The following is a 72,089-nucleotide window of genomic DNA, read 5'->3' as shown; positions in this document are numbered from 1 at the left end:
CACTCAAATTGCGTCGCGATCCAATACATCATCCTCCAGCCGACTTGTCTCCAAGAATCTAATGATGCCTCGGGCACTTTATGGTCGTTCTCTTGTAAGTCTAGATTTTCGAATCCGACGCAAAAATGATAGTTAATTGTAACGTTCAGGGCCTTCTAATGACGATGGAACACTCAAATTGCGTCGAGATTCAATACATCGGCCTCCAGCCGACTTGTCTCCAAGGGGATATCGCTGCCTCGGGCACCACATGGTCCTTCTCCTGTGAGTCTAGATTTTCGAATCCGACGCAAAAATGATAGTGAATTGTAACGTTCAGCGCCTCCTAATGACGATAGGAGACTCAAATTGCGTCGCGATCCAATACATTGTCCTCCAGCCGACTTGTCTCCAAGGGTCTATTGCTGCCTCGGGCACCTTATGGTCGTTCTCCTGTGAGTCTAGATTTTCGAATCCGACGCAAAAATGATAGTTTAATTGTAACGTTCAAGGCCTTGTAATGACGATGGAACACTCAAATTGCGTCGAGATTCAATACATCGTCCTCCAGCCTACTTGTCTCCAAGGGTCTGTTGCTGCCTCGGGCACCTTATGGTCGTTCTCCTGTGAGTTTAGATTATCGAATCCGACGCAAAAATGATAGTTAATTGTAACGTTCAGGGCCTCGTAATGCCGATGGAACACTCAAATTGCGTCGAGATTCAACACATCGGCCTCCAGCCGACTTGTCTCCAAGGGTCTATTGCTGCCTCGGGCACCTTATGGTCGTTCTCCTGTGAGTCTAGATTTTCGAATCCGACGCAAAAATGATAGTTAATTATAACGTTCAGGGCCTTGTAATGACGATGGAACACTCAAATTGCGTCGAGATTCAATACATCGGCCTCCAGCCGACTTGTCTCCAAGGGTCTGTTGCTGCCTCGGGCACCTTATGGTCGTTCTCCTGTGAGCTTATATTATCGAATCCGACGCAAAAATGATAGTTAATTGTAACGTTTAGGGCCTTGTAATGACGATGGAACACTCAAATTGCGTCGAGATTCAATACATCGGCCTCCAGCCGACTTGTCTCCAAGGGTCTATTGCTGCCTCGGGCACCTTATGGTCGTTCTCCTGTGAGTCTAGATTTTCGAATCCGACGCAAAAATGATAGTTAATTGTAACGTTCAGGGCCTTGTAATGACGATGGAACACTCAAATTGCGTCGAGATTCAATACATCGGCCTCCAGCCGACTTGTCTCCAAGGGTCTATTGCTGTCTCGGGCACCTTATGGTCGTTCTCCTGTGAGTTTAGATTATCGAATCCGACGCAAAAATGATGGTTAATTGTAACGTTCAGGTCCTCCTAATGCCGATGGAACACTCAAATTGCGTCGAGATTCAATACATCGGCGTCCAGCCGACTTGTCTCCAAGGGTCTATTGCTGCCTCGGGCACCTTATGGTCGTTCTCCTGTGAGTTTAGATTTTCGAATCCGACGCAAAAATGATAGTTAATTGTAACGTTTAGGGCCTCCTAATGACGATGGGACACTCAAATTGCGTCGAGATTCAATACATCGTCCTCCAGCCGACTTGTCTCCAAGGGGATATTGCTGTCTCGGGCACAATATGATCCTTCTTCTGTGAGTCTAGATTTTCGAATCCGACGCTAAAATTATAGTGAATTGTAACGTTCAGGGCCTTGTAATGACGATGGAACACTCAGATTGCGTCGGGATTCAATACATCGGCCTCCAGCGGACTTGTCTCCAAGGGTCTATTGCTGCCTCGGGCACCTTATGGTCGTTCTCCCGTGAGTTTAGATTATCGAATCCGACGCAAAAATGATTTTAATTGTAACGTTCAGGGCCTTGTAATGACGATGGAACACTCAAATTGCGTCGAGATTCAATACATCGGCCTCCAGCCGACTTGTCTCCAAGGGTCGGTCTATTGCTGTCTCGGGCACCTTATGGTCGTTCTCCTGTGAGTTTAGATTATCGAATCCGACGCAAAAATGGTAGTTTAATTGTAACGTTCAAGGCCTTGTAATGACGATGGAACACTCAAATTGCGTCGAGATTCAATACATCGTCCTCCAGCCTACTTGTCTCCAAGGGTCTGTTGCTGCCTCGGGCACCTTATGGTCGTTCTCCTGTGAGTCTATATTTTCGAATCCGACGCAAAAATGATAGTTAATTATAACGTTCAGGGCCTTGTAATGACGATATAACACTCAAATTGCTTCGAGATTCAATACATCGGCCTCCAGCCGACTTGTCTCCAAGGGTCTGTTGCTGCCTCGGGCACCTTAGGGTCGTTCTCCTGTGATCTTATATTATCGAATCCGACGCAAAAATGATAGTTAATTGTAACGTTTAGGGCCTTGTAATGACGATGGAACACTCAAATTGCGTCGAGATTCAATACATCGGCCTCCAGCCGACTTGTCTCCAAGGGTCTATTGCTGCCTCGGGCACCTTATGGTCGTTCTCCTGTGAGTCTAGATTTTCGAATCCGACGCAAAAATGATAGTTAATTGTAACGTTCAGGGCCTTGTAATGACGATGGAACACTCAAATTGCGTCGAGATTCAATACATCGGCCTCCAGCCGACTTGTCTCCAAGGGTCTATTGCTGTCTCGGGCACCTTATGGTCGTTCTCCTGTGAGTTTAGATTATCGAATCCGACGCAAAAATGATAGTTAATTGTAACGTTCAGGTCCTCCTAATGCCGATGGAACACTCAAATTGCGTCGAGATTCAATACATCGGCGTCCAGCCGACTTGTCTCCAAGGGTCTATTGCTGCCTCGGGCACCTTATGGTCGTTCTCCTGTGAGTCAAGATTTTCGAATCCGACGCAAAAATGATAGTTAATTGTAACGTTCAGGGCCTTGTAATGACGATGGATTACTCAAATTGCGTCGAGATTCAATACATCGGCCTCCAGCCGACTTGCCTCCAAGTGTCAATAGCTGCCTCGGGCACCGTATGGTCGTTCCCCTGTGAGTTTATATTTTGGAATCCGACGCAAATATGATAGTTAATTGTAACGTTTAGGGCCTCCTAATGACGATGGGACACTCAAATTGCGTCGAGATTCAATACATCGTCCTCCAGCCGACTTGTCTCCAAGGGGATATTGCTGTCACGGGCACAATATGATCCTTCTCCTGTGAGTCTAGATTTTCGAATCCGACGCTAAAATTATAGTGAATTGTAACGTTCAGGGCCTTGTAATGACAATGGAACCTCAAATTGCGTCGAGATTCAATACATCGGCCTCCAGCCGACTTGTCTCCAAGGGTCTGTTGCTGCCTCGGGCACCTTATGGTCGTTCTCCCGTGAGTTTAGATTATCGAATCCGACGCAAAAATGATTTTAATTGTAACGTTCAGGGCCTTGTAATGACAATGGAACACTCAAATTGCGTCGAGATTCAATACATCGGCCTCCAGCCGACTTGTCTCCAAGGGTCGGTCTTTTGCTGTCTCGGGCACCTTATGGTCGTTCTCCTGTGAGTTTAGATTATCGAATCCGACGCAAAAATGATAGTTAATTGTAACGTTCAGGGCCTCCTAATGCCGATGGAACACTCAAATTGCGTCGAGATTCAATACATCGGCCTCCAGCCGACTTGTCTCCAAGGGTCTATTGCTGCCTCGGGCACCTTATGGTCGTTGTCCTGTGAGTCTAGATTTTCGAATCCGACGCAAAAATGATAGTTAATTGTAACGTTCAGGGCCTTGTAATGACGATGGAACACTCAAATTGCGTCGAGATTCAATACATCGGCCTCCAGCCGACTTGTCTCCAAGGGTCTATTGCTGTCTCGGGCACCTTATGGTCGTTCTCCTGTGAGTTTAGATTATCGAATCCGACGCAAAAATGATAGTTAATTGTAACGTTCAGGTCCTCCTAATGCCGATGGAACACTCAAATTGCGTCGAGATTCAATACATCGGCGTCCAGCCGACTTGTCTCCAAGGGTCTATTGCTGCCTCGGGCACCTTATGGTCGTTCTCCTGTGAGTCAAGATTTTCGAATCCGACGCAAAAATGATAGTTAATTGTAACGTTCAGGGCCTTGTAATGACGATGGATTACTCAAATTGCGTCGAGATTCAATACATCGGCCTCCAGCCGACTTGCCTCCAAGTGTCAATAGCTGCCTCGGGCACCGTATGGTCGTTCCCCTGTGAGTTTATATTTTGGAATCCGACGCAAATATGATAGTTAATTGTAACGTTTAGGGCCTCCTAATGACGATGGGACACTCAAATTGCGTCGAGATTCAATACATCGTCCTCCAGCCGACTTGTCTCCAAGGGGATATTGCTGTCACGGGCACAATATGATCCTTCTCCTGTGAGTCTAGATTTTCGAATCCGACGCTAAAATTATAGTGAATTGTAACGTTCAGGGCCTTGTAATGACGATGGAACACTCAGATTGCGTCGGGATTCAATACATCGGCCTCCAGCGGACTTGTCTCCAAGGGTCTATTGCTGCCTCGGGCACCTTATGGTCGTTCTCCTGTGAGTCTGGATTTTCGAATCCGACGCAACAATGATAGTTAATTGGAGCGTTCAGGTCCTTGTAATGACGATGGAACACTCAAATTGCGTCGAGATTCAATACTTCGTCCTCCAGCCTACTTGTCTCCAAGGGTCTGTTGCTGCCTCTGGGACCTTATGGTCGTTCTCCTGTGAGTTTAGATTATCGAATCCGACGCAAAAATGATAGTTAATTGTAACGTACAGGGCCTCCTAATGCCGATGGAACACTCAAATTGCGTCGAGATTCAACTCATCGGCCTCCAGCCGACTTGTCTCCAAGGGTCTATTGCTGACTCGGGCACCTTATGGTCGTTCTCCTGTGAGTCTAGATTTTCGAATCCGACGCTACAATGATAGTTAATTGTAACGTTCAGGGCCTTGTAATGACAATGGAACCTCAAATTGCGTCGAGATTCAATACATCGGCCTCCAGCCGACTTGTCTCCAAGGGTCTGTTGCTGCCTCGGGCACCTTATGGTCGTTCTCCCGTGAGTTTAGATTATCGAATCCGACGCAAAAATGATTTTAATTGTAACGTTCAGGGCCTTGTAATGACAATGGAACACTCAAATTGCGTCGAGATTCAATACATCGGCCTCCAGCCGACTTGTCTCCAAGGGTCGGTCTTTTGCTGTCTCGGGCACCTTATGGTCGTTCTCCTGTGAGTTTAGATTATCGAATCCGACGCAAAAATGATAGTTAATTGTAACGTTCAGGGCCTCCTAATGCCGATGGAACACTCAAATTGCGTCGAGATTCAATACATCGGCCTCCAGCCGACTTGTCTCCAAGGGTCTATTGCTGCCTCGGGCACCTTATGGTCGTTGTCCTGTGAGTCTAGATTATCGAATCCGACACAAAAATGATAGTTAATTGTAACGTTCAGGGCCTGTAATGACGATGGAACATTCAAATTGCGTCGCGATTCAATACATCGGCCACCAGCCGACTTGTCTCCAAGGGTCTGTTGCTACCTCGGGCACCTTATGGTCGTTCTCCTGTGAGTTTAGATTATCGAATCCGACGCAAAAATGATAGTTAAATGTAACGTTTAGGGCCTTGTAATGACGATGGGACACTCAAATTGCGTCGAGATTCAATACATCCTCCTCCAGCCGACTTGTCTCCAAGGGTCTAATGCTGCCTCGGGCACCTTACGGTCGTTCTCCTGTGAGTTTAGATTATCGAATCCGACGCAAAACTGATAGTTAATTGTAACGTTTAGGGCCTCCTAATGACGATGGAACACTCAAATTGGGCCGATATTCAATACATCGGCCTCCAGCCGACTTGTCTCCAAGGGTCTGTTGCTGCCTCGGGCACCATATGATCATTCTCCTGTGAGTCTAGATTTTCGAATCCGACGCAAAAATGATAGTGAATAGTGACGTTCAGCGCCTCCTGATGACGATAGAACTCTCCAATTGCGTCGGGGTTCAATACATCGTCCTCCAGCCGACTTGTCTCCAAGGGTCTAATGCTGCCTCGGGCACCTTATGATCGTTCTCTTGTAAGTCTAGATTTTCGAATCCGACGCAAAAATGATAGTTAATTGTAACGTTCAGGGCCTCCTAATGCCGATGGAATTCTCAAATTGCGTCGAGATTCAATACATCGTCCTCCAGCCGACTTGTCTCCAAGGGGATATTGCTGTCTCGGGCACAATATGATTCTTCTCCTGTGAGTCTAGATTTTCGAATCCGACGCAAAAATGATAGTGAATTGTAACGTTCAGCGCCTCCTAATGACGATACAAGACTCAAATTGCGTCGAGATTCAATACATCGTCCTCCAGCCGACTTGTCTCCAAGGGTCTAATGCTGCCTCGGGCACCTTATGATCGTTCTCTTGTAAGTCTAGATTTTCGAATCCGACGCAAAAATGATAGTTAATTGTAACGTTCAGGGCCTTCTAATGACGATGGAACACTCAAATTGCGTCGAGATTCAATACATCGGCCTCCAGCCGAATTGGCTCCAAGGGGATATCGCTGCCTAGGGCACCACATGGTCCTTCTCCTGTGAGTCTAGATTTTCGAATCCGACGCAAAAATGATAGTGAATTGTAACGTTCAGCGCCTCCTAATGAAGATAGAACACTCAAATTGCGTCGCGATCCAATACATCGTCCTCCAGCCGACTTGTCTCCAATTGTCTATTGCTGCCTCGGGCACCTTATGGTCGTTCTCCTGTGAGTCTAGATTTTCGAATCCGACGCAAAAATGATAGTTAATTGTGACGTTCAGGGCCTTGTAATGACGATGGAACACTCAAATTGCGTCGAGATTCAATACATCGGCCTCCAGCCGACTTGTCTCCACGGGTCTATTGCTGCCTCGGGCACCATATGGTCGTTCCCCTGTGAGTTTAGATTATTGAATCCGACGCAAAAATGATAGCTTAATAGTAACGTTTAGGGCCTCCTAATGACGATGGGACACTCAAATTGCGTCGAGATTCAATATATCGTCCTCAAGCCGACTTGTCTCCAAGGGGATATTGCTGTCTCAGGCACAACATGATCCTTCTCCTGTGACTCTAGATTTTCGAATCCGACGCAAAAATGATAGTGAATTGTAACGTTCAGCGCCTCCTAATGACGATAGAAGACTCAAATTGCGTCGATATTCAATACATCGTCCTCCAGCCGATTTGTCTCCAAGGGGATATTGCTGCCTCGGGCACCTTATGGTCGTTCTCCTGTGAGTCTAGATTTTCGAATCCGACGCAAAAATGATAGTTAATTGTAACGTTCAGGGCCTTCTAATGACGATGGAACACTCAAATTGCGTCGAGATTCAATACATCGGCCTCCAGCCGACTTGTCTCCAAGGGGATATCGCTGCCTCGGGCACCACATGGTCCTTCTCCTGTGAGTCTAGATTTTCGAATCCGACGCAAAAATGATAGTGAATTGTAACGTTCAGCGCCTCCTAATGACGATAGAAGACTCAAATTGCGTCGCGATCCAATACATCGTCCTCCAGCCGACTTGTCTCCAAGGGTCTATTGCTGCCTCGGGCACCTTATGGTCGTTCTCCTGTGAGTCTAGATTTTCGAATCCGACGCAAAAATGATAGTTAATTGTAACGTTCAGGGTCTTGTAATGACGATGGAACACTCAAATTGCGTCGAGATTCAATACATCGGCCTCCAGCCGACTTGCCTCCACGGGTGTATTGCTGCCTCGCGCACCTTATGGTCGTTCACCTGTGAGTTTAGATTATCGAATCCGACGCAAAAATGATAGTTAATTGTAACGTTCAGGGCCTCCTAATGCCGATGGAACACTCAAATTGCGTCGAGATTCAATACATCGGCCTCCAGCCGACTTGTCTCCAAGGGTCTATTGCTGCCTCGGGCACCTTATGGTCGTTCTCCTGTGAGTCTAGATTTTCGAATCCGACGCAATAATGATAGTTAATTGTAACGTTCAGGGCCTTGTAATAACGATGGAACACTCAAATTGCGTCGAGATTCAATACATCGGCCTCCCGCCGACTTGTCTCCAAGGGTCTGTTGCTGCCTCGGGCCCCTTGTGGTCGTTCCCCTGTGAGTTTAGATTATCGAATCCGACGCAAAAATGATAGTTAATTGTAACGTTTAGGGCCTTGTAATGACGATGGGACACTCAAACTGCGTCGAGATTCAATACATCGTCCTCCAGCCGACTTGTCTCCAAGGGTCTAATGCTGTCTCGGGCACCTTATGGTCGTTCTCTTGTAAGTCTAGATTTTCGAATCCGACGCAAAAATGATAGTTAATTGTAACGTTCATGGCCTCCTAATGCCGATGGAACTCTCCAATTGCGTCGCGATCCAATACATCGTCCTCCAGCCGACTTGTCTCCAAGGGGATATTGCTGTCTCGGGCACAATATGATCCTGCTCCTGTAAGTCTAGATTTTCGAATCCGACGCAAAAATGATAGTGAATTGTAACGTTCAGCGCCTCCTAATGACGATAGAAGACTCTAATTGCGTCGAGATTCAATACATCGTCCTCCAGCCGATTTGTCTCCAAGGGGTATATTGCTGTCTCGAGCACCGTATGAACTTCTCCTGTGAGTAGATTTTCGAATCCGACGCGAAACTGATAGTTAATTGTAAGGTTCAGGGCCTTGTAATGACGATGGAACACTCAAATTGCGTCAGGATTCAATACATCGGCCTCCAGCCGACTTGTCTCCAACGGTCTATTGCTGCCTCGGGCACCTTATGGTCGTTCTCCTGTGAGTTTAGATTTTCGAATCCGACGAAAAACTGACAGTTAATTGCAACGTTCATGGCCTCCTAATGCCGATGGAACTCTCAAATTGCGTCGCGATCCAATACATCGTCCTCCAACCGACTTGTCTCCAAGGGTCAATAGCTGCCTCGGTCACCGTATGGTCGTTCCCCTGTGAGTTTAGATTATCGAATCCGACGCAAAAATGATAGTTAATTGTAACGTTTAGGGCCTCCTAATGACGATGGGACACTCAAATTGCGTCGAGATTCAATACATCGTCCTCCAGCCGATTTGTCTCCAAGGGGTATATTGCTGTCTCGAGCACCGTATGAACTTCTCCTATGAGTAGATTTTTGAATCCGACGCAAATATGATAGTGAATTGTAACGTTCAGCGCCTCCTAATGACGACAGAAGACTCAAATTGCGTCGAGATTCAATACATCGTCCTCCAGCCGATTTTTCTCCAAGGGGATATTGCTGCCTCGGGCACCAAATGGTTCGTCTGCTGTGAGTCTAGATTTTCGAATCCGACGAAAAACTGATAGTTAATTGTAACATTCAGGGCCTCCTAATGACGATGGAACACTCAAATTGCGTCGCGATCCAATACATCGTCCTCCAGCCGACTTGTCTCCAAGGGTCTAATGCTGCCTCGGGCACTTTATGGTCGTTCTCTTGTAAGTCTAGATTTTCGAATCCGACGCAAAAATGATAGTTAATTGTAACGTTCAGGGCCGCCTAATGACGATGGAACTCTCAAATTGCGTCGAGATTCAATACATCGTCCTCCAGCCGAATTGTCTCCAAGGGTCTGTTGCTGCCTCGTGCAGCTTATGGTCGTTCTCCTGTGAGTTTAGATTATCGAATCCGACGCAAAAATGATAGTTAATTGTAACGTTCAGGGCCTCCTAATGCCGATGGAACACTCAAATTGCACCGAGATTCAATACATCGGCCTGCAGCCGACTTGTCTCCAAGGGTCTATTGCTGCCTCGGGCACCTTATGGTCGTTCTCCTGTGAGTCTAGATTTTCGAATCCGACGCAAAAATGATAATTAATTGTAACGTTCAGGGCCTTGTAATGACGATGGAACACTCAAATTGCGTCGAGATTCAATACATCGGCCTCCAGCCGACTTGTCTCCAAGGGGATATCGCTGCCTCGGGCATCACATCGTGCTTCTCCTGTGAGTCTAGATTTTCGAATCCGACGCAAAAATGATAGTGAATTGTAACGTTCACCGCCTCCTAATGACCTAATGACCACATGGTCCTTCTCCTGTGAGTCTAGATTTTTTAATCCGACGCAAAAATGATAGTGAATTGTAACGTTCAGCGCCTCCTAATGACGATAGAATACTCAAATTGCGTCGCGATCCAATACATCGTCCTCCAGCCGACTTGTCTCCCAGGGTCTATTGCTGTCTCGGGCACAATATGATCTTTCTCCTGTGAGTCTAGATTTTCGAATCCGACCCAAAAATGATAGTGAATTGTAACGTTCAGCGCCTCCTAATGCCGATGGAACACTCAAATTGCGTCGAGATTCAATACATCGTCCTCCAGCCGATTTGTCTCCAAGGGGTATATTGCTGTCTCGAGCACCGTGTGAACTTCTCCTGTGAGTAGATTTTCGAATCCGACGCGAAACTGATAGTTAATTGTAAGGTTCAGGGCCTTGTAATGACGATGGAACACTCAAATTGCGTCGAAATTCAATACATCGGCCTCCAGCCGACTTGTCTGAAACGGTCTATTGCTGCCTCGGGCACCTTATGGTCGTTCTCCTGTGAGTCTAGATTTTCGAATCCGACGCAAAAATGATAGTTAATTGTAACGTTCAGGGCCTTCTAATGCCGATGGAACACTCAAATAGCGTCGAGATTCAGCGCCTCCTAATGACCTAATGACCACATGGTCCTTCTCCTGTGAGTCTAGATTTTCGAATCCGACGCAAAAATGATAGTGAATTGTAACGTTCAGCGCCTCCTAATGACGATAGAAGACTCAAATTGCGTCGCGATCCAATCCATCGTCCTCCAGCCGACTTGTCTCCAAGGGTCTATTGCTGCCTCGGGCACCTTATGGTCGTTTTCCTGTGAGTCTAGATTTTCGAATCCGACGCAAAACTGATAGTTAATTGTAACATTCAGGGACTCCTAATGACGATGGAACACTCATTTTGCGTCGCGATCCAATACATCGTCCTCCAACCGACTTGTCTCCAAGGGTCAATAGCTGCCTCGGGCACCGTATGGTCGTTCCCCTGTGAGTTTAGATTATCGAATCCGACGCAAAAATGATAGTGAATTGTAACGTTCAGCGCTTCCTAATGACGATAGAAGACTCAAATTGCGTCGGGATTCAATACATCGTTCTCCAGCCGATTTGTCTCCAAGGGGATATTGCTGCCTCGGGCACCAAATGGTTCGTCTGCTGTGAGTCTAGATTTTCGAATCCGACGAAAAACTGATAGTTAATTGTAACATTCAGGGCCTCCTAATGACGATGGAACACTCAAATTGCGTCGCGATCCTATACATCGTCCTCCAGCCGACTTGTCTCAGAGGGTCTAATCCTGCCTCGGGCACTTTATGGTCGTTCTCTTGTAAGTCTAGATTTACGAATCCGACGCCAAAATGATAGTTAATTGTAACGTTCAGGGCCGCCTAATGATGATGGAACTCTCAAATTGCGTCGAGATTCAATACATCGTCCTCCAGCCGACTTGTCACCAGGGGTCTAATGCTGCCTCGGGCACCTTATGGTCGTTCTCCTGTGAGTCTAGATTTTCGAATCCGACGCAAAAATGATAGTTAATTGTAACGTTCAGGGCTTTCTAATGCCGATGGAACACTCAAATTGCGTCGAGATTCAATACATCGGCCTGCAGCCGACTTGTCTCCAAGGGTCTATTGCTGCCTCGGGCACCTTATGGTCGTTCTCCTGTGAGTCTAGATTTTTGAATCCGACGCAAAAATGATAGTTAATTGTAACGTTCAGGGCCTTCTAATGCCGATGGAAAACTCAAATTGCGTCGAGATTCAATACATCGGCCTCCAGCCGACTTGTCTCCAACGGTCTATTGCTGCCTCGGGCACCTTATGGTCGTTCTCCTGTGAGTTTAGATTTTCGAATCCGACGAAAAACTGATAGTTAATTGTAACTTTCAGGGCCTCCTAACGACGATGGAACACTCATTTTGCGTCGCGATCCAATACATCGTCCTCCAACCGACTTGTCTCCAAGGGTCGGCACCGTATGCACGTTCCCCTGTGAGTTTAGATTATCGAATCCGACGCAAAAATGATAGTTAATTGTAACGTTTAGGGCCTCCTAATGACGATGGGACACTCAAATTGCGTCGAGATTCAATACATCGCCCTCCATCCGACTTGTCTCCAAGGGAATATTGCTGTGTGGGGCACAATATGATCCTTCTCCTGTGAGTCTACATTTTCGAATCCGACGCAAAAATGATAGTGAATTGTAACGTTCAGCGCCTCCTAATGACGATAGAAGACTCAAATTTGGTCGGGATTCAATAGTACGTCCTCCAGCCGATTTGTCACCAAGGGGATATTGCTGCCTCGGGCACGAAATGGTTCGTCTGCTGTGAGTCTAGATTTTCGATTCCGACGAAAAACTGATAGTTAATTGTAACATTCAGGGCCTCCTAATGACGATGGAACACTCAAATTGCGTCGCGATCCAATACATCGTCCTCCAGCCGACTTCTCTCCAAGGGTCTAATGCTGCCTCGGGCACTTTATGGTCGTTCTCTTGTAAGTCTAGATTTTCGAATCCGACGCAAAAATGATAGTTATGTGTAACGTTCAGGGCCGCCTAATGACGATGGAACTCTCATATTGCGTCGAGATTCAATACATCGTCCTCCAGCCGACTTGTCTCCAAGGGTCTATTGCTGCCTCGGGCACCTTATGGTCGTTCTCCTGTGAGTCTAGATTTTCGAATCCAACGCAAAAATGATAGTTAATTGTAACGTTCAGCGCCTCCTAATGACGATAGAAGACTCAAATTGCGTCGCGATCCAATACATCGTCCTCCAGCCGACTTGTCTCCAAGGGTCTATTGCTGCCTCGGGCACCTTAAGGTCGTTCTCCTGTGAGTCTAGATTTTCGAATCCGACGCAAAAATGATAGTTAATTGTAACGTTCAGGGCCTCCTAATGCCCATGGAACACTCAAATTGCGTCGAGATTCAATACATCGGCCACCAGCCGACTTGTCTCCAAGGGTCTATTGCTGTCTCGGGCACAATATGATCCTTCTCCTGTGAGTCTAGATTTCCGAATCCGACGCAAAAATGATAGTTAATTATAACGTTCAGGGCCTCCTAATGCCGATGGAACACTCAAATTGTGTCGAGATTCAATACATCGGCCTCCAGCGGACTTGTCTCCAAGGGGATATTGCTGTCTCGAGCACCGTATGAACTTCTCCTGTGAGTAGATATTCGAATCCGACGCATAAATGATAGTTAATTGTAACGTTCAGGGCCATCTAATGACGATAGGACACTCAAATTGCGTCGAGATTCAATACATCGTACTTTAGCCGACTTGTCTCCAAGGGGATATTGCTGTCTCGGGCACAATATGATCCTTCTCCTGTGAGTCTAGATTTCCGAATCCGACGCAAAAATGATAGTGAATTGTAACGTTCAGCGCCTCCTAATGACGATAGAAGACTCTAATTGCGTCGCGATCCAATATATCGTCCTCCAGCCGACTTGTCTCCAAGGGTCTATTGCTGCCACGGGCACCTTATGGTCGTTCTCCTGTGATTCTAGATTTTCGAATCCGACGCAAAAATGATAGTTAATTGTAACGTTCAGGGCCTTGTAATGACGATGGAACACTCAAATTGCGTCGAGATTCAATACATCGGCCTCCAGCCGACTTGTCTCCAAGGGGATATCGCTGCCTCGGGCACCACTTGGTCCTTCTCCTGTGAGTCTAGATTTTCGAATCCGACGCAAAAATGATAGTGAATTGTAACGTTCAGCGCCTCCTAATGACGATAGAAGACTCAAATTGCTTCGCGATCCAATATATCGTCCTCCAGCCGACTTGTCTCCAAGGGTCTATTGCCCCTCGGGCACCTTATGGTCGTTCTCCTGTGAGTCTAGATTTTCGAATCCGACGCAAAAATGATAGTTAATTGTAACATTCAGGGCCTTGTAATGGCGATGGAACACTCAAATTGCGTCGAGATTCAATACATCGTCCTCCAGCCAACTTGTCTCCAAGGGTCTGTTGCTGCCTCGGGCAGCTTATGGTCGTTCTCCTGTGAGTTTAGATTATCGAATCCGACGCAAAAATGATAGTTAATTGTAACGTTCAGGGCCTCCTAATGCCGATGGAACACTCAAATTGCGTCGAGATTCAATACATCGGCCTCCAGCCGACTTGTCTTCAAGGGTATATTGCTGCCTCGGGTACCTTATGATCGTTCTCCTGTGAGTCTAGATTTTCAAATCCGACGCAAAAATGATAGTTAATTGTAACGTTCAGGGCCCTGTAATGACGATGGAACACTCAAATTGCGTCGAGATTCAATACATCGGCCTCCAGCCGACTTGTTTCCATGGGTCTATTGCTGCCTCGGGCACCTTATGGTCGTTCTCCTGTGAGTTTAGATTATCGAATCCGACGCAAAAATGATAGTTAATTGCAACGTTCAGGGCCTCCTAATGCCGATGGAACACTCAAATTGCGTCGAGATTCAATACATCGTCCTCCAGCCGACTTGTCTCCAAGGGTCTAATGCTGCCTCGGGCACCTTATGGTCGTTCTCCTGTGAGTTTAGATTATCGAATCCGACGCAAAAATGATAGTGAATTGTAACGTTCCACGCCTCCTAATGACGATAGAAGACTCAAATTGCGTCGCGATCCAATATATCGTACTCCAGCCGACTTGTCTCCAAGGGTCAATTGCTGCCTCGGGCACCTTATGGTCGTTCTCCTATGAGTCTAGATTTTCGAATCCGACGCAAATATGATAGTTAATTGTAACATTCAGGGCCTTGTAATGGCGATGGAACACTCAAATTGCGTCGAGATTCAATACATCGTCCTCCAGCCGACTTGTCTCCAAGGGTCTGTTGCTGCCTCGGGCAGCTTATGGTCGTTCTCCTGTGAGTTTAGATTATCGAATCCGACGCAAAAATGATAGTTAATTGTAACGTTCAGGGCCTCCTAATGCCGATGGAACACTCAAATTGCGTCGAGATTCAATACATCGGCCTCCAGCCGACTTGTCTCCAAGGGTATATTGCTGCCTCGGGCACCTTATGGTCGTTCTCCTGTGAGTCTAGATTTTCGAATCCGACGCAAAAATGATAGTTAATTGTAACGTTCAGGGCCCTGTAATGACGATGGAACACTCAAATTGCGTCGAGATTCAATACATCGGCCTCCAGCCGACTTGTTTCCATGGGTCTATTGCTGCCTCGGGCACCTTATGGTCGTTCTCCTGTGAGTTTAGATTATCTAATCCGACGAAAAAATGATAGTTAATTGTAACGTTTAGGGCCTCCTAATGACGATGGAACACTCAAATTGCGTCGATATTCAATACATCGGCCTCCAGCCGACTTGTCTCCAAGGGTCTGTTGCTGCCTCGGGCACCATATGATCCTTCTCCTGTAGGTCTAGATTTTCGAATCCGACGCAAAAATGATAGTGAATAGTAACGTTCAGCGCCTCCTGATGACGATAGAACTCTCAAATTGCGTCGAGATTCAATACATCGTCCTCCAGCCGACTTGTCTCCAAGGGTCTAATGCTGCCTCGGGCACCTTATGGTCGTTCTCTTGTAAGTCTAGATTTTCGAATCCGACGCAAAAATGATAGTTAATTGTAACGATCATGGCCTCCTAATGCCGATGGAACTCTCAAATTGCGTCGAGATTGAATACATCGGCCTCCAGCGGACTTGTCTCCAAGGGGATATTGCTGTCTCGAGCACCGTATGAACTTCTCCTGTGAGTAGATTTTCGAATCCGACGCATAAATGATAGTTAATTGTAACGTTCAGGGCCTTCTAATGACGATAGGACACTCAAATTGCGTCGTGATTCAATACATCGTCCTTTAGCCGACTTGTCTCCAAGGGGATATTGCTGTCTCGGGCACAATATGATCCTTCTCCTGTGAGTCTAGATTTTCGAATCCGACGAAAAACTGATAGTTAATTGTAACATTCAGGGCCTCCTAATGACGATGGAACACTCATTTTGCGTCGCGATCCAATACATCGTCCTCCAACCACCTTGTCTCCAAGGGTCAATAGCTGCCTCGGGCACCGTATGGTCGTTCCCCTGTGAGTTTAGATTATCGAATCCGACGCAAATATGATAGTTAATTGTAACGTTTAGGGCCTCCTAATGACGATAGGACACTCAAATTGCGTCGAGATTCAATACATCGTCCTCCAGCCGACTTGTCTCCAAGGGGACATTGCTGTCTCTGGCACAATATGATCCTTCTCCTGTGAGTCTAGATTTTCGAATCCGACGCAAAAATGATAGTGAATTGTAACGTTCAGCGCCTCCTAATGACGATAGAAGACTCAAATTGCGTCGGGATTCAATATATCGTCTTCCAGCCGATTTGTCTCCAAAGGGATATTGCTGCCTCGCGAACCAAATGGTTCGTCTGCTGTGAGTCTAGATTTTCGAATCCGACGAAAAACTGATAGTTAATTGTAACATTGAATGCCTCCTAATGACGATGGAACACTCAAAATGCGTCGCGATCCAATACATCGTCCTCCAGCCGACTTGTCTCCAAGGATCAAATGCTGCCTCGGGCACTTTATGGTCGTTCTCTTGTAAGTCTAGATTTTCGAATCCGACGCAAAAATGATAGTTAATTGTAACGTTCAGGGCCGCCTAATGACGATGGGACACTCAAATTGCGTCGAGATTCAATACATCGTCCTCCAGCCGACTTGTCTCCAAGGGTCTATTGCTGCCTCGGGCACCTTATGGTCGTTCTCCTGTGAGTCTAGATTTTCGAACCCGACGCAAAAATGATAGTTAATTGTAACGTTCAGGGCCTCCTAATGAAGATGGAAAACTAAAATTGCGTCGAGATTCAATACATCGTCCTCCAGCCGACTTGTCTCCAAGCCTCTATTGCTGCCTCGGGCACCTTATGGTCGTTCTCCTGTGAGTCTAGATTTTCGAACCCGACGCAAAAATGATAGTTAATTGTAACGTTCAGGGCCCTGTAATGACGATGGAACACTCAAATTGCGTCGAGATTCAATACATCGGCCACCAGCCGACTTGTCTCCAAGGGGATATCGCTGCCTCGGACACCACATGGTCCTTCTCCTGTGAGTCTAGATTTTCGAATCCGACGCAAAAATGATAGTGAATTGTAACGTTCAGCGCCTCCTAATGACGATAGAAGACTAAAATTGCGTCGCGATCCAATATATCGTACTCCAGCCGACTTGTCTCCAAGGGTCTATTGCTGCCTCGGGCACCTTATGGTCGTTCTCCTATGAGTCTAGATTTTCGAATCCGACGCAAATATGATAGTTAATTGTAACATTCAGGGCCTTGTAATGGCGATGGAACACTCAAATTGCGTCGAGATTCAATACATCGTCCTCCAGCCGACTTGTCTCCAAGGGTCTGTTGCTGCCTCGGGCAGCTTATGGTCGTGCTCCTGTGAGTTTAGATTATCGAATCCGACGCAAAAATGATAGTTAATTGTAACGTTCAGGGCCTCCTAATGCCGATGGAACACTCAAATTGCGTCGAGATTCAATACATCGGCCTCCAGCCGACTTGTCTCCAAGGGTATATTGCTGCCTCGGGCACCTTATGGTCGTTCTCCTGTGAGTCTAGATTTTTGAATCCGACGCAAAAATGATAGTTAATTGTAACGTTCAGGGCCCTGTAATGACGATGGAACACTCAAATTGCGTCGAGATTCAATACATCGGCCTCCAGCCGACTTGTTTCCATGGGTCTATTGCTGCCTCGGGCACCTTATGGTCGTTCTCCTGTGAGTTTAGATTATCTAATCCGACGAAAAAATGATAGTTAATTGTAACGTTTAGGGCCTCCTAATGACGATGGAACACTCAAATTGCGTCGATATTCAATACATCGGCCTCCAGCCGACTTGTCTCCAAGGGTCTGTTGCTGCCTCGGGCACCATATGATCCTTCTCCTGTAGGTCTAGATTTTCGAATCCGACGCAAAAATGATAGTGAATAGTAACGTTCAGCGCCTCCTGATGACGATAGAACTCTCAAATTGCGTCGAGATTCAATACATCGTCCTCCAGCCGACTTGTCTCCAAGGGTCTAATGCTGCCTCGGGCACCTTATGGTCGTTCTCTTGTAAGTCTAGATTTTCGAATCCGACGCAAAAATGATAGTTAATTGTAACGATCATGGCCTCCTAATGCCGATGGAACTCTCAAATTGCGTCGAGATTGAATACATCGGCCTCCAGCGGACTTGTCTCCAAGGGGATATTGCTGTCTCGAGCACCGTATGAACTTCTCCTGTGAGTAGATTTTCGAATCCGACGCATAAATGATAGTTAATTGTAACGTTCAGGGCCTTCTAATGACGATAGGACACTCAAATTGCGTCGAGATTCAATACATCGTCCTTTAGCCGACTTGTCCCCAAGGGGATATTGCTGTCTCGGGCACAATATGATCCTTCTCCTGTGAGTCTAGATTTCCGAATCCGACGCAAAAATGATAGTGAACTGTAACGTTCAGCGCCTCCTAATGACGATAGAAGACTCAAATTGCGTCGCGATCCAATATATCGTCCTCCAGCCGACTTGTCTCCAAGGGTCTATTATTGCCTCGGGCACCTTATGGTCGTTCTCCTGTGATTCTAGATTTTCGAATCCGACGCAAAAATGATAGTTAATTGTAACGTTCAGGGCCTTGTAATGACGATGGAACACTCAAATTGCGTCGAGATTCAATACATCGTCCTCCAGCCGACTTGTCTCCAAGGGTCTGTTGCTGCCTCGGGTAGCTTATGGTCATTCTCCTGTGAGTTTAGATTATCGAATCCGACGCAAAAATAATAGTTAATTGTAACGTTCAGGGCCTCCTAATGCCGATGGAACACTCATATTGCGTCGAGATTCAATACATCGGCCTCCAGCCGACTTGTCTTCAAGGGTATATTGCTGCCTCGGGTACCTTATGATCGTTCTCCTGTGAGTCTAGATTTTCGAATCCGACGCAAAAATGATAGTTAATTGTAACGTTCAGGGCCCTGTAATGACGATGGAACACTCAAATTGCGTCGAGATTCAATACATCGGCCTCCAGCCGACTTGTTTCCATGGGTCTATTGCTGCCTCGGGCACCTTATGGTCGTTCTCCTGTGAGTTTAGATTATCGAATCCGACGCAAAAATGATAGTTAATTGCAACGTTCAGGGCCTCCTAATGCCGATGGAACACTCAAATTGCGTCGAGATTCAATACATCGTCCTCCAGCCGACTTGTCTCCAAGGGTCTAATGCTGCCTCGGGCACCTTATGGTCGTTCTCCTGTGAGTTTAGATTATCGAATCCGACCCAAAAATGATAGTTAATTGTAACGTTTAGGGCCTCCTAATGACGATGGAACACTCAAATTGCGTCGTTATTCAATACATCGGCCTCCAGCCGACTTGTCTCCAAGGGTCTGTTGCTGCCTCGGGCACCTTATGGTCGTTCTCCTGTGAGTTTAGATTTTCGAATCCGACGAAAAACTGATAGTTAATTGTAACATTCAGGGCCTCCTAATGACGATGGAACACTCATTTTGCGTCGCGATCCAATACATCGTCATCCAACCGACTTGTCTCCAAGGGTCAATAGCTGCCTCGGGCAACGTATGGTCGTTCCCCTGTGAGTTTAGATTATCGAATCCGTCGGAAAAATGATAGTTAATTGTAACGTTTAGGGCCTCCTAATGACGATAGGACACTCAAATTGCGTCGAGATTCAATACATCGTCCTCCAGCCGACTTGTCTCCAAGGGGATATTGCTGTCTCTGGCACAATATGATCCTTCTCCTGTGAGTCTAGATTTTCGAATCCGACGCAAAAATGATAGTGAATTGTAACGTTCAGCGCCTCCTAATGACGATAGAAGACTCAAATTGCGTCGGGATTCAATACATCGTCCTCCAGCCGATTTGTCTCCAAAGGGATATTGCTGCCTCGGGAACCAAATGGTTCGTCTGCTGTGAGTCTTGATTTTCGAATCCGACGAAAAACTGATAGTTAATTGTAACATTGAATGCCTCCTAATGACGATGGAACACTCAAAATGCGTCGCGATCCAATACATCGTCCTCCAGCCGACTTGTCTCCAAGGATCAAATGCTGCCTCGGGCACTTTATGGTCGTTCTCTTGTAAGTCTAGATTTTCGAATCCGACGCAAAAATGATAGTTAATTGTAACGTTCAGGGCCGCCTAATGTCGATGGGACACTCAAATTGCGTCGAGATTCAATACATCGTCCTCCAGCCGACTTGTCTCCAAGGGTCTATTGCTGCCTCGGGCACCTTATGGTCGTTCTCCTGTGAGTCTAGATTTTCGAATCCGACGCAAAAATTATACTCAATTGTAACGTTCAGGGCCTTGTAATGACGATGGAACACTCAAATTGCGTCGAGATTCAATACATCGGCCTCCAGCCGACTTGTCTCCAAGGGGATATCGCTGCCTCGGGCATCACATCGTCCTTCTCCTGTGAGTCTAGATTTTCGAACCCGACGCAAAAATGATAGTGAATTGTAACGTTCAGCGCCTCCTAATGACCTAATGACCACATGGTCCTTCTCCTGTAAGTCTAGATTTTCGAATCCGACGCAAAAATGATAGTGAATTGTAACGTTCAGCGCCTCCTAATGACGATAGAATACTCAAATTGCGTCGCGATCCAATACATCGTCCTCCAGCCGACTTGTCTCCAAGGGTCTATTGCTGCCTCGGGCACCTTATGGTCGTTCTCCTGTGAGTCTAGATTTTCGAATCCGACGCAAAAATGATAGTTAATTCAGGGCCTTGTAACGAAGATGGAACACTCAAATTGCGTCGAGATTCAATACATCGTCCTCCAGCCGACTTGTCTCCAAGGGTCTGTTGCTGTCTCGGGCACAATATGATCTTTCTCCTGTGAGTCTAGATTTTCGAATCCGACCCAAAAATGATAGTGAATTGTAACGTTCAGCGCCTCCTAATGCCGATGGAACACTCAAATTGCGTCGAGATTCAATACATCGTCCTCCAGCCGATTTGTCTCCAAGGGGTATATTGCTGTCTCGAGCACCGTGTGATCTTCTCCTGTGAGTAGAGTTTCGAATCCGACGCGAAACTGATAGTTAATTGTAAGGTTCAGGGCCTTGTAATGACGATGGAACACTCAAATTGCGTCGAGATTCAATACATCGGCCTCCAGTTGACTTGTCTCCAACGGTTTATTGCTGCCTCGGGCACCTTATGGTCGTTCTCCTGTGAGTCTAGATTTTCGAATCCGACGCAAAAATGATAGTTAATTGTAACGTTCAGGGCCTTCTAATGACGATGGAACACTCAAATTGCGTCGAGATTCAATACATCGGCCTCCAGTCGACTTGTCTCCAAGGGTCTATTGCTGCCTCGGGCACCTTATGGTCGTTCTCCTGTGAGTTTAGATTATCGAATCCGACGCTAAAATGATAGTTAATTGTAACGTTCAGGGCCTCCTAACGCCGATGGAACACTCACATTGCGTCGAGATTCAGCGCCTCCTAATGACCTAATGACCACATGGTCCTTCTCCTGTGAGTCTAGATTTTCGAATCCGATGCAAATATGATAGTGAATTGTAACGTTCAGCGCCTCCTAATGACGATAGAAGACTCAAATTGCGTCGATATTCAATACATCGTCCTCCAGCCGACTTGTCTCCAAGGGTCTATTGCTGCCTCGGGCACCTTATGCTCGTTCTCCTATGAGTCTAGATTTTCTTATCCGACGCAAAAATGGTAGTTAATAGTAACGTTCAGGGCCTTCTAATGACGATGGAACACTCAAATTGCGTCGAGATTCAATACATCGGCCTCCAGCCGACTTGTCACCAGGGGTCTATTGCTGCCTCGGGCACCTTATGGTCGTTCTCCTGCGAGTCTAGATTTTCGAATCCGACGCAAAAATGATAGTTAATTGTAACGTTCAGGGCCTTCTAATGCCGATGGAACACTCAAATTGCGTCGAGATTCAATACATCGGCCTGCAGCCGACTTGTCTCCAAGGGTCTATTGCTGCCTCGGGCACCTTATGGTCGTTCTCCTGTGAGTCTAGATTTTCGAATCCGACGCAAAAATGATAGTTAATTGTAACGTTCAGGGCCTTCTAATGCCGATGGAACACTCAAATTGCGTCGAGATTCAATACATCGTCCTCCAGCCGACTTGTCTCCAACGGTCTATTGCTGCCTCGGGCACCTTATGGTCGTTCTCCTGTGAGTTTAGATTTTCGAATCCGACGAAAAACTGATAGTTAATTGTAACATTCAGGGCCTCCTAATGACGATGGAACACTCAAATTGCGTCGCGATCCAATACATCGTCCTCCAGCCGACTTCTCTCCAAGGGTCTAATGCTGCCTCGGGCACTTTATGGTCGTTCTCTTGTAAGTCTAGATTTTCGAATCCGACGCAAAAATGATAGTTAATTGTAACGTTCAAGGCCGCCTATTGACGATGGAACTCTCATATTGCGTCGAGATTCAATACATCGTCCTCCAGCCGACTTGTCTCCAAGGGTCTATTGCTGCCTCGGGAACCTTTTGGTCGTTCTCCTGTGAGTCTACATTTTCGAATCCGACGCAAAAATGATAGTTAATTGTAACGTTCAGGGGCATGTAATGACGATGGAACACTCAAATTGCGTCGAGATTCAATACATCGGCCTCCCGCCGACTTGTCTCCAAGGGTGTTGCTGCCTCGGGCACCTTATGGTCGTTCTCCTTTGAGTTTAGATTATCGAATCCGACGCAAAAATGATAGTTAATTGTAACGTTTAGGGCCTTGTAATGACGATGGGACACTCAAAATGCGTCGAGATTCAATACATCGTCCTCCAGCCGACCTGTCTCCAAGGGTCTAATGCTGCCTCGGGCACCTTATGGTCGTTCTCCTGTGAGTTTTGATTATCGAATGCGACGCAAAAATGATAGTTAATTGTAACGTTTAGGGCCTCCTAATGACGATGGAACACTCAAATTGCGTCGATATTCAATACATCGGCCTCCAGCCGACTTGTCTCCAAGGGTCTGTTGCTGCCTCGGGCACCATATGATCCTTCTCCTGTAGGTCTAGATTTTCGAATCCGACGCAAAAATGATAGTGAATAGTAACGTTCAGCGCCTCCTGATGACGATAGAACTCTCAAATTACGTCGAGATTCAATACATCGTCCTCCAGCCGACTTGTCTCCAAGGGTCTATTGCTGCCTCGGGCACCTTATGGTCGTTCTCCTGTGAGTCTAGATTTTCGAATCCGACGCAAAAATGATAGTTAATTGTAACGTTCAGGGCCTTGTAACGACGATGGAACACTCAAATTGCGTCGAGATTCAATACATCGTCCTCCAGCCGACTTGTCTCCAAGGGGATACTGCTGTCTCGGGCACAATATGATCTTTCTCCTGTGAGTCTAGATTTTCGAATCCGACCCAAAAATGATAGTGAATTGTAACGTTTAGCGCCTCCTAATACCGATGGAACACTCAAATTGCGTCGAGATTCAATACATCGTCCTCCAGCCGATTTGTCTCCAAGGGGTATATTGCTGTCTCGAGCACCGTGTGATCTTCTCCTGTGAGTAGAGTTTCGAATCCGACGCGAAACTGATAGTTAATTGTAAGGCTCAGGGCCTTGTAATGACGATGGAACACTCAAATTGCGTCGAGATTCAATACATCGGCCTCCAGCCGACTTGTCTCCAACGGTTTATTGCTGCCTCGGGCACCTTATGGTCGTTCTCCTGTGAGTCTAGATTTTCGAATCCGACGCAAAAATGATAGTTAATTGTAACGTTCAGGGCCTTCTAATGACGATGGAACACTCAAATTGCGTCCAGATTCAATACATCGGCCTCCAGCCGACTTGTCTCCAAGGGTCTATTGCTGCCTCGGGCACCTTATGGTCGTTCTCCTGTGAGTTTAGATTATCGAATCCGACGCAAAAATGATAGTTAATTGTAACTCTTCAGGGCCTCCTAACGCCGATGGAACACTCAAATTGCGTCGAGATTCAGCGCCTCCTAATGACCTAATGACCACATGGTCCATCTCCTGTGAGTCTAGATTTTCGAATCCGATGCAAATATGATAGTGAATTGTAACGTTCAGCGCCTCCTAATGACGATAGAAGACTCAAATTGCGTCGCGATCCAATACATCGTCCTCCAGCCGACTTGTCTCCAAGGGTCTATTGCTGCCTCGGGCACCTTATGGTCGTTCTCCTGTGAGTAGATTATCGAATCCGACGCGAAACTGATAGTTAATTGTAAGGTTCAGGGCCTAGTAATGACGATGGAACACTCAAATTGCGTCGAGATTCAATACATCGGCCTCCAGCCGACTTGTCTCCAACGGTCTATTGCTGCCTCGGGTACCTTATGGTCGTTCTCCTGTGAGTTTAGATTATCGAATCCGACGAAAAACTGATAGTTAATTGCAACTTTCAGGGCCTCCTAATGACGATGGAACACTCATTTTGCGTCGCGATCCAATATATCGTCCTCCAACCGACTTGTCTCCAAAGGTCGGCACCGTATGCACGTTCCCCTGTGAGTTTAGATTATCGAATCGGACGCAAAAATGATAGTTAATTGTAACGTTTAGGGCCTCCTAATGACGATGGGACACTCAAATTGCGTCGAGATTCAATACATCGTCCTCCATCCGACTTGTCTCCAAGGGGTTATCGCTGCCTCGGGCACCACATGGTCCTTCTCCTGTGAGTCTAGATTTTCGAATCCGACGCAAAAATGATAGTGAATTGTAACGTTCAGCGCCTCCTAATGACGATAGAAGACTCAAATTGCGTCGCGATCCAATACATCGTCCTCCAGCCGACTTGTCTCCAAGGGTCTATTGCTGCCTCGGGCACCCTATGGTCGTTCTCCTGTGAGTCTAGATTTTCGAATCCGACGCAAAAATGATAGTTAATTGTAACGTTCAGGGCCATGTAATGACGATGGAACACTCAAATTGCGTCGAGATTCAATACATCGGCCTCCCGCCGACTTGTCTCCAAGGGTGTTGCTGCCTCGGGTACCTTATGGTCGTTCTCCTTTGAGTTTAGATTATCGAATCCGACGCAAAAATGATAGTTAATTGTAACGTTTAGCGCCTTGTAATGACGATGGGACACTCAAATTGCGTCGAGATTCAATACATCGTCCTCCAGCCGACTTGTCTCCAAGGGTCTAATGCTGCCTCGGGCACCTTATGGTCGTTCTCCTGTGAGTTTAGATTATCGAATCCGACGCAAAAATGATAGTTAATTGTAATGTTTAGGGCCTCCTAATGACGATGGAACACTCAAATTGCGTCGATATTCAATACATCGTCCTCCAGCCGACTTGTCTCCAAGGGTCTAATGCTGCCTCGGGCACCTTATGGTCGTTCTCCTGTGAGTTTAGATTATCGAATCCGAAGCAAAAATGATAGTTAATTGTTACGTTTAGGGCCTTGTAATGACGATGGGACACTCAAATTGCGTCGAGATTCAATACATCGTCCTCCAGCCGACTTGTCTCCAAGGGTCTGTTGCTGCCTCGGGCACCATATGATCCTTCTCCTGTAGGGCTAGATTTTCGAATCCGACGCAAAAATGATAGTTAATTGTAACGTTCAGGGCCGCCTAATGACGATGGAACTCTCATATTGCGTCGAGATTCAATACATCGTCCTCCAGCCGACTTGTCTCCAAGGGTCTATTGCTGCCTCGGGAACCTTTTGGTCGTTCTCCTGTGAGTCTACATTTTCGAATCCGACGCAAAAATGATAGTTAATTGTAACGTTCAGGGCCTTGTAATGACGATGGAACACTCAAATTGCGTCGACATTCAATACATCGGCCTCCAGCCGACTTGTCTCCAAGGGGTTATCGCTGCCTCGGGCACCACAAGGTCCTTCTCCTGTGAGTCTAGATTTTCGAATCCGACGCAAAAATGATAGTGAATTGTAACGTTCAGCGCCTCCTAATGACGATAGAAGACTCAAATTGCGTCGCGATCCAATACATCGTCCTCCAGCCGACTTGTCTCCAAGGGTCTATTGCTGCCTCGGGCACCTTATGGTCGTTCTCCTGTGAGTCTAGATTTTCGAATCCGACGCAAAAATGATAGTTAATTGTAACGTTCAGGGCCTCCTAATGCCCATGGAACACTCAAATTGCGTCGAGATTCAATACATCGGCCACCAGAAGACTTGTCTCCAAGGGTCTATTGCTGCCTCGGGCACCTTATGGTCGTTCTCCTGTAAGTCTAGATTTTCGAATCCGACGCAAAAATGATAGTTAATTGTAACGTTCAGGGCCATGTAATGACGATGGAACACTCAAATTGCGTCGAGATTCAATACATCGGCCTCCCGCCGACTTGTCTCCAAGGGTGTTGCTGCCTCGGGCACCTTATGGTCGTTCTCCTTTGAGTTTAGATTATCGAATCCGACGCAAAAATGATAGTTAATTGTAACGTTTAGGGCCTTGTAATGACGATGGGACACTCAAATTGCGTCGAGATTCAATACATCCTCCTCCAGCCGACTTGTCTCCAAGGGTCTAATGCTGCCTCGGGCACCTTATGGTCGTTCTCCTGTGAGTTTAGATTATCGAATCCGACGCAAAAATGATAGTTAATTGTAACGTTTAGGGCCTCCTAATGACGATGGAACACTCAAATTGCGTCGATATTCAATACATCGGCCTCCAGCCGACTTGCCTCCAAGGGTCTGTTGCTGCCTCGGGCACCATATGATCCTTCTCCTGTAGGTCTAGATTTTCGAATCCGACGCAAAAATGATAGTGAATAGTAACGTTCAGCGCCTCCTGATGACGATAGAACTCTCAAATTGCGTCGAGATTCAATACATCGTCCTCCAGCCGACTTGTCTCCGAGGGTCTAATGCTGCCTCGGGCACCTTATGGTCGTTCTCCTGTGAGTTTAGATTATCGAATCCGACGCAAAAATGATAGTTAATTGTAACGTTTAGGGCCTTGGAATGACGATGGGACACTCAAATTGCGTCGAGATTCAATACATCGTCCTCCATCCGCCTTGTCTCCAAGGGAATATTGCTGTCTCGGGCACAATATGATCCTTCTCCTGTGAGTCTACATTTTCGAATCCGACGCAAAAATGATAGTGAATTGTAACGTTCAGCGCCTCCTAATGACGATAGAAGACTCAAATTGCGTCGGGATTCAATACATCGTCCTCCAGCCGATTTGTCTCCAAGGGGATATTGCTGCCTCGGGCACCAAATGGTTCGTCTGCTGTGAGTCTAGATTTTCGATTCCGACGAAAAACTGATAGTTAATTGTAACATTCAGGGCCTCCTAATGACGATGGAACTCTCAAATTGCGTCGCGATCCAATACATCGTCCTCCAGCCGACTTCTCTCCAAGGGTCTAATGCTGCCTCGGGCACTTTATGGTCGTTCTCTTGTAAGTCTAGATTTTCGAATCCGACGCAAAAATGATAGTGAATTGTAACGTTCAGCGCCTAGTAATGACGATAGAAGACTCAAATTGCGTCGCGATCCAATACATCGTCCTCCAGCCGACTTGTCTCCAAGGGTCTATTGCTGCCTCGGGCACCTTATGGTCGTTCTCCTGTGAGTAGATTATCGAATCCGACGCGAAACTGATAGTTAATTGTAAGGTTCAGGGCCTAGTAATGACGATGGAACACTCAAATTGCGTCGAGATTCAATACATCGGCCTCCAGCCGACTTGTCTCCAACGGTCTATTGCTGCCTCGGGTACCTTATGGTCGTTCTCCTGTGAGTTTAGATTATCGAATCCGACGCAAAAATGATAGTGAATTGTAACGTTCAGCGCCTCCTAATGACGATAGAAGACTCAAATTGCATCGGGATTCAATACATCGTTCTCCAGCCGATATGTCTCCAAGGGGATATTGCTGCCTCGGGCACCTTATGCTCGTTCTCCTATGAGTCTAGATTTTCGAATCCGACGCAAAAATGGTAGTTAATTGTAACGTTCAGGGCCTTCTAATGACGATGGAACACTCAAATTGCGTCGAGATTCAATACATCGGCCTCCAGCCGACTTGTCACCAGGGGTCTATTGCTGCCTCGGGCACCTTATGGTCGTTCTCCTGCGAGTCTAGATTTTCGAATCCGACGCAAAAATGATAGTTAATTGTAACGTTCAGGGCCTTCTAATGCCGACGGAACACTCAAATTGCGTCGAGATTCAATACATCGGCCTGCAGCCGACTTGTCTCCAAGGGTCTATTGCTGCCTCGGGCACCTTATGGTCGTTCTCCTGTGAGTCTAGATTTTCGAATCCGACGCAAAAATGATAGTTAATTGTAACGTTCAGGGCCTTCTAATGCCGATGGAACACTCAAATTGCGTCGAGATTCAATACATCGTCCTCCAGCCGACTTGTCTCCTACGGTCTATTGCTGCCTCGGGCACCTTATGGTCGTTCTCCTGTGTGTTTAGATTTTCGAATCCGACGAAAAACTGATAGTTAATTGTAACTTTCAGGGCCTCCTAATGACGATGGAACACTCATTTTGCGTCGCGATCCAATACATCGTCCTCCAACCGACTTGTCTCCAAGGGTCGGCACCGTATGCACGTTCCCCTGTGAGTTTATATTATCGAATCGGACGCAAAAATGATAGTTAATTGTAACGTTTAGGGCCTCCTAATGACGATGGGACACTCAAATTGCGTCGAGATTCAATACATCGTCCTCCATCCGACTTGTCTCCAAGGGGTTATCGCTGCCTCGGGCACCACATGGTCCTTCTCCTGTGAGTCTAGATTTTCGAATCCGACGCAAAAATGATAGTGAATTGTAACGTTCAGCGCCTCCTAATGACGATAGAAGACTCAAATTGCGTCGCGATCCAATACATCGTCCTCCAGCCGACTTGTCTCCAAGGGTCTATTGCTGCCTCGGGCACCTTATGGTCGTTCTCCTGTGAGTCTAGATTTTCGAATCCGACGCAAAAATGATAGTTAATTGTAACGTTCAGGGCCATGTAATGACGATGGAACACTCAAATTGCGTCGAGATTCAATACATCGGCCTCCCGCCGACTTGTCTCCAAGGGTGTTGCTGCCTCGGGTACCTTATGGTCGTTCTCCTTTGAGTTTAGATTATCGAATCCGACGCAAAAATGATAGTTAATTGTAACGTTTAGCGCCTTGTAATGACGATGGGACACTCAAATTGCGTCGAGATTCAATACATCGTCCTCCAGCCGCCTTGTCTCCAAGGGTCTAATGCTGCCTCGGGCACCTTATGGACGTTCTCCTGTGAGTTTAGATTATCGAATCCGACGCAAAAATGATAGTTAATTGTAACGTTTAGGGCCTCCTAATGACGATGGAACACTCAATTTGCGTCGATATTCAATACATCGTCCTCCAGCCGACTTGTCTCCAAGGGTCCAATGCTGCCTCGGGCACCTTATGGTCGTTCTCCTGTGAGTTTAGATTATCGAATCCGAAGCAAAAATGATAGTTAATTGTAACGTTTAGGGCCTTGTAATGACGATGGGACACTCAAATTGCGTCGAGATTCAATACATCGTCCTCCAGCCGACTTGTCTCCAAGGGTCAGTTGCTGCCTCGGGCACCATATGATCCTTCTCCTGTAGGTCTAGATTTTCGAATCCGACGCAAAAATGATAGTGAATAGTAACGTTCAGCGCCTCCTGATGACGATAGAACTCTCAAATTGCGTCGGGATTCAATACATCGTCCTCCAGCGGATTTGTCTCCAAGGGGATATTACTGCCTCGGGCACCAAATGGTTCGTCTGCTGTGAGTCTAGATTTTGGATTACGACGAAAAACTGATAGTTAATTGTAACATTCAGACCTCCTAATGACGATGGAACACTCAAATTGCGTCGCGATCCATAACATCGTCCTCCAGCCGACTTCTCTCCAAGGGTCTAATGCTGCCTCGGGCACTTTATGGTCGTTCTCTTGTAAGTCTAGATTTTCGAATCCGACGCAAAAATGATAGTTAATTGTAACGTTCAGGGCCGCCTAATGACGATGGAACTCTCATATTGCGTCGAGATTCAATACATCGTCCTCCAGCCGACTTGTCTCCAAGGGTCTATTGCTGCCTCGGGAACCTTTTGGTCGTTCTCCTGTGAGTCTACATTTTCGAATCCGACGCAAAAATGATAGTTAATTGTAACGTTCAGGGCCTTGTAATGACGATGGAACACTCAAATTGCGTCGACATTCAATACATCGGCCTCCAGCCGACTTGTCTCCAAGGGGTTATCGCTGCCTCGGGCACCACAAGGTCCTTCTCCTGTGAGTCTAGATTTTCGAATCCGACGCAAAAATGATAGTGAATTGTAACGTTCAGCGCCTCCTAATGACGATAGAAGACTCAAATTGCGTCGCGATCCAATACATCGTCCTCCAGCCGACTTGTCTCCAAGGGTCTATTGCTGCCTCGGGCACCTTATGGTCGTTCTCCTGTGAGTCTAGATTTTCGAATCCGACGCAAAAATGATAGTTAATTGTAACGTTCAGGGCCTCCTAATGCCCATGGAACACTCAAATTGCGTCGAGATTCAATACATCGGCCACCAGCCGACTTGTCTCCCCAAGGGTCTATTGCTGCCTCGGGCACCTTATGGTCGTTCTCCTGTAAGTCTAGATTTTCGAATCCGACGCAAAAATGATAGTTAATTGTAACGTTCAGGGCCATGTAATGACGATGGAACACTCAAATTGCGTCGAGATTCAATACATCGGCCTCCCGCCGACTTGTCTCCAAGGGTGTTGCTGCCTCGGGCACCTTATGGTCGTTCTCCTTTGAGTTTAGATTATCGAATCCGACGCAAAAATGATAGTTAATTGTAACGTTTAGGGCCTTGTAATGACGATGGGACACTCAAATTGCGTCGAGATTCAATACATCGTCCTCCAGCCGACTTGTCTCCAAGGGTCTAATGCTGCCTCGGGCACCTTATGGTCGTTCTCCTGTGAGTTTAGATTATCGAATCCGACGCAAAAATGATAGTTAATTGTAACGTTTAGGGCCTCCTAATGACGATGGAACACTCAAATTGCGTCGATATTCAATACATCGGCCTCCAGCCGACTTGTCTCCAAGGGTCTGTTGCTGCCTCGGGCACCATATGATCCTTCTCCTGTAGGTCTAGATTTTCGAATCCGACGCAAAAATGATAGTGAATAGTAACGTTCAGCGCCTCCTGATGACGATAGAACTCTCAAATTGCGTCGAGATTCAATACATCGTCCTCCAGCCGACTTGTCTCCGAGGGTCTAATGCTGCCTCGGGCACCTTATGGTCGTTCTCCTGTGAGTTTAGATTATCGAATCCGACGCAAAAATGATAGTTAATTGTAACGTTTAGGGCCTTGTAATGACGATGGGACACTCAAATTGCGTCGAGATTCAATACATCGTCCTCCATCCAACTTGTCTCCAAGGGAATATTGCTGTCTCGGGCACAATATGGTCCTTCTCCTGTGAGTCTACATTTTCGAATCCGACGCAAAAATGATAGTGAATTGTAACGTTCAGCGCCTCCTAATGACGATAGAAGACTCAAATTGCGTCGGGATTCAATACATCGTCCTCCAGCCGATTTGTCTCCAAGGGGATATTGCTGCCTCGGGCACCAAATGGTTCGTCTGCTGTGAGTCTAGATTTTCGATTCCGACGAAAAACTGATAGTTAATTGTAACATTCAAGGCCTCCTAATGACGATGGAACACTCAAATTGCGTCGCGATCCAATACATCGTCCTCCAGCCGACTTCTCTCCAAGGGTCTAATGCTGCCTCGGGCACTTTATGGTCGTTCTCTTGTAAGTCTAGATTTTCGAATCCGACGCAAAAATGATAGTTAATTGTAACGTTCAGGGCCGCCTAATGACGATGGTACTCTCATATTGCGTCGAGATTCAATACATCGTCCTCCAGCCGACTTGTCTCCAAGGGTCTATTGCTGCCTCGGGAACCTTTTGGTCGTTCTCCTGTGAGTCTACATTTTCGAATCCGACGCAAAAATGATAGTTAATTGTAACGTTCAGGGCCGCCTAATGACGATGGAACTCTCATATTGCGTCGAGATTCAATACATCGTCCTCCAGCCGACTTGGCTCCAAGGGTCTATTGCTGCCTCGGGCACCTTATTGTCGTTCTCCTGTAAGTCTAGATTTTCGAATCCGACGCAAAAATGATAGTTAATTGTAACGTTCAGGGCCATGTAATGACGATGGAACACTCAAATTGCGTCGAGATTCAATACATCGGCCTCCCGCCGACTTGTCTCCAAGGGTGTTGCTGCCCGGGCACCTTATGGTCGTTCTCCTTTGAGTTTAGATTATCGAATCCGACGCAAAATTGATAGTTAATTGTAACGTTTAGGGCCTTGTAATGACGATGGGACACTCAAATTGCGTCGAGATTCAATACATCGTCCTCCAGCCGACTTGTCTCCAAGGGTCTAATGCTGCCTCGGGCACCTTATGGTCGTTCTCCTGTGAGTTTAGATTATCGAATCCGACGCAAAAATGATAGTTAATTGTAACGTTTAGGGCCTCCTAATGACGATGGAACACTCAAATTGCGTCGATATTCAATACATCGGCCTCCAGCCGACATGTCTCCAAGGGTCTGTTGCTGCCTCGGGCACCATGTGATCCTTCTCCTGTAGGTCTAGATTTTCGAATCCGACGCAAAAATGATAGTGAATAGTAACGTTCAGCGCCTCCTGATGACGATAGAACTCTCAAATTGCGTCGAGATTCAATACATCGTCCTCCAGCCGACTTGTCTCCAAGGGTCTAATGCTGCCTCCGGCACCTTATGGTCGTTCTCCTGTGAGTTTAGATTATCGAATCCGACGCAAAAATGATAGTTAATTGTAACGTTTAGGGCCTTGTAATGACGATGGGACACTCAAATTGCGTCGAGATTCAATACATCGTCCTCCAGCCGACTTGTCTCCAAGGGTCTAATGCTGCCTCGGGCACCTTATGGTCGTTCTCCTGTGAGATTAGATTATCGAATCCGACGCAAAAATGATAGTTAATTGTAACGTTTAGGGCCTCCTAATGACGATGGAACACTCAAATTGCGTCGATATTCAATACATCGGCCTCCAGCCGACTTGTCTCCAAGAGTCTGTTGCTGCCTCGGGCACCATATGATCCTTCTCCTGTAGGTCTAGATTTTCGAATCCGACGCAAAAATGATAGTGAATAGTAACGTTCAGCGCCTCCTGATGACGATAGAACTCTCAAATTGCGTCGGGATTCAATACATCGTCCTCCAGCCGACTTCTCTCCAAGGGTCTAATGCTGCCTCGGGCACCTTATGGTCGTTCTCCTGTGAGTTTAGATTATCGAATCCGACGCAAAAATGATAGTTAATTGTAACGATCATGGCCTCCTAATGCCGATGGAACTCTCAAATTGCGTCGAGATTCAATACATCGGCCTCCAGCGGACTTGTCTCCAAGGGGATATTGCTGTCTCGAGCACCGTATGAACTTCTCCTGTGAGTAGATTTTCGAATCCGACGCATAAATGATAGTTAATTGTAACGTTCAGGGCCTTCTAGTGACATAGGACACTCAAATTGCGTCGAGATTCAATACATCGTCCTCCAGCCGACTTGTCTCCAAGGGGATATTGCTGTCTCGGGCACAATATGATCCTTCTCCTGTGAGTCTAGATTTCCGAATCCGACGCAAAAATGATAGTGAATTGTAACGTTCAGCGCCTCCTAATGACGATAGAAGACTCAAATTGCGTCGCGATCCAATACATCGTCCTCCAGCCGACTTGTCTCCAAGGGTCTATTGCTGCCTCGGGCACCTTATGGTCGTTCTCCTGTGAGTCTAGATTTTCGAATCCGACGCAAAAATGATAGTTAATTGTAACGTTCAGGGCCTCCTAATGCCCATGGAACACTCAAATTGCGTCGAGATTCAATACATCGGCCACCAGCCGACTTGTCTCCAAGGGTCTATTGCTGTCTCGGGCACCTTATGGTCGTTCTCCTTTGAGTTTAGATTATCGAATCCGACGTAAAAATGATAGTTAATTGTAACGTTTAGGGCCTTGTAAAGACGATGGGACACTCAAATTGCGTCGAGATTCAATACATCGTCCTCCAGCCGACTTGTCTCCAAGGGTCTAATGCTGCCTCGGGCACCTTATGGTCGTTCTCCTGTGAGTTTAGATTATCGAATCCGACGCAAAAATGATAGTTAATTGTAACGTTTAGGGCCTCCTAATGACGATGGAACACTCAAATTGCGTCGATATTCAATACATCGGCCTCCAGCCGACTTGTCTCCAAGGGTCTGTTGCTGCCTCGGGCACCATATGATCCTTCTCCTGTAGGTCTAGATTTTCGAATCCGACGCAAAAATGATAGTGAATAGTAACGTTCAGCGCCTCCTGATGACGATAGAACTCTCAAATTGCGTCGAGATTCAATACATCGTCCTCCAGCCGACTTGTCTCCAAGGGTCTAATGCTGCCTCGGGCACCTTATGGTCGTTCTCCTGTGAGTTTAGATTAACGAATCCGACGCAAAAATGATAGTTAATTGTAACGTTTAGGGCCTTGTAATGACGATGGGACACTCAAATTGCGTCGAGATTCAATACATCGTCCTCCATCCGACTTGTCTCCAAGGGAATATTGCTGTCTCGGGCACAATATGATCCTTCTCCTGTGAGTCTACATTTTCGAATCCGACGCAAAAATGATAGTGAATTGTAGCGTTCAGCGCCTCCTAATGACGATAGAAGACTCAAATTGCGTCGGGATTCAATACATCGTCCTCCAGCCGATTTGTCTGCAAGGGGATATTGCTGCCTCGAGCACCAAATGGTTCGTCTGCTGTGAGTCTAGATTTTCGATTCCGACGAAAAACTGATAGTTGATTGTAACATTCAGGGCCTCCTAATGACGATGGAACACTCAAATTGCGTCGCGATCCAATACATCGTCCTCCAGCCGACTTCTCTCCAAGGGTCTAATGCTGCCTCGGGCACTTTATGGTCGTTCTCTTGTAAGTCTAGATTTTCGAATCCGACGCAAAGTGATAGTTAATTGTAACGTTCAGGGCCGCCTAATGACGATGGAACTCTCATATTGCGTCGAGATTCAATACATCGTCCTCCAGCCGACTTGTCTCCAAGGGTCTATTGCTGCCTCGGGAACCTTTTGGTCGTTCTCCTGTGAGTCTACATTTTCGAATCCGACGCAAAAATGATAGTTAATTGTAACGTTCAGGGCCTTGTAATGACGATGGAACACTCAAATTGCGTCGACATTCAATACATCGGCCTCCAGCCGACTTGTCTCCAAGGGGTTATCGCTGCCTCGGGCACCACATGGTCCTTCTCCTGTGAGTCTAGATTTTCGAATCCGACGCAAAAATGATAGTGAATTGTAACGTTCAGCGCCTCCTAATGACGATAGAAGACTCAAATTGCGTCGCGATCCAATACATCGTCCTCCAGCCGACTTATCTCCAAGGGTCTATTGCTGCCTCGGGCACCTTATGGTCGTTCTCCTGTGAGTCTAGATTTTCAAATCCGACGCAAAAATGATAGTTAATTGTAACGTTCAGGGCCTCCTAATGCCCATGGAACACTCAAATTGCGTCGAGATTCAATACATCGGCCACCAGCCGACTTGTCTCCAAGGGTCTATTGCTGCCTCGGGCACCTTATGGTCGTTCTCCTGTAAGTCTAGATTTTCGAATCCGACGCAAAAATGATAGTTAATTGTAACGTTCAGGGCCATGTAATGACGATGGAACACTCAAATTGCGTCGAGATTCAATACATCGGCCTCCCGCCGACTTGTCTCCAAGGGTCTAATGCTGCCTCGGGCACCTTATGGTCGTTCTCCTGTGAGTTTAGATTATCGAATCCGACGCAAAAATGATAGTTAATTGTAACGTTTATGGCCTCCTAATGACGATGGAACACTCAAATTGCGTCGAGATTCAATACATCGTCCTCCAGCCGACTTGTCTCCAAGGGTCTAATGCTGCCTCGGGCACCTTATGGTCGTTCTCCTGTGAGTTTAGATTATCGAATCCGACGCAAAAATGATAGTTAATTGTAACGTTTAGGGCCTCCTAATGACGATGGAACACTCAAATTGCGTCGATATTCAATACATCGGCCTCCAGCCGACTTGTCTCCAAGGGTCTGTTGCTGCCTCGGGCACCATATGATCCTTCTCCTGTAGGTCTAGATTTTCGAATCCGACGCAAAAATGATAGTGAATAGTAACGTTCAGCGCCTCCTGATGACGATAGAACTCTCAAATTGCGTCGAGATTCAATACATCGTCCTCCAGCCGACTTGTCTCCAAGGGTCTAATGCTGCCTCGGGCACCTTATGGTCGTTCTCCTGTGAGTTTAGATTAACGAATCCGACGCAAAAATGATAGTTAATTGTAACGTTTAGGGCCTTGTAATGACGATGGGACACTCAAATTGCGTCGAGATTCAATACATCGTCCTCCATCCGAATTGTCTCCAAGGGAATATTGCTGTCTCGGGCACAATATGATCCTTCTCCTGTGAGTCTACATTTTCGAATCCGACGCAAAAATGATAGTGAATTGTAGCGTTCAGCGCCTCCTAATGACGATAGAAGACTCAAATTGCGTCGGGATTCAATACATCGTCCTCCAGCCGATTTGTCTCCAAGGGGATATTGCTGCCTCGAGCACCAAATGGTTCGTCTGCTGTGAGTCTAGATTTTCGATTCCGACGAAAAACTGATAGTTGATTGTAACATTCAGGGCCTCCTAATGACGATGGAACACTCAAATTGCGTCGCGATCCAATACATCGTCCTCCAGCCGACTTCTCTCCAAGGGTCTAATGCTGCCTCGGGCACTTTATGGTCGTTCTCTTGTAAGTCTAGATTTTCGAATCCGACGCAAAGTGATAGTTAATTGTAACGTTCAGGGCCGCCTAATGACGATGGAACTCTCATATTGCGTCGAGATTCAATACATCGTCCTCCAGCCGACTTGTCTCCAAGGGTCTATTGCTGCCTCGGGAACCTTTTGGTCGTTCTCCTGTGAGTCTACATTTTCGAATCCGACGCAAAAATGATAGTTAATTGTAACGTTCAGGGCCTTGTAATGACGATGGAACACTCAAATTGCGTCGACATTCAATACATCGGCCTCCAGCCGACTTGTCTCCAAGGGGTTATCGCTGCCTCGGGCACCACATGGTCCTTCTCCTGTGAGTCTAGATTTTCGAATCCGACGCAAAAATGATAGTGAATTGTAACGTTCAGCGCCTCCTAATGACGATAGAAGACTCAAATTGCGTCGCGATCCAATACATCGTCCTCCAGCCGACTTATCTCCAAGGGTCTATTGCTGCCTCGGGCACCTTATGGTCGTTCTCCTGTGAGTCTAGATTTTCAAATCCGACGCAAAAATGATAGTTAATTGTAACGTTCAGGGCCTCCTAATGCCCATGGAACACTCAAATTGCGTCGAGATTCAATACATCGGCCACCAGCCGACTTGTCTCCAAGGGTCTATTGCTGCCTCGGGCACCTTATGGTCGTTCTCCTGTAAGTCTAGATTTTCGAATCCGACGCAAAAATGATAGTTAATTGTAACGTTCAGGGCCATGTAATGACGATGGAACACTCAAATTGCGTCGAGATTCAATACATCGGCCTCCCGCCGACTTGTCTCCAAGGGTCTAATGCTGCCTCGGGCACCTTATGGTCGTTCTCCTGTGAGTTTAGATTATCGAATCCGACGCAAAAATGATAGTTAATTGTAACGTTTATGGCCTCCTAATGACGATGGAACACTCAAATTGCGTCGATATTCAATACATCGGCCTCCAGCCGACTTGTCTCCAAGGGTCTGTTGCTGCCTCGGGCACCATATGATCCTTCTCCTGTTGGTCTAGATTTTCGAATCCGACGCAAAAATGATAGTGAATAGTAACGTTCAGCGCCTCCTGATGACGATAGAACTCTCAAATTGCGTCGAGATTCAATACATCGTCATCCAGCCGACTTGTCTCCAAGGGTCTAATGCTGCCTCGGGCACCTTATGGTCGTTCTCCTGTGAGTTTAGATTACCGAATCCGACGCAAAAATGATAGTTAATTGTAACGTTTAGGGCCTTGTAATGACGATGGGACACTCAAATTGCGTCGAGATTCAATACATCGTCCTCCATCCGACTTGTCTCCAAGGGAATATTGCTGTCTCGGGCACAATATGATCCTTCTCCTGTGAGTCTACATTTTCGAATCCGACGCAAAAATGATAGTGAATTGTAACGTTCAGCGCCTCCTAATGACGACAGAAGACTCAAATTGCGTCGGAATTCAATACATCGTCCTCCAGCCGATTTGTCTCCAAGGGGATATTGCTGCCTCGGGCACCAAATGGTTCGTCTGCTGTGAGTCTAGATTTTCGATTCCGACGAAAAACTGATAGTTAATTGTAACATTCAGGGCCTCCTAATGACGATGGAACACTCAAATTGCGTCGCGATCCAATACATCGTCCTCCAGCCGACTTCTCTCCAAGGGTCTAATGCTGCCTCGGGCACTTTATGGTCGTTCTCTTGTAAGTCTAGATTTTCGAATCCGACGCAAAAATGATAGTTAATTGTAACGTTCAGGGCCGCCTAATGACGATGGAACTCTCATATTGCGTCGAGATTCAATACATCGTCCTCCAGCCGACTTGTCTCCAAGGGTCTATTGCTGCCTCGGGAACCTTTTGGTCGTTCTCCTGTGAGTCTACATTTTCGAATCCGACGCAAAAATGATAGTTAATTGTAACGTTCAGGGCCTCCTAATGCCCATGGAAGACTCAAATTGCGTCGAGATTCAATACATCGGCCACCAGCCGACTTGTCTCCAAGGGTCTATTGCTGCCTCGGGCACCTTATGGTCGTTCTCCTGTAAGTCTAGATTTTCGAATCCGACGCAAAAATGATAGTTAATTGTAACGTTCAGGGCCATGTAATGACGATGGAACACTCAAATTGCGTCGAGATTCAATACATCGGCCTCCCGCCGACTTGTCTCCAAGGGTGTTGCTGCCTCGGGCACCTTATGGTCGTTCTCCTTTGAGTTTAGATTATCGAATCCGACGCAAAAATGATAGTTAATTGTAACGTTTAGGGCCTTGTAATGACGATGGGACACTCAAATTGCGTCGAGATTCAATACATCGTCCTCCAGCCGACTTGTCTCCAAGGGTCTAATGCTGCCTCGGGCACCTTATGATCGTTCTCCTGTGAGATTAGATTATCGAATCCGACGCAAAAATGATAGTTAATTGTAACGTTTAGGGCCTCCTAATGACGATGGAACACTCAAATTGCGTCGATATTCAATACATCGGCCTCCAGCCGACTTGTCTCCAAGGGTCTGTTGCTGCCTCGGGCACCATATGATCCTTCTCCTGTAGGTCTAGATTTTCGAATCCGACGCAAAAAATGATAGTGAATAGTAACGTTCAGCGCCTCCTGATGACGATAGAACTCTCAAATTGCGTCGAGATTCAATACATCGTCCTCCAGCCGACTTGTCTCCAAGGGTCTAATGCTGCCTCGGGCACCTTATGGTCGTTCTCCTGTGAGTTTAGATTATCGAATCCGACGCAAAAATGATAGTTAATTGTAACGATCATGGCCTCCTAATGCCGATGGAACTCTCAAATTGCGTCGAGATTCAATACATCGGCCTCCAGCGGACTTGTCTCCAAGGGGATATTGCTGTCTCGAGCACCGTATGAACCTCTCCTGTGAGTAGATTTTCGAATCCGACGCATAAATGATAGTTAATTGTAACGTTCAGGGCCTTCTAATGACATAGGACACTCAAATTGCGTCGAGATTCAATACATCGTCCTCCAGCCGACTTGTCTCCAAGGGGATATTGCTGTCTCGGGCACAATATGATCCTTCTCCTGTGAGTCTAGATTTCCGAATCCGACGCAAAAATGATAGTGAATTGTAACGTTCAGCGCCTCCGAATGACGATAGAAGACTCAAATTGCGTCGAGATTCAATACATCGTCCTCCAGCCGATTTGTCTCAAAGGGGTATATTGCTGTCTCGAGCACGGTATGAACTTCCCCTGTGAGTAGATTTTCGAATCCGACGCGAAACTGATAGTTAATTGTAACATTCAGGGCCTCCTAATGACGATGGAACACTCAAATTGCGTCGCGATCCATTACATCGTCCTCCAGCCGACTTGTCTCCAAGGATCTAATGCTGCCTTGCGCACTTTATGGTCGTTCTCTTGTAAGTCTAGATTTTCGAATCCGACGCAAAAATGATAGTTAATTGTAACGTTCAGGGCCGCCTAATGACGATGGAACTCTCAAATTGCGTCGAGATTCAATACATCGTCCTCCAGCCGACTTGTCTCCAAGGGTCTATTGCTGCCTCGGGCACCTTATGGTCGTTCTCCTGTGAGTTTAGATTTTCGAATCCGACGAAAAACTGATAGTTAATTGTAACATTCAGGGCCTTCTAATGACGATGGAACACTCATTTTGCGTCGCGATCCAATACATCGTCCTCCAACCGACTTGTCTCCAAGGGTCGGCACCGTATGCACGTTCCCCTGTGGGTTTAGATTATCGAATCGGACGCAAAAATGATAGTTAATTGTAACGTTTAGGGCCTCCTAATGACGATGGGACACTCAAATTGCGTCGAGATTCAATACATCGGCCTCCATCCGACTTGTCTCCAAGGGAATATTGCTGTCTCGGGCACAATATGATCCTTCTCCTGTGAGTCTACATTTTCGAATCCGACGCAAAAATGATAGTGAATTGTAACGTTCAGCGCCTCCTAATGACGATAGAAGACTCAAATTGCGTCAGGATTCAATACATCGTCCTCCAGCCGATTTGTCTCCAAGGGGATATTGCTGCCTCGGGCACCAAATTGTTCGTCGGCTGTGAGACTAGATTTTCGATTCCGACGAAAAACTGATAGTTAATTGTAACATTCAGGGCCTCCTAATGACGATGGAAGACTCAAATTGCGTCGCGATCCAATACATCGTCCTCCAGCCGACTTCTCTCCAAGGGTCTAATGCTGCCTCGGGAACCTTTTGGTCGTTCTCCTGTGAGTCTACATTTTCGAATCCGACGCAAAAATGATAGTTAATTGTAACGTTCAGGGCCTTGTAATGACGATGGAACACTCAAATTGCGTCGACATTCAATACATCGGCCTCCAGCCGACTTGTCTCCAAGGGGTTATCGCTGCCTCGTGCACCACATAGTCCTTCTCCTGTGAGTCTAGATTTTCGAATCCGACGCAAAAATGATAGTGAATTGTAACGTTCAGCGCCTCCTAATAACGATAGAAGACTCAAATTGCGTCGCGATCCAATACATCGTCCTCCAGCCGACTTGTCTCCAAGGGTCTATTGCTGCCTTGGGCACCTTATGGTCGTTCTCCTGTGAGTCTAGATTTTCGAATCCGACGCAAAAATGATAGTTAATTGTAACGTTCAGGGCCTTGTAATGACGATGGAACACTCAAATTGCGTCGACATTCAATACATCGGCCTCCAGCCGACTTGTCTCCAAGGGGTTATCGCTGCCTCGGGCACCACATGGTCCTTCTCCTGTGAGTCTAGATTTTCGAATCCGACGCAAAAATGATAGTGAATTGTAACGTTCAGCGCCTCCTAATAACGATAGAAGACTCAAATGGCGTCGCGATCCAATACATCGTCCTCCAGCCGACTTGTCTCCAAGGGTCTATTGCTGCCTTGGGCACCTTATGGTCGTTCTCCTGTGAGTCTAGATTTTCGAATCCGACGCAAAAATGATAGTTAATTGTAACGTTCAGGGCCTCCTAATGCCCATGGAACACTCAAATTGCGTCGAGATTCAATACATCGGCCACCAGCCGACTTGTCTCCAAGGGTCTATTGCTGCCTCGGACACCTTATGGTCGTTCTCCTGTAAGTCTAGATTTTCGAATCCGACGCAAAAATGATAGTTAATTGTAACGTTCAGGGCCATGTAATGACGATGGAACTCTCAAATTGCGTCGAGATTCAATACATCGGCCTCCCGCCGACTTGTCTCCAAGGGTGTTGCTGCCTCGGGCACCTTATGGTCGTTCTCCTTTGAGTTTAGATTATCGAATCCGACGCAAAAATGATAGTTAATTGTAACGTTTAGGGCCTTGTAATGACGATGGGACACTCAAATTGCGTCGAGATTCAATACATCGTCCTCCAGCCGACTTGTCTCCAAGGGTCTAATGCTGCCTCGGGCACCTTCTGGTCGTTCTCCTGTGAGATTAGATTATCGAATCCGACGCAAAAATGATAGTTAATTGTAACGTTTAGGGCCTCCTAATGACGATGGAACACTCAAATTGCGTCGATATTCAATACATCGGCCTCCAGCCGACTTGTCTCCAAGGGTCTGTTGCTGCCTCGGGCACCATATGATCCTTCTCCTGTAGGTCTAGATTTTCGAATCCGACGCAAAAATGATAGTGAATAGTAACGTTCAGCGCCTCCTGATGACGATAGAACTCTCAAATTGCGTCGAGATTCAATACATCGTCCTCCAGCCGACTTGTCTCCAAGGGTCTAATGCTGCCTCGGGCACCTTATGGTCGTTCTCCTGTGAGTTTAGATTATCGAATCCGACGCAAAAATGATAGTTAATTGTAACGATCATGGCCTCCTAATGCCGATGGAACTCTCAAATTGCGTCGAGATTCAATACATCGGCCTCCAGCGGACTTGTCTCCAAGGGGATATTGCTGTCTCGAGCACCGTATGAACTTCTCCTGTGGGTAGATTTTCGAATCCGACGCATAAATGATAGTTAATTGTAACGTTCAGGGCCTTCTAATGACATAGGACACTCAAATTGCGTCGAGATTCAATACATCGTCCTCCAGCCGACTTGTCTCCAAGGGGATATTGCTGTCTCGGGCACAATATGATCCTTCTCCTGTGAGTCTAGATTTCCGAATCCGACGCAAAAATGATAGTGAATTGTAACGTTCAGCGCCTCCGAATGACGATAGAAGACTCAAATAGCGTCGAGATTCAATACATCGTCCTCCAGCCGATTTGTCTCCAAGGGGTATATTGCTATCTCGAGCACCGTATGAACTTCCCCTGTGAGTAGATTTTCGAATCCGACGCGAAACAGATAGTTAATTGGAACATTCAGGGCCTCCTAATGACGATGGAACACTCAAATTGCGTCGCGATCCAATACATCGTCCTCCAACCGACTTGTCTCCAAGGGTCGGCACCGTATGCACGTTCCCCTGTGGGTTTAGATTTTCGAATCCGACGCATAAATGATAGTTATTTGTAACGTTTAGGGCCTCCTAATGACGATGGGACACTCAAATTGCGTCGAGATTCAATACATCGGCCTCCATCCGACTTGTCTCCAAGGGAATATTGCTGTCTCGGGCACAATATGATCCTTCTCCTGTGAGTCTACATTTTCGAATCCGACGCAAAAATGATAGTGAATTGTAACGTTCAGCGCCTCCTAATGACGATAGAAGACTCAAATTGCGTCGGGATTCAATACATCGTCCTCCAGCCGATTTGTCTCCAAGGGGATATTGCTGCCTCGGGCACCAAATGGTTCGTCTGCTGTGAGACTAGATTTTCGATTCCGACGAAAAACTGATAGTTAATTGTAACATTCAGGGCCTCCTAATGACGATGGAACACTCAAATTGCGTCGCGATCCAATACATCGTCCTCCAGCCGACTTCTCTCCAAGGGTCTAATGCTGCCTCGGGCACTTTATGGTCGTTCTCTTGTAAGTCTAGATTTTCGAATCCGACGCAAATATGATAGTTAATTGTAACGTTCAGGGCCGCCTAATGACGATGGAACTCTCATATTGCGTCGAGATTCAATACATCGTCCTCCAGCCGACTTGTCTCCAAGGGTCTATTGCTGCCTCGGGAACCTTTTGGTCGTTCTCCTGTGAGTCTACATTTTCGAATCCGACGCAAAAATGATAGTTAATTGTAACGTTCAGGGCCTTGTAATGACGATGGAACACTCTAATTGCGTCGACATTCAATACATCGGCCTCCAGCCGACTTGTCTCCAAGGGGTTATCGCTGCCTCGGGCACCACATGGACCTTCTCCTGTGAGTCTAGATTTTCGAATCCGACGCAAAAATGATAGTGAATTGTAACGTTCAGCGCCTCCTAATGACGATACAAGACTCAAATTGCGTCGCGATCCAATACATCGTCCTCCAGCCGACTTGTCTCCAAGGGTCTATTGCTGCCTCGGGCACCTTATGGTCGTTCTCCTGTGAGTCTAGATTTTCGAATCCGATGCAAAGATGATAGTTAATTGTAACGTTCAGGGCCTCCTAATGCCCATGGAACACTCAAATTGCGTCGAGATTCAATACATCGGCCACCAGCCGACTTGTCTCCAAGGGTCTATTGCTGCCTCGGGCACCTTATGGTCGTTCTCCTGTAAGTCTAGATTTTCGAATCCGACGCAAAAATGATAGTTAATTGTAACGTTCAGGGCCATGTAATGACGATGGAACACTCAAATTGCGTCGAGATTCAATACATCGGCCTCCCGCCGACTTGTCTCCAAGGGTGTTGCTGCCTCGGGCACCTTATGGTCGTTCTCCTTTGAGTTTAGATTATCGAATCCGACGCAAAAATGATAGTTAATTGTAACGTTTAGGGCCTTGTAATGACGATGGGACACTCAAATTGCGTCGAGATTCAATACATCGGCCTCCAGCCGACTTGTCTCCAAGGGTCTAATGCTGCCTCGGGCACCTTATGGTCGTTCTCCTGTGAGTTTAGATTATCGAATCCGACGCAAAAATGATAGTTAATTGTAACGTTTAGGGCCTCCTAATGACGATGGAACACTCAAATTGCGTCGATATTCAATACATCGGCCTCCAGCCGACTTGTCTCCAAGGGTCTGTTGCTGCCTCGGGCACCATATGATCCTTCTCCTGTAGGTCTAGATTTCCGAATCCGACGCAAAAATGATAGTGAATAGTAACGTTCAGCGCCTCCTGATGACGATAGAACTCTCAAATTGCGTCGAGATTCAATACATCGTCCTCCAGCCGACTTGTCTCCAAGGGTCTAATGCTGCCTCGGGCACCTTATGGTCGTTCTCCTGTGAGTTTAGATTATCGAATCCGACGCAAAAATGATAGTTAATTGTAACGATCATGGCCTCCTAATGCCGATGGAACTCTCAAATTGCGTCGAGATTCAATACATCGGCCTCCAGCGGACTTGTCTCCAAGGGGATATTGCTGTCTCGAGCACCGTATGAACTTCTCCTGTGAGTAGATTTTCGAATCCGACGCATAAATGATAGTTAATTGTAACGTTCAGGGCCTTCTAATGACATAGGACACTCAAATTGCGTCGAGATTCGATACATCGTCCTCCAGCCGACTTGTCTCCAAGGGGATATTGCTGTCTCGGGCACAATATGATCCTACTCCTGTGAGTCTAGATTTCCGAATCCGACGCAAAAATGATAGTGAATTGTAACGTTCAGCGCCTCCGAATGACGATAGAAGACTCAAATAGGGTCGAGATTCAATACATCGTCCTCCAGCCGATTTGTCTCCAAGGGGTATATTGCTGTCTCGAGCACCGTATGAACTTCTCCTGTGAGTAGATTTTCGAATCCGACGCGAAACTGATAGTTAATTGTAACATTCAGGGCCTCCTAATGACGATGGAACACTCAAATTGCGTCGGGATCCAATACATCGTCCTCCAGCCGACTTGTCTCCAAGGATCTAATGCTGCCTTGGGCACTTTATGGTCGTTCTCTTGTAAGTCTAGATTTTCGAATCCGACGCAAAAATGATAGTTAATTGTAACATTCAGGGCCTCCTAATGACGATGGAACACTCAAATTGCGTCGCGATCCAATACATCGTCCTCCAGCCGACTTGTCTCCAAGGATCTAATGCTGCCTTGGGCACTTTATGGTCGTTCTCTTGTAAGTCTAGATTTTCGAATCCGACGCAAAAATGATAGTTAATTGTAACGTTCAGGGCCGCCTAATGACGATGGAACTCTCAAATTGCGTCGAGATTCAATACATCGTCCTCCAGCCGACTTGTATCCAAGGGTCTATTGCTGCCTCGGGCACCTTATGGACGTTCTCCTGTGAGTTTAGATTATCGAATCCGACGCAAAAATGATAGTTAATTATAACGTTCAGGGCCTCCTAATGCCGATGGAACACTCAAATTGTGTCGAGATTCAATACATCGGCCTCCAGCAGACTTGTCTCCAAGGGTCTAATGCTGCCTCGGGCACCTTATGGTCGTTCTCCTGTGATTCTAGATTTTCGAATCCGACGCAAAAATGATAGTTAATTGTAACGTTCAGGGCCGCCTAATGACGATGGAACTCTCAAATTGCGTCGAGATTCAATACATCGTCCTCCAGCCGACTTGTCTCCAAGGGTCTATTGCTGCCTCGGGCACCTTATGGTCGTTCTCCTGTGAGTTTAGATTTTCGAATCCGACGAAAAACTGATAGTTAATTGTAACATTCAGGGCCTCCTAATGACGATGGAACACTCATTTTGCGTCGGGATTCAATACATCGGCCTCCAGCCGATTTGTCTCCAAAGGGATATTGCTGCCTCGGGCACCAAATGGTTCGTCTGCTGTGAGTCTAGATTTTCGAATCCGACGAAAAACTGATAGTTAATTGTAACAATCAGGGCCTCCTAATGACGATGGAACACTCAAATTGCGTCGCGATCCAATACATCGTCCTCCAGCCGACTTGTGTCCAAGGATCTAATGCTGCCTTGGGCACTTTATGGTCGTTCTCTTGTAAGTCTAGATTTTCGAATCCGATGCAAAAATGATAGTTAATTGTAATGTTCAGGGCCGCCTAATGACGATGGAACTCTCAAATTGCGTCGAGATTCAATACATCGTCCTCCAGCCGACTTGTATCCAAGGGTCTATTGCTGCCTCGGGCACCTTATGGTCGTTCTCCTGTGAGTTTAGATTATCGAATCCGACGCAAAAATGATAGTTAATTATAACGTTCAGGGCCTCCTAATGCCGATGGAACACTCAAATTGTGTCGAGATTCAATACATCGGCCTCCAGCCGACTTGTCTCCAAGGGTCTAATGCTGCCTCGGGCACCTTATGGTCGTTCTCCTGTGATTCTAGATTTTCGAATCCGACGCAAAAATGATAGTTAATTGTAACGGTCAGGGCCTTGTAATGACGATGGAACACTCAAATTGCGTCGAGATTCAATACATCGGCCTCCAGCCGACTTGTCTCCAAGGGGATATCGCTGCCTCGGGCACCACATGGTCCTTCTGCTGTGAGTCTAGATTTTCGAATCCGACGCAAAAATGATAGTGAATTGTAACGTTCAGCGCCTCCTAATGACGATAGAAGACTCAAATTGCGTCGCGATCCAATATATCGTCCTCCAGCCGACTTGTCTCCAAGGGTCTGTTGCTGCCTCGGGCAGCTTATGGTCGTTCTCCTGTGAGTTTAGATTATCGAATCCGACGCAAAAATGATAGTTAATTGTAACGTTCAGGGCCTCCTAATGAAGATGGAACACTCGAATTGCGTCGAGATTCAATACATCGGACTCCAGCCGACTTGTCTCCAAGGGTATATTGCTGCCTCGGGCACCTTATGGTCGTTCTCCTGTGAGTCTAGATTTTCGAATCCGACGCAAAAATGATAGTTAATTGTAACGTTCAGGGCCTTGTAATGACGATCGAACACTCAAATTGCGTCGAGATTCAATACATCGGCCTCCAACCGACTTGTTTCCATGGGTCTATTGCTGCCTCGGGCACCTTATGGTCGTTCTCCTGTGAGTTTAGATTATCGAATCCGACGCAAAAATGATAGTTAATTTCAACGTTCAGGGCCTCCTAATGCCGATGGAACACTCAAATTGCGTTGAGATTCAATACATCGTCCTCCAGCCGACTTGTCTCCAAGGGTCTAATGCTGCCTCGGGCACCTTATGGTCGTTCTCCTGTGATTTTAGATTATCGAATCCGACCCAAAAATGATAGTTAATTGTAACGTTTAGGGCCTCCTAATGACGATGGAACACTCAAACTGCGTCGTTATTCAATACATCGGCCTCCAGCAGACTTGTCTCCAAGGGTCTGTTGCTGCCTCGGGCACCTTATGGTCGTTCTCCTGTGAGTTTAGATTTTCGAATCCGACGAAAAACTGATACTTAATTGTAACATTCAGGGCCTCCAAATGACGATGGAACACTCATTTTGCGTCGCGATCCAATACATCGTCCTCCAACGGACTTGTCTCCAAGGGTCAATAGCTGCCTCGGGCACCGTATGGTCGTTCCCCTGTGAGTTTAGATTATCGAATCCGACGCATAAATGATAGTTAATTGTAACGTTTAGGGCCTCCTAATGACGATGGGACACTCAAATTGCGTCGAGATTCAATACATCGTCCTCCAGCCGACTTGTCTCCAAGGGGATATTGCTGTCTCTGGCACAATATGATCCTTCTCCTGTGAGTCTAGATTTTCGAATCCGACGCAAAAATGATAGTGAATTGTAACGTTCAGCGCCTCCTAATGACGATAGAAGACTCAAATTGCGTCGGGATTCAATACATCGTCCTCCAGCCGATTTGTCTCCAAAGGGATATTGCTGCCTCGGGCACCAAATGGTTCGTCTGCTGTGAGTCTAGATTTTCGAATCCGACGAAAAAGTGATAGTTAATTGTAACATTGAATGCCTCCTAATGACGATGGAACACTCAAATTACGTCGCGATCCAATACATCGTCCTCCAGCCGACTTGTCTCCAAGGATCTAATGCTGCCTTGGGCACTTTATGGTCGTTCTCTTGTAAGTCTAGATTTTCGAATCCGACGCAAAAATGATAGTTAATTGTAACGTTCAGGGCCGCCTAATGACGATGGGACACTCACATTGCGTCGAGATTCAATACATCGTCCTCCAGCCGACTTGTCTCCAAGGGTCTATTGCTGCCTCGGGCACCTTATGGTCGTTCTCCTGTGAGTCTAGATTTTCGAACCCGACGCAAAAATGATAGTTAATTGTACCTTTCAGGGCCTCCTAATGAAGATGGAAAACTCAAATTGCGTCGAGATTCAATACATCGTCCTCCAGCCGTCTTGTCTCCAAGGGTCTATTGCTGCCTCGGGCACCTTATGGTCGTTCTCCTGTGAGTCTTTTTTTTCGAACCCGACGCAAAAATGATAGTTAATTGTAACGTTCAGGGCCTCCTAATGAAGATGGAAAACTCAAATTGCGTCGAGATTCAATACATCGGCCTCCAGCCGTCTTGTCTCCAACAGTCTATTGCTGCCTCGGGTACCTTATGGTCGATCTCCTGTGAGTTTAGATTTTCGAATCCGACGAAAAACTGATAGTTAATTGTAACATTCAGGGCCTATTAATGACGATGGAACACTCATTTTGCGTCGCGATCCAATACATCGTCCTCCAACCGACTTGTCTCCAAGGGTCAATACCTGCCTCGGGCACCGTATGGTCGTTCCCCTGTGAGTTTAGATTATCGAATCCGACGCAAAAATGATAGTTAATTGTAACGTTTAGGGCCTCCTAATGACGATGGGACCCTCAAATTGCGCCGACTTGTCTCCAAGGGGATATAGCTGTCTCGGGCACAATATGATCCTTGTCCTGTGAGTATAGATTTTCGAATCCGACGCAAAAATGATAGTGAATTGTAACGTTCAGCGCCTCCTAATGACGATAGAAGACTCAAATTGCGTCGGGATTCAATACATCGTTCTCCAGCCGATTTGTCTCCAAGGGGATATTGCTGCCTCGGGCACCAAATGGTTCGTCTGCTGTGACTCTAGATTTTCGAATCCGACGAAAAACTGATAGTTAATTGTAACATTCAGGGCCTCCTAATGACGATGGAACACTCAAATTGCGTCGCGATCCAATACATCGTCCTCCAGCCGACTTGTCTCCAAGGGACTATTGCTGCCTCGGGCACCTTATGGTCGCTCTCCTGTGAGTCTAGATTTTCGAATCCGACGCAAAAATGATACTTAATTGTAACGTTCAGGGCCTCCTAACGCCGATGGAACACTCAAATTGCGTCGAGATTCAGCGCCTCCTAATGACCTAATGACCAAATGGTCCTTCTCCTGTGAGTCTAGATTTTTGAATCCGATGCAAAAATGATAGTGAATTGTAACGTTCAGCGCCTCCTAATGACGATAGAAGACTCAAATTGCGTCGCGATCCAATACATCGTCCTCCAGCCGACTTGTCTCCAAGGGTCTATTGCTGCCTCGGGCACCTTATGGTCGTTCTCCTGTGAGCCTAGATTTTCGAATCCGACGCAAAAATGATAGTTAATTTTAACGTTCAGGGGCTTGTAATGACGATGGAACACTCAAACTGCGTCGAGATTCAATACATCGTCCTCCAGCCGACTTGTCTCCAAGGGGATATTGCTGTCTCGGGCACAATATGATCTTTCTCCTGTGAGTCTAGATTTTCGAATCCGACGCAAAAATGATAGTGAATTGTAACGTTCAGCGCCTCCTAATGACGATAGAAGATTCAAATTGCGTCGAGATTCAATACATCGTCCTCCAGCCGATTTGTCTCCAAGGGGTATATTGCTGTCTCGAGCACCGTATGAACTAATCCTGTGAGTAGATTATTGAATCCGACGCGAAACTGATAGTTAATTGTAAGGTTCAGGGTCTTGTAATGACGATGGAACACTCAAATTGCGTCGAGATTCAATACATCGGCCTCCAGCCGACTTGTCTCCAACGGTCTATTGCTGCCTCGGGTACCTTATGGTCGTTCTCCTGTGAGTTTAGATTTTCGAATCCGACGAAATACTGATAGTTAATTGTAACATTCAGGGCCTATTAATGACGATGGAACACTCATTTTGCGTCGCGATCCAATACATCGTCCTCCAACCGACTCGTCTCCAAGGGTCAATAGTTGCCTCGGGCACCGTATGGTCGTTCCCCTGTGAGTTTAGATTATCGAATCCGACGCAAAAATGATAGTTAATTGTAGCGTTTAGGGCCTCCTAATGACGATGGGACACTCAAATTGCGCCGACTTGTCTCCAAGGGGATATTGCTGTCTCGGGCACAATATGATCCTTGTCCTGTGAGTCTAGATTTTCGAATCCGACGCAAAAATGATAGTGAATTGTAACGTTCAGTGCCTCCTAATGCCGATGGAACACTCAAATTGCGTCGAGATGCAGCGCCTCCTAATGACCTAATGACCACATGGTCCTTCTCCTGTGAGTCTAGATTTTCGAATCCGACGCAAAAATGATAGTGAATTGTAACGTTCAGCGCCTCCTAATGACGATAGAAGACTCAAATTGCGTCGCGATCCAATACATCGTCCTCCAGCCGACTTGTCTCCAAGGGTCTATTGCTGCCTCGGGCACCTTATGGTCGTTTTCCTGTGAGTCTAGATTTTCGAATCCGACGCAAAACTGATAGTTAATTGTAACATTCAGGGCCTCCTAATGACGATGGAACACTCATTTTGCGTCGTGATCCAATACATCGTCCTCCAACCGACTTGTCTCCAAGGGTCAATAGCTGCCTCTGGCACCGTATGGTCGTCCCCTGTGAGTTTAGATTATCGAATCCGACGCAAAAATGATAGTGAATTGTAACGTTCAGCGCCTCCTAATGACGATAGAATACTCAAATTGCGTCGGGATTCAATACATAGTTCTCCAGCCGATTTGTCTCCAAGGGGATATTGCTGCCTCGGGCACCAAATGGTTCGTCTGCTGTGAGTCTAGATTTTCGAATCCGACGAAAAACTGATAGTTAATTGTAACATTCAGGGCCTCCTAATGACGATGGAACACTCAAATTGCGTCGCGAACCTATACATCGTCCTCCAGCCGACTTGTCTCCAAGGGTCTAATCCTGCCTCGGGCACTATATGGTCGTTCTCTTGTCAGTCTAGCTTTACGAATCCGACGCCAAAATGATAGTTAATTGTAACGTTCAGGGCCGCCTAATGATGATGGATCTCTCAAATTGCGTCGAGATTCAATACATCGTCCTCCAGCCGACTTGTCTCCAAGGGTCTATTGCTGCCTCGGGCACCTTATGCTCGTTCTCCTATGAGTCTAGATTTTCGAATCCGACGCAAAAATGGTAGTTAATTGTAACGTTCAGCGCCTCCTAATGACGATAGAAGACTCAAATTGCGTCGGGATTCAATACATCGTCCTCCAGCCGATTTGTCTCCAAGGGGATATTGCTGCCTCGGGCACCAAATGGTTCGTCTGCTGTGAGTCTAGATTTTCGATTCCGACGAAAAACTGATAGTTAATTGTAACATTCAGGGCCTCCTAATGACGATGGAATACTCAAATTGCGTCGCGATCCAATACATCGTCCTCCAGCCGACTTCTCTCTAAGGGTCTAATGCTGCCTCGGGCACTTTATGGTCGTTCTCTTGTAAGTCTAGATTTTCGAATCCGACGCAAAAATGATAGTTAATTGTAACGTTCAGGGCCGCCTAATGACGATGGAACTCTCATATTGCGTCGAGATTCAATACATCGTCCTCCAGCCGACTTGTCTCCAAGGGTCTATTGCTGCCTCGGGCACCTTATGGTTGTTCTCCTGTGAGTCTAGATTTTCGAATCCGACGCAAAAATGATAGTTAATTGTAACGTTCAGGGCCTTGTAATGACGATGGAACACTCAAATTGCGTCGACATTCAATACATCGGCCTCCAGCCGACTTGTCTCCAAGGGGATATCGCTGCCTCGGGCACCACATGGTCCTTCTCCTGTGAGTCTAGATTTTCGAATCCGACGCAAAAATGATAGTGAATTGTAACGTTCAGCGCCTCCTAATGACGATAGAAGACTCAAATTGCGTCGCGATCATATACATCGTCCTCCAGCCGACTTGTCTCCAAGGGTCTATTGCTGCCTCGGGCACCTTATGGTCGTTCTCCTGTGAGTCTAGATTTTCGAATCCGACGCAAAAATGATAGTTAATTGTAACGTTCAGGGTCTCCTAATGCCCATGGAACACTCAAATTGCGTCGAGATTCAATACATCGGCCACCAGCCGACTTGTCTCCAAGGGTCTATTGCTGCCTCGGGCACCTTATGGTCGTTCTCCTGTGAGTTTAGATTATCGAATCCGACGCAAAAATGATAGTTAATTGTAACGTTTAGGGCCTCCTGATGACGATGGAACACTCAAATTGCGTCGATATTCAATACATCGGCCTCCAGCCGACTTGTCTCCAAGGGTCTGTTGCTGCCTCGGGCACCATATGATCCTTCTCCTGTAGGTCTTGATTTTCGAATCCGACGCAAAAGTGATAGTGAATAGTAACGTTCAGCGCCTCTTGATGACGATAGAACTCTCAAATTGCGTCGAGATTCAATACATCGGCCTCCAGCGGACTTGTCTCCAAGGGGATATTGCTGTCTCGAGCACCGTATGAACTTCTCCTGTGAGTAGATTTTCGAATCCGACGCATAAATGATAGTTAATTGTAACGTTCAGGGCCTTCTAATGACGATAGGACACTCAAATTGCGTCGAGATTCAACACATCGTCCTCCAGCCGACTTGTCTCCAAGGGGATATTGCTGTCTCGGGCACAATATGATCCCTCTCCTGTGAGTCTAGATTTCCGAATCCGACGCAAAAATAATAGTGAATTGTAACGTTCAGCGCCTCCCAATGACGATAGAAGACTCAAATTGCTTCGCGATCCAATATATCGTCCTCCTGCCGACTTGTCTCCAAGGGTCTATTGCTGCCTCGGGCACCTTATGGTCGTTCTCCTGTGAGTCTAGATTTTCGAATCCGACGCAAAAATGATAGTTAATTGTAACGTTCAGGGCCCTGTAATGACGATGGAACACTCAAATTGCGTCGAGATTCAATACATCGGCCTCCAGCCGACTTGTTTCCATGGGTCTATTGCTGCCTCGGGCACCTTATGGTCGTTCTCCTGTGAGTTTAGATTATCGAATCCGACGCAAAAATGATAGTTAATTGCAACGCTCAGGGCCTCCTAATGCCGATGGAACACTCAAATTGCGTCGAGATTCAATACATCGTCCTCCAGCCGACTTGTCTCCAAGGGTCTAATGCTGCCTCGGGCACCTTATGGTCGTTCTCCTGTGAGTTAAGATTATCGAATCCGACCCAAAAATGATAGTTAATTGTAACGTTTAGGGCCTCCTAATGACGATGGAACACTCAAATTGCGTCGTTATTCAATACATCGGCCTCCAGCCGACTTGTCTCCAAGGGTCTGTTGCTGTCTCGGGCACCTTATGGTCGTTCTCCTGTGAGTTTAGATTTTCGAATCCGACGAAAAACTGATAGTTAATTGTAACATTCAGGGCCTCCTAATGACGATGGAACACTCATTTTGCGTCGCGATCCAATACATCGTCCTCCAACCGACTTGTCTCCAAGGGTCAATAGCTGCCTCGGGCACCGTATGGTCGTTCCCCTGTGAGTTTAGATCATCGAATCCGACGCAAAAATGATAGTTAATTGTAACGTTTAGGGCCTCCTAATGACGATGGGACACTCAAATAGCGTCGAGATTCAATAAATCGTCCTCCAGCCGACTTGTCTCCAAGGGGATATTGCTGTCTCTGGCACAATATGATCCTTCTCCTGTGAGTCTAGATTTTCGAATCCGACGCAAAAATGATAGTGAATTGTAACGTTCAGCGCCTCCTAATGACGATAGAAGACTCAAATTGCGTCGGGATTCAATACATCGTCCTCCAGCCGATTTGTCTCCAAAGGGATATTGCTGCCTCGGGCACCAAATGGTTCGTCTGCTGTGAGTCTAGATTTTCGAATCCGACGAAAAACTGATAGTTAATTGTAACATTGAATGCCTCCTAATGACGATGGAACACTCAAATTGCGTCGCGATCCAATACATCGTCCTCCAGCCGACTTGTCTCCAAGGATCTAATGCTGCCTCGATCACTTTATGGTCGTTCTCTTGTAAGTCTAGATTTTCGAATCCGACGCAAAAATGATAGTTAATTGTAACGTTCAGGGCCGCCTAATGACGATGGGACACTCAAATTGCGTCGAGATTCAATACATCGTCCTCCAGCCGACTTGTCTCCAAGGGTCTATTGCTGCCTCGGGCACCTTATGGTCGTTCTCCTGTGAGTCTAGATTTTCGAACCCGACGCAAAAATTATAGTTAATTGTAACGTTCAGGGCCTCCTAATGAAGATGGAAAACTCAAATTGCGTCGAAATTCAATACATCGTCCACCAGCCGACTTGTCTCCAAGGGTCTATTGCTGCCTCGGGCACCTTATGGTCGTTCTCCTGTGAGTCTAGATTTTCGAACCCGACGCAAAAATGATAGTTAATTGTAACGTTCAGGGCCTCCTAATGAAGATGGAAAACTCAAATTGCGTCGAGATTCAATACATCGGCCTCCAGCCGACTTGTCTCCAAGGGTCTATTGCTGCCTCGGGCACCTTATGGTCGTTCTCCTGTCAGTCTAGATTTTCGAATCCGACGCAAAAAGGATAGTTAATTGTAACGTTCAGAGCCATGTAATGACGATGGAACACTCAAATTGCGTCGAGATTCAATACATCGGCCTCCCACCGACTTGTCTCCAAGGGTGATGCTGCCTCGGGCACCTTATGGTCGTTCTCCTGTGAGTTTAGATTATCGAATCCGACGCAAAAATGATAGTTAATTGTAACGTTTAGGGCCTCCTAATGACGATGGAACACTCAAATTGCGTCGATATTCAATACAACGGCCTCCAGCCGACTTGTCTCCAAGGGTCTGTTGCTGCCTCGGGCACCATATGATCCTTCTCCTGTAGGTCTTGATTTTCGAATCCGACGCACAAGTGATAGTGAATAGTAACGTTCAGCGCCTCTTGATGACGATAGAACTCTCAAATTGCGTCGAGATTCAATACATCGTCCTCCAGCCGACTTGTCTCCAAGGGTCTAATGCTGCCTCGGGCACCTTATGGTCGTTCTCTTGTAAGTCTAGATTTTCGAATCCGACGCAAAAATGATAGTTAATTGTAACGATCATGGCCTCCTAATGCCGATGGAACTCTCAAATTGCGTCGAGATTCAATACATCGGCCTCCAGCGGACTTGTCTCCAAGGGGATATTGCTGTCTCGAGCACCGTATGAACTTCTCCTGTGAGTAGATTTTCGAATCCGACGCATAAATGATAGTTAATTGTAACGTTCAGGGCCTTCTAATGACGATAGGACACTCAAATTGCGTCGAGATTCAATACATCGTCCTCCAGGCGACTTGTCTCCAAGGGGATATTGCTGTCTCGGGCACAATATGATCCTTCTCCTGTGAGTCTAGATTTCCGAATCCGACGCAAAAATGATAGTGAATTGTAACGTTCAGCGCCTCCGAATGACGATAGAAGACTCAAATTGCGTCGAGATTCAATACATCGTCCTCCAGCCGATTTGTCTCCAAGGGGTATATTGCTGTCTCGAGCACCGTATGAACTTCTCCTGTGAGTAGATTTTCGAATCCGACGCGAAACTGATAGTTAATTGTAACATTCAGGGCCTCCTAATGACGATGGAACACTCAAATTGCGTCGCGATCCAATACATCGTCCTCCAGCCGACTTGTCTCCAAGAATCTAATGCTGCCTCGGGCACCTTATGGTCGTTCTCCTGTGAGTTTAGATTATCGAATCCGACGCAAAAATGATAGTTAATTGTAACGTTCAGGGCCTTGTAATGACGATGGAACACTCAAATTGCGTCGAGATTCAATACATCGGCCTCCAGCCGACTTGTCTCCAAGGGGATATCGCTGCCTCGGGCACCACATGGTCCTTCTCCTGTGAGTCTAGATTTTCGAATCCGACGCAAAAATGATAGTGAATTGTAACGTTCAGCGCCTCCCAATGACGATAGAAGACTCAAATTGCTTCGCGATCCAATATATCGTCCTCCAGCCGACTTGTCTCCAAGGGTCTATTGCTGCCTCGGGCACCTTATGGTCGTTCTCCTGTGAGTCTAGATTTTCATATCCGACGAAAATGATAGTTAATTGTAACGTTCAGGGCCCTGTAATGACGATGGAACACTCAAATTGCGTCGAGATTCAATACATCGGCCTCCAGCCGACTTGTTTCCATGGGTCTATTGCTGCCTCGGGCACCTTATGGTCGTTCCCCTGTGAGTTTAGATTATCGAATCCGACGCAAAAATGATAGTTAATTGGAACGCTCAGGGCCTCCTAATGCCGATGGAACACTCAAATTGCGTCGAGATTCAATACATCGTCCTCCAGCCGACTTGTCTCCAAGGGTCTAATGCTGCCTCGGCAACATTATGGTCGTTCTCCTGTGAGTTTAGATTATCGAATCCGACGCAAAAATGATAGTTAATTGCAACGCTCAGGGCCTCCTAATGCCGATGGAACACTCAAATTGCGTCGAGATTCAATACATCGTCCTCCAGCCGACTTGTCTCCAAGGGTCTGTTGCTGCCTCGGGCACCTTATGGTCGTTCTCCTGTGAGTTTAGATTTTCGAATCCGACGAAAAACTGATAGTTAATTGTAACATTCAGGGCCTCCTAATGACGATGGAACACTCATTTTGCGTCGCGATCCAATACATCGTCCTCCAACCGACTTGTCTACAAGGGTCAATAGCTACCTCGGGCACCGTATGGTCGTTCCCCTGTGAGTTTAGATTATCGAATCCGACGCAAAAATGATAGTTAATTGTAACGTTTAGGGCCTCCTAATGACGATGGGACACTCAAATTGCGTCGAGATTCAATAAATCGTCCTCCAGCCGACTTGTCTCCAAGGGGATATTGCTGTCTCTGGCACAATATGATCCTTCTCCTGTGAGTCTAGATTTTCGAATCCGACGCAAAAATGATAGTGAATTGTAACGTTCAGCGCCTCCTAATGACGATAGAAGACTCAAATTGCGTCGGGATTCAATACATCGTCCTCCAGCCGATTTGTCTCCAAAGGGATATTGCTGCCTCGGGCACCAAATGGTTCGTCTGCTGTGAGTCTAGATTTTCGAATCCGACGAAAAACTGATAGTTAATTGTAACATTGAATGCCTCCTAATGACGATGGAACACTCAAATTGCGTCGCGATCCAATACATCGTCCTCCAGCCGGCTTGTCTCCAAGGATCTAATGCTGCCTCGATCACTTTATGGTCGTTCTCTTGTAAGTCTAGATTTTCGAATCCGACGCAAAAATGATAGTTAATTGTAACGTTCAGGGCCGCCTAATGACGATGGGACACTCAAATTGCGTCAAGATTCAATACATCGTCCTCCAGCCGACTTGTCTCCAAGGGTCTATTGCTGCCTCGGGCACCTTATGGTCGTTCTCCTGTGAGTCTAGATTTTCGAACCCGACGCAAAAATGATAGTTAATTGTAACGTTCAGGGCCTCCTAATGAAGATGGAAAACTCAAATTGCGTCGAGATTCAATACATCGTCCACCAGCCGACTTGTCTCCAAGGGTCTATTGCTGCCTCGGGCACCTTATGGTCGTTCTCCTGTGAGTCTAGATTTTCGAACCCGACGCAAAAATGATAGTTAATTGTAACGTTCAGGGCCTCCTAATGAAGATGGAAAACTCAAATTGCGTCGAGATTCAATACATCGGCCTCCAGCCGACTTGTCTCCAAGGGTCTATTGCTGCCTCGGGCACCTTATGGTCGTTCTCCTGTCAGTCTAGATTTTCGAATCCGACGCAAAAAGGATAGTTAATTGTAACGTTCAGAGCCATGTAATGACGATGGAACACTCAAATTGCGTCGAGATTCAATACATCGGCCTCCCACCGACTTGTCTCCAAGGGTGATGCTGCCTCGGGCACCTTATGGTCGTTCTCCTGTGAGTTTAGATTATCGAATCCGACGCAAAAATGATAGTTATTTGTAACGTTTAGGGCCTCCTAATGACGATGGAACACTCAAATTGCGTCGATATTCAATACAACGGCCTCCAGCCGACCTGTCTCCAAGGGTCTGTTGCTGCCTCGGGCACCATATGATCCTTCTCCTGTGAGTCTAGATTTTCGAATCCGACGCAAAAATGATAGTTAATTGTAACGTTCATGTCCTCCTAATGCCGATGGAACTCTCAAATTGCGTCGATATTCAATACATCGGCCTCCAGCGGACATGTCTCCAAGGGGATATTGCTGTCTCGAGCACCGTATGAACTTCTCCTGTGAGTAGATTTTCGAATCCGACGCATAAATGATAGTTAATTGTAACGTTCAGGGCCTTCTTATGACGATGGGACACTCATTTTGCGTCGCGATCCAATACATCGTCCTCCAACCGACTTGTCTCCAAGGGTCAATAGCTGCCTCGGGCACCGTATGGTCGTTCTCCTGTGAGTTTAGATTATCGAATCCGACGCAAAAATGATAGTTAATTGTAACGTTTAGGGCCTCCTAATTACGATAGGACACTCAAATTGCGTCGAGATTCAATACATCGTCCTCCTGCCGATTTGTCTCCAAAGGGATATTGCTGCCTCGGGCACCAAATGGTTCGTCTCCTGTGAGTCTAGATTTTCGAATCCGAATCAAAAATGATAGTTAATTGTAACGTTCAGATCCTTGTAATGACGATGGAACACTCAAATTGCGTCGAGATTCAATACATCGGCCTCCAGCCGACTTGTCTCCAAGGGTCTAATGCTGCCTCGGGCACCTTATGGTCGTTCTCTTGTAAGTCTAGATTTTCGAATCCGACGCAAAAATGATAGTTAATTGTTACGTTCATGGCCTCCTAATGTCGATGGAACTCTCAAATTGCGTCGAGATTCAATACATCGGCCTCCAGCGGAATTGTCTCCTAGGGTCTATTGCTGTCTCGAGCACCGTATGAACTTCTCCTGTGAGTAGATTTTCGAATCCGACGCAAAAATGATAGTTAATTGCAACGCTCAGGGCCTCCTAATGCCGATGGAACACTCAAATTGCGTCGAGATTCAATACATCGTCCTCCAGCCGACTTGTCTCCAAGGGTCTGTTGCTGCCTCGGGCACCTTATGGTCGTTCTCCTGTGAGTTTAGATTTTCGAATCCGACGAAAAACTGATAGTTAATTGTAACATTCAGGGCCTCCTAATGACGATGGAACACTCATTTTGCGTCGCGATCCAATACATCGTCCTCCAACCGACTTGTCTCCAAGGGTCAATAGCTACCTCGGGCACCGTATGGTCGTTCCCCTGTGAGTTTAGATTATCGAATCCGACGCAAAAATGATAGTTAATTGTAACGTTTAGGGCCTCCTAATGACGATGGGACACTCAAATTGCGTCGAGATTCAATAAATCGTCCTCCAGCCGACTTGTCTCCAAGGGGATATTGCTGTCTCTGGCACAATATGATCCTTCTCCTGTGAGTCTAGATTTTCGAATCCGACGCAAAAATGATAGTGAATTGTAACGTTCAGCGCCTCCTAATGACGATAGAAGACTCAAATTGCGTCGGGATTCAATACATCGTCCTCCAGCCGATTTGTCTCCAAAGGGATATTGCTGCCTCGGGCACCAAATGGTTCGTCTGCTGTGAGTCTAGATTTTCGAATCCGACGAAAAACTGATAGTTAATTGTAACATTGAATGCCTCCTAATGACGATGGAACACTCAAATTGCGTCAAGATTCAATACATCGTCCTCCAGCCGACTTGTCTCCAAGGGTCTATTGCTGCCTCGGGCACCTTATGGTCGTTCTCCTGTGAGTCTAGATTTTCGAACCCGACGCAAAAATGATAGTTAATTGTAACGTTCAGGGCCTCCTAATGAAGATGGAAAACTCAAATTGCGTCGAGATTCAATACATCGTCCACCAGCCGACTTGTCTCCAAGGGTCTATTGCTGCCTCGGGCACCTTATGGTCGTTCTCCTGTGAGTCTAGATTTTCGAACCCGACGCAAAAATGATAGTTAATTGTAACGTTCAGGGCCTCCTAATGAAGATGGAAAACTCAAATTGCGTCGAGATTCAATACATCGGCCTCCAGCCGACTTGTCTCCAAGGGTCTCTTGCTGCCTCGGGCACCTTATGGTCGTTCTCCTGTCAGTCTAGATTTTCGAATCCGACGCAAAAAGGATAGTTAATTGTAACGTTCAGAGCCATGTAATGACGATGGAACACTCAAATTGCGTCGAGATTCAATACATCGGCCTCCCACCGACTTGTCTCCAAGGGTGATGCTGCCTCGGGCACCTTATGGTCGTTCTCCTGTGAGTTTAGATTATCGAATCCGACGCAAAAATGATAGTTAATTGTAACGTTTAGGGCCTCCTAATGACGATGGAACACTCAAATTGCGTCGATATTCAATACAACGGCCTCCAGCCGACCTGTCTCCAAGGGTCTGTTGCTGCCTCGGGCACCATATGATCCTTCTCCTGTGAGTCTAGATTTTCGAATCCGACGCAAAAATGATAGTTAATTGTAACGTTCATGTCCTCCTAATGCCGATGGAACTCTCAAATTGCGTCGATATTCAATACATCGGCCTCCAGCGGACATGTCTCCAAGGGGATATTGCTGTCTCGAGCACCGTATGAACTTCTCCGGTGAGTAGATTTTCGAATCCGACGCATAAATGATAGTTAATTGTAACGTTCAGGGCCTTCTTATGACGATGGGACACTCATTTTGCGTCGCGATCCAATACATCGTCCTCCAACCGACTTGTCTCCAAGGGTCTAATGCTGCCTCGGGCACCTTATGGTCGTTCTCTTGTAAGTCTAGATTTTCGAATCCGACGCAAAAATGATAGTTAATTGTTACGTTCATGGCCTCCTAATGTCGATGGAACTCTCAAATTGCGTCGAGATTCAATACATCGGCCTCCAGCGGAATTGTCTCCTAGGGTCTATTGCTGTCTCGAGCACCGTATGAACTTCTCCTGTGAGTAGATTTTCGAATCCGACGCATAAATGATAGTTAATTGTAACGTTCAGGGCCTTCTAATGAGGATGGGACACTCAAATTGCGTCGTGATTCAATACATCGGCCTCCAGCCGACTTGTCTCCAACAGTCTACTGCTTCCTCAGGCACCTAATGGTCGTTCTCCTGTGAGTTTAGATTTTCGAATCCGACGAAAAACTGATAGTTAATTATAACATTCAGGGCATCCTAATGCCGATGGAACACTCATTTTGCGTCGCGATCCAAAACATCGTCCTCCAACCGACTTGTCTCCAAGGGTCAATAGCTGCATCGGGCACCGTATGGTCGTTCTCCTGTGAGTCTAGATTTTCGAATCCGACGCAAAAATGATAGTTAATTGTAACGTTCAGGGCTTTGTAATGACGATGGAACACTCAAATTGCGTCGAGATTCAATACATCGGCCTCCAGCCGACTTGTCTCCAAGGGGATATCGCTGCCTCGGGCACCACATGGTCCTTCTCCTGTGAGTCTAGATTTTCGAATCCGACGCAAAAATGATAGTGAATTGTAACGTTCAGCGCCTCCTAATGACGATAGAAGACTCAAATTGCGTCGCGATCCAATATATCGTCCTCCAGCCGACTTGTCTCCAAGGGTCTATTGCTGCCTCGGGCACCTTATGGTCGTTCTCCTGTGAGTCTAGATTTTCGAAACCGACGCAAAAATGATAGTTAATTGTAACGTTCAGGGCCTTGTAATGACGATGGAACACTCAAATTGCGTCGAGATTCAATACATCGTCCTCCAGCCGACTTGTCTCCAAGGGTCTGTTGTTGCCTCGGGCACCGTATGGTCGTTCTCCTGTGAGTTTAGATTATCGAATCCGACGCAAAAATGATAGTTAATTTTAACGTTCAGGGCCTCCTAATGACGATGGAACACTCAAATTGCGTCGCGATCCAATACATCGTCCTCCAGCCGACTTGTCTCCAAGGGTCTATTGCTGCCTCGGGCAGCTTATGGTCGTTCTCCTGTGAGTCTAGATTTTCGAATCCGACGCAAAAATGATAGTTAATTGTAACGTTCAGGGCCTTCTAATGACGATGGGACACTCAAATTGCGTCGAGATTCAATACATCGGCCTCCAGCCGACTTGTCTTCAACTGTCTATTGCTGCCTCGGGCACCTAATGGTCGTTCTCGTGTGAGTTTAGATTTTCGAATCCGACGAGAAACTGATAGTTAATTGTAACATTCAGGGCCTCCTAATGACGATGGAACACTCATTTTGCGTCGCGATCCAATACATCGTCCTCCAACCGACTTGTCTCCAGGGGTCAATAGTTGCCTCGGGCACCGTATGGTCGTTCCCCTGTGAGTTTAGATTAACGAATCCGACGCAAAAATGATAGTTAATTGTAACGTTTAGGGCCTCCTAATGACGATGGGACACTCAAATTGCGTCGAGATTCAATACATCGTCCTCCAGCCGACTTGTCTCCAAGGGGATATTACTGTCTCGGGCACAATATGATCTTTCTCCTGTGAGTCTAGATTTTCGAATCCGACGCAAAAATGATAGTGAATTGTAACGTTCAGCGCCTTCTAATGACGATAGAAGACTCAAATTGCGTCGAGATTCAATACTTCGTCCTCCAGCCGATTTGTCTCCAAGGGGTATACTGCTGTCTCGAGCACCGTATGAACTTCTCCTGTGAGTAGATTTTCGAATCCGACGCGAAACTGATAGTTAATTGTAAGGTTCAGGGCCTTGTAATGACGATGGAACACTCAAATTGCGTCGAGATTCAATACATCGGCCTCCAGCCGACTTGTCTCCAAGGGTCAATGGCTGCCTCGGGCACCGTATGGTCGTTCCACTGTGAGTTTAGATTATCGAATCCGACGCAAAAATGATAGTTAATTGTAACGTTTAGGGCTTCCTAATGACGATGGGACACTCAAATTGCGTCGAGATTCAATACATCGTCCTCCAGCCGATTTGTCTCCAAGGGGATATTGCTGCCTCGGGCACCAAATGGTTCGTCTGCTGTGAGTCTAGATTTTCGAATCCGTCAATAGCTGCCTCAGGCACCGTATGGTCGTTCCCCTGTGAGTTTAGATAATCGAATACGACGCAAAAATGATAGTTAATTGTAACGTTTAGGGCCTCCTAATGACGATGGGACACTCAAAATGCGTCGAGATTCAATACATCGTCCTCCAACCGACTTGTCTCCAAGGGGATATTGCTGTCTCGGGCACAATATGATCTTTCTCCTGTGAGTCTAGATTTTCCTATCCGACGCAAAAATGATAGTTAATTGTAACGTTCAGGGCCTTCTAATGACGATGGAACACTCAAATTGCGTCGAGATTCAATACATCGGCCTCCAGCCGACTTGTCTCCAAGGGGATATCGCTGCCTCGGGCACCACATTGTCCTTCTCCTGTGAGTCTAGATTTTCGAATCCGACGCAAAAATGATAGTGAGTTGTAACGTTCAGCGCCTCCTAATGACGATAGAAGACTCAAATTGCGTCGCGATCCAATACATCGTCCTCCAGCCGAATTGTCTCCAAGGGTCTATTGCTGCCTCGGGCACCTTATGGTCTTTCTCCTATGAGTATAGATTTTCGAATCCGACGCAAAAATGATAGTTAATTGTAACGTTCAGGGCCTTGTAATGACGATGGAACACTCAAATTGCGTCGAGATTCAATACATCGTCCTCCAGCCTACTTGTCTCCAAGGGTCTATTGCTGCCTCGGGCACCGTATGGTCGTTCTCCTGTGAGTTTAGATTATCGAATCCGACACAAAAATGATAGTTAATTTTAACGTTCAGAGCCACCTAATGCCGATAGAACACTCAAATTGCGTCGAGATTCAATACATCGGCCTCCAGCCGACTTGTCTCCAAGGGTCTATTGCTGCCTCGGGCACCTTATGGTCGTTCTCCTGTGAGTCTAGATTTTCGAATCCGACGCAAAAATTATAGTTAATTGTAACATTCAGGGCCTCCTAATGACGAAGGAACACTCAAATTGCGTCGCGATCCAATACATCGTCCTCCAGCCGACTTGTCTCCAAGGATCTAATGCTGCCTCGGACACTTTATGGTCGTTCTCCTGTGAGTCTAGATTTACGAATCCGACGCAAAAATGATAGTTAATTGTAACGTTCAGGGCCGCCTAATGACGATGGAACACTCAAATTGCGTCGAGATTCAATACATCGTCCTCCAGCCGACTTGTCTCCAAGGGTCTATTGCTGCCTCGGGCACCTTATGGTCGTTCTCCTGTGAGTTTAGATTATCGAATCCGACGCAAAAATGATAGTTAATTATAACGTTCAGGGCCTCCTAATGCCGATGGAACGCTCAAATTGCGTCGAGATTCAATACATCGGCCTCCAGCCGACTTGTCTCCAGTGGTCTATTGCTGCCTCGGGCACCTTTTTGTCGTTGTCCTGTGAGTCTAGATTTTCGAATCCGACGCAAAAATGATAGTTAATTGTAACGTTCAGGGCCCTGTAATGACGATGGAACACTCAAATTGCGTCGAGATTCAATACATCGGCCTCCCGCCGACTTGTCTCCAAGGGTCTGTTGCTGCCTCGGGCACCTTATGGTCGTTCTCCTGTGAGTTTAGATTATCGAATCCGACGCAAAAATGTTAGTTAATTGTAACGTTTAGGGCCTTGTAATGACGATGGGACACTCAAATTGCGTCGAGAATCAATACATCGTCCTCCAGCCGACTTGTCTCCAAGGGTCTAATGCTGCCTCGGGCACCTTATGGTCGTTCTCCTGTGAGTTTAGATTATCGATTCCGACGCCAATATAATAGTTAATTGTAACGTTTAGGGCCTCCTAATGACGATGGAACACTCAAATTGCGTCGATATTCAATACATCGCCCTCCAGCCGACTTGTCTCCAAGGTGCCTCGGGCACCTTATGGTCGTTCTCCTGTGAGTTTAGATTATCGAATCCGACGCAAAAATGTTAGTTAATTGTAACGTTCATGGCGTTCTAATGACGATGGAACACTCAAATTGCGTCGAGATTCAATACATCGGCCTCCAGCCGACTTGTCTCCAAGGGGATATCGCTGCCTCGGGCACCACATTGTCCTTCTCCTGTGAGTCTAGATTTTCGAATCCGACGCAAAAATGATAGTGAATTGTAACGTTCAGCGCCTCCTAATGACGATAGAAGACTCAAATTGCGTCGCGATCCAATACATCGTCCTCCAGCCGAATTGTCTCCAAGGGTCTATTGCTGCCTCGGGCACCTTATGGTCTTTCTTCTATGAGTATAGATTTTCGAATCCGACGCAAAAATGATAGTTAATTGTAACGTTCAGGGCCTTGTAATGACGATGGAACACTCAAATTGCGTCGAGATTCAATACATCGTCCTCCAGCCTACTTGCCTCCAAGGGTCTGTTGCTGCCTCGAGCACCGTATGGTCGTTCTCCTGTGAGTTTAGATTATCGAATCCGACACAAAAATGATAGTTAATTTTAACGTTCAGAGCCACCTAATGCCGATGGAACACTCAAATTGCGTCGAGATTCAATACATCGGCCTCCAGCCGACTTGTCTCCAAGGGTCTATTGCTGCCTCGGGCACCTTAGGGTCGTTCTCCTGTGAGTCTAGATTTTCGAATCCGACGCAAAAATGATAGTGAATTGTAGCGTTCAGGGCCTTCTAATGCCGATGGAACACTCAAATTGCGTCGAGATTCAATACATCGGCCTCCAGCCGACTTGTCTCCAAGTGTCTATTGCTGCCTCGGGCACCTTATGGTCGTTCTCCTGTGAGTCTAGATTTTCGAATCCGACGCAACAATGATAGTTAATTGTAACATTCAGGGCTTCCTAATGACGATGGAACACTCAAATTGCGTCGCGATCCAATACATCGTCCTCCAGCCGACTTGTCTCCAAGGGTCTATTGCTGCCTCGGGCAGCTTATGGTCGTTCTCCTGTGAGTCTAGATTTTCGAATCCGACGCAAAAATGATAGTTAATTGTAACGTTCAGGGCCTTCTAATGACGATGGGACACTCAAATTGCGTCGAGACCAATACATCGGCCTCCAGCCGAATTGTCTTCAACGATCTATTGCTGCCTCGGGCACCTAATGGTCGTTCTCCTGTGAGTTTAGATTTTCGAATCCGACGAGAAACTGATAGTTAATTGCAACATTCAGGGCCTCCTAATGACGATGGAACACTCATTTTGCGTCGCGATCCAATACATCGTCCTCCAACCGACTTGTCTCCAGGGGTCAGTAGTTGCCTCGGGCACCGTATGGTCGTTCCCCTGTGAGTTTAGATTATCGAATCCGACGCAAAAATGATAGTTAATTGTAACGTTTAGGGCCTCCTAATGACGATGGGACACTCAAATTGCGTCGAGATTCAATACATCGTCCTCCAGCCGACTTGTCTCCAAGGGGATATTGCTGTCTCGGGCACAATATGATCTTTCTCCTGTGAGTCTAGATTTTCGAATCCGACGCAAAAATGATAGTGAATTGTAACGTTCAGCGCCTTCTAATGACGATAGAAGACTCAAATTGCGTCGAGATTCAATACATCGTCCTCCAGCCGATTTGTCTCCAAGGGGTATACTGCTGTCTCGAGCACCGTATGAACTTCTCCTGTGAGTAGATTTTCGAATCCGACGCGAAACTGATAGTTAATTGTAAGGTTCAGGGCCTTGTAATGACGATGGAACACTCAAATTGCGTCGAGATTCAATACATCGGCCTCCAGCCGACTTGTCTCCAAGGGTCAATGGCTGCCTCGGGCACCGTATGGTATAGGAATGGATTCCAGCAACGCAATATGACTTTGTGGAAGAAGTTGTTTGCCAGGCATCAGACATCAATGACAATGAAATGAAATCATTTGAATTGGGTGGCGGAAAAGTGCTGCTGGTAAAGCAGGGCGGTAAGCTGTCTGCAATTGCCAACAAGTGTTCACATTATGGAGCTCCTCTATCTTCGGGGGTCTTGGGAGATGGACGTGTCCGCTGCCCCTGGCATGGAGCTTGCTTTAATGTTCATACAGGTGACATTGAAGAGTTTCCTGGTTTGGATAGTGTTCCATGCTTTAGTGTGAGAGTAACATCAGATGGTGGTGTTGCTATTAGAGGAAAACGAAGTGATCTGAAATCTGCAAAGCGAGTGAAGCCAATGCAGACTCGTGATCCAGTAAACCAAGATACTTTCGTCATTGTTGGAGCAGGTGCAGCTGGTATGTCTTGTGCTGAGACATTAAGGCAGGAGGGTTTCAGGGGCCGGCTGGTTCTTATAACAGCTGAGAGGTATCCTCCTTACGACCGCATCAAGCTTAGTAAAATGTTGGATGCAACCATTGATAAGTTGGCAACGAGGCAAGATAGTTTTTATCAGGAATATAATATTGAACTCATGCTGTCAACTGAAGTCACTGGTTTGGACACGCATCACAAGCAGCTGAAGTTGGGAAGTAATACTCTGAACTACACGTCCCTTTTTTTGGCTACTGGTGCAAACCCACGTGTACCTTCAATTCCAGGAAGTACATTGGAGAATGTGTTTAGATTATCGAATCCGACGCAAAAATGATAGTTAATTGTAACGTTTAGGGCCTCCTAATGACGATGGGACACTCAAATTGCGTCGAGATTCAATACATCGTCCTCCAACCGACTTGTCTCCAAGGGGATATTGCTGTCTCGGGCACAATATGATCTTTCTCCAGTGAGTCTAGATTTTCCTATCCGACGCAAAAATGATAGTTAATTGTAACGTTCAGGGCCTTGTAATGACGATGGAACACTCAAATTGCGTCGAGATTCAATACATCGTCCTCCAGCCTACTTGTCTCCAAGGGTCTGTTGCTGCCTCGAGCACCGTAGGCGCTGATGACCTCGATGTTGAGCGCCCATAAACCCCAACACACACACTCGAGCACCGTATGGTCGTTCTCCTGTGAGTTTAGATTATCGAATCCGACACAAAAATGATAGTTAATTTTAACGTTCAGAGCCACCTCCAGCCGACTTGTCTCCAAGGATCTAATGCTGCCTCGGACACTTTATGGTCGTTCTCCTGTGAGTCTAGATTTACGAATCCGACGCAAAAATGATAGTTAATTGTGACGTTCATGGCCTCCTAATGCCGATGGAACTCTCCAATTGCGTCGAGATTCAATACATCGGCCTCCAGCGGAACTGTCTCCAAGGGGATATTGTTGTCTCGAGCACCGTATGAACTTCTCCTGTGAGTAGATTTTCGAATCCGATGCGAGACTGATAGTTAATTGTAAGGTTCAGGGCCTTGTAATGACGATGGAACACTCAAATTGCGTCGAGATTCAATACATCGGCCTCCAGCCGACTTGTCTCCTACGGTGTATTGCTGCCTCGGGCACCTTATGGTCGTTCTCCTGTGAGTTTAGATTTTCGAATCCGACGAAAAACTGATAGTTAATTGTAACATTCAGGGCCTCCTAATGACGATGGAACACTCAAATTGCGTCGAGATTCAATACATCGGCCTCCAGCCGACTTGTCTCCAAGGGTCTATTGCTGCCTCGGGCACCATATGGTCGTTCTCCTTTGAGTCTAGATTTTCGAATCCGACGCAAAAATGATAGTTAATTGTAACGTTTAGGGCCTCCTAATGACGATGGGACACTCAAATTGCGTCGAGATTCAATACATCGTCCTCCAACCGACTTGTCTCCAAGGGGATATTGCTGTCTCGCTCACAATATGATCTTTCTCCTGTGAGTCTAGATTTTCCTATCCGACGCAAAAATGATAGTTAATTGTAACGTTCAGGGCCTTCTAATGACGATGGAACACTCAAATTGCGTCGAGATTCAATACATCGGCCTCCAGCCGACTTGTCTCCAAGGGGATATCGCTGCCTCGGGCACCACATTGTCCTTCTCCTGTGAGTCTAGATTTTCGAATCCGACGCAAAAATGATAGTGAATTGTAACGTTCAGCGCCTCCTAATGACGATAGAAGACTCAAATTGCGTCGCGATCCAATACATCGTCCTCCAGCCGAATTGTCTCCAAGGGTCTATTGCTGCCTCGGGCACCTTATGGTCGTTCTGCTGTGAGTCTAGATTTTCGAATCCGACGCAAAAATGATAGTTAATTGTAACATTCAGGGCCTCCTAATGACGAAGGAACACTCAAATTGCGTCGCGATCCAATACATCGTCCTCCAGCCGACTTGTCTCCAAGGATCTAATGCTGCCTCGGACACTTTATGGTCGTTCTCCTGTGAGACTAGATTTACGAATCCGACGCAAAAATGATAGTTAATTGTAACGTTCAGGGCCGCCTAGTGACGATGGAACACTCAAATTGCGTCGAGATTCAATACATCGGCCTCCAGCCGACTTGTCTCCAAAGGTCTATTGCTGCCTCGGGCACCTTATGGTCGTTCTCCTGTGAGTCACAGATTTTCGAATGCGACGCAAAAATGATAGTTAATTGTAACATTCAGGGCCTCCTAATGACGATGGAACACTCAAATTGCGTCGCGATCCAATACATCGTCCTCCAGCCGACTTGTCTCCAAGGATCTAATGCTGCCTCGGACACTTTATGGTCCTTCTCTTGTAAGTCTAGATTTTCGAATCCGACGCAAAAATGATAGTTAATTGTAACGTTCAGGGCCGCCTAATGACGATGAACTGTCTAATTGCGTCGAGATTCAATACATCGTCCTCCAGCCGACTTGTCTCCAAGGATCTAATGCTGCCTCGGACACTTTATGGTCGTTCTCCTGTGAGTCTAGATTTACGAATCCGACGCAAAAATGATAGTTAATTGTAACGTTCAGGGACGCCTAATGACGATGGAACACTCAAATTGCGTCGAGATTCAATACATCGTCCTCCAGCCGACTTGTCTCCAATGGTCTATTGCTGCCTCGGGCACCTTTTTGTCGTTGTTCTGTGAGTCTAGATTTTCGAATCCGACGCAAAAATGATAGTTAATTGTAACGTTCAGGGCCCTGTAATGATGATGGAACACTCAAATTGCGTCGAGATTCAATACATCGGCCTCCCGCCAACTTGTCTCCAAGGGTCTGTTGCTGCCTCGGGCACCTTATGGTCGTTCTCCTGTGAGTTTAGATTATCGAATCCGACGCAAAAATGTTAGTTAATTGTACCGTTTAGGGCCTTGTAATGACGATGGGACACTCAAATTGCGTCGAGAATCAATACATCGTCCTCCAGCCGACTTGTCTCCAAGGGTCTAATGCTGCCTCGGGCACCTTATGGTCGTTCTCCTGTGAGTTTAGATTATCGATTCCGACGCAAATATAATAGTTAATTGTAACGTTTAGGGCCTCCTAATGACGATGGAACACTCAAATTGCGTCGATATTCAATAAATCGGCCTCCAGCCGACTTGTCTCCAAGGGTCTAATGCTGCCTCGGGCACCTTATGGTCGTTCTCTTGTAAGTCTAGATTTTCGAATCCGACGCAAAATGATAGTTAATTGTGACGTTCATGGCCTCCTAATGCCGATGGAACTCTCAAATTGCGTCGAGATTCAATACATCGGCCTCCAGCGGAACTGTCTCCAAGGGGATATTGTTGTCTCGAGCACCGTATGAACTTCTCCTGTGAGTAGATTTTCGAATCCGATGCGAAACTGATAGTTAATTGTATGGTTCAGGGCCTTGTAATGACGATGGAACACTCAAATTGCGTCGAGATTCAATACATCGGCCTCCAGCCGACTTGTCTCCAACGGTGTATTGCTGCCTCGTGCACCTTATGGTCGTTCTCCTGTGAGTTTAGATTATCGAATCCGACGCAAAAATGATAGTTAATTGTTACGTTTAGGGCCTCCTAATGACGATGGGACACTCAAATTGCGTCGAGATTCAATACATCGTCCTTCAGCCGACTTGTCTCCAAGAGATATTGCTGTCT

The 72,089-nt window shown here is 46.5% G+C and overlaps 1 protein-coding gene across 1 annotated transcript; it reads left to right on the top strand.

The window, feature by feature from the left end:
* The first annotated feature begins 20,568 nt into the window (after positions 1 to 20,568).
* Positions 20,569 to 68,743, top strand: LOC126426786 (apoptosis-inducing factor 3-like). Its single transcript, XM_050088781.1, has 2 exons — positions 20,569 to 20,574; positions 67,958 to 68,743. The coding sequence occupies exons 1-2, from the start codon at positions 20,569 to 20,571 to the stop codon at positions 68,741 to 68,743; spliced, it is 792 nt and encodes a 263-aa protein (XP_049944738.1).
* The last annotated feature ends 3,346 nt before the right edge of the window (positions 68,744 to 72,089 follow it).

The sequence above is a fragment of the Schistocerca serialis genome, chromosome 11, assembly GCF_023864345.2.
Source record: "Schistocerca serialis cubense isolate TAMUIC-IGC-003099 chromosome 11, iqSchSeri2.2, whole genome shotgun sequence".
NCBI lineage: Eukaryota > Metazoa > Arthropoda > Insecta > Orthoptera > Acrididae > Schistocerca > Schistocerca serialis.
Note: the sequence above shows the minus strand (reverse complement) of the source record. Positions and strands in the feature narration are given on the sequence as shown.